This window comes from Miscanthus floridulus, chromosome 17, assembly GCF_019320115.1.
Source record: "Miscanthus floridulus cultivar M001 chromosome 17, ASM1932011v1, whole genome shotgun sequence".
NCBI lineage: Eukaryota > Viridiplantae > Streptophyta > Magnoliopsida > Poales > Poaceae > Miscanthus > Miscanthus floridulus.
Genome location: NC_089596.1, coordinates 19407188 through 19478423, shown reverse-complemented (window position 1 = coordinate 19478423; position 71236 = coordinate 19407188). Strand labels below are relative to the sequence as shown.

Genomic DNA, 71236 nt, shown 5'->3' with positions numbered 1-71236 from the left:
TGACGAAATCGGGCATCGTCACAAAAAACGTCATAGAAGAGCACAGGGTTTTGTCGCATATCACTCACGCGACTCATCTGTGACGATCTGCTTTAATACCGTGATGAATAGGGCTTTGTCATTGAACTAATTACACATCTGTGATGAACAATATTCGATCTGTAACGAACGGCGCTTCGTCATAGATCTCCACATGGTACTTTCTCCATCCGACGTGTACTTGTGGGACCTACAGCTACTCATCCGTGATGCTTGTAATTCATCATAAAAGTCTCCGCTTGATCCTTTCTCCATGCGACGTGTACCTGTGGGATCATTCTCCATCCAACGTGTACCTGTAGGACCTATAGTTACTCACCTGTGACGCTTGCAATTCATCAGAAAAGTCTCTGCTCGGTCCTTTCTCCATCCGACGTGTACCCACGGGACCCTTCAGCATCCGACCCTATGGGACCCGACAGTTTACGTGTCACGTGTACCTGTAGGACCATTCTTCATCTCCATCCGACCTGTGGGACTTGATGGCTTGCGTGTCACTTTATGTGTCATGTGTACCTATGGGACCGTTCTCCATCTCCATTCGACCTGTGAGACCTGACGGCCCATCTCCATCCGACCTATGGGACCCGACGATTTGCATGTCACTTGACGCTTGCAATTCATCGTAAAAGTCTCTGCTCGGTCCTTCTGCATCCCACCTATAAGACCCGACGGCTTATGTGTCATGTGTACTTATAGGACCTTTCTTCATCTTCATTCGACCTGTGGGACCGACGGTTTGCGCATCACTTGTACCATGTGTGCCATCGAGGTTTAATTTCTCAAAAAAGGTCTGATATCTAGGAGTCGAACCCAGGATCTGGACTAAGAAATGGAGCGCCTTTACCATTGCGCTATTGTAGGTTGTGAGGCTACATGGAGTACCAAAGACCATAATCTCAGATCGGGGACCACAGTTTATAGCTCGCTTTTGGAAACACTTGCACCAGGCCTTGGGAACCAAACTAATCAGAAGTTCAACATACCATCCACAAACCTCTAGACAAACTGAGCGAGTGAATCAAATCTTAGAAGACATGTTGAGATCTTGTGTTATATCCTCCAAGGGGTCATGGGAGAAATGGCTACCTTTAGCCAAGTTCTCCTATAACAACATTTATCAAGAGAGCATTAAGATGGCTCCTTTTGAGGCCTTGTACGGCTAGAAATGTAGAACTCCCTTGAATTGGATTGAACCCGGAGAAAGAAGATATTATGGCATTGACTTTGTCACCGAAGCTGAAGAGCAAGTACACATTATCTAACAGCATATGAAAGCAGCTCAGTCTAGGCAAAAGAATTATGCTGATAAGAGAAGAAGACCATTAACCTTCGAAGTGGAAAACTATGTGTACTTAAAGGTTTCACCCATGAAAGGAGTGCAGACATTTGGAGTAAAAAGGAAGCTTGCGCCTAGATATGTAGGGTTGTACCAGATTATTGAACGGAAGGGAAATATCGCCTACAAGTTACAACTTCCTCTAGAGATGAGTACTATATTCAATGTCTTTCATGTTTCTCAGTTAAAAAGATGCCTCTGCATACCTAATGAAGCTATTGCACCCACCAACATTAAGCTCCAATCGGATTTGACTTATGAAGAGAAACCAATCCGAGTGCTAAAAGAAATGGAAAGAGTAACCCGGAGCAAGGTCATTAAGTTCTACAAGGTGGTGTGGAATAACCACAGTGAACAAGATGCCACTTGGGAACGAGAGGATTATTTGCGTGAAGTCTATCCCGCTTTTTATAAAGAATGGTAGGTCTTACAAATCTCGGGACAAGATTTCTATAAGGGGAGGAGATGTAACACCCTAGTGTTAAGCAATGCATTTGGCATTTGCATTTCATGAGCACAAGCATCATCCAAGCATTCATGAGCATGAGCATATGAAGTTTCATTTTATTCACTTTCTCTTTATCACATGTGATGTTGCTCATATACTTAATTATGCTTGTGATCATATGTGACCAATGTATGAGATGGTTGTGAGGTCACCAAAATACCTTAGACACACCTAGAATGATAATTGGAACAATGTTTATATTCATGACTTGAGCCAATTTTGCTTCTAAGTGTTGGTTTACTTGGTAATGCCATTTTCATGATGCTAGTTTGACCAAAGTTGAATAGTAGCTTAGAGTGTTTGCAAGGCTGTGTGACCTAAATAAAAGTTGTAGTTCACATCATGGGTAACAAACTTTGTTTATGGGTCATGAGCTGAATCAGTGTCTAACATGGTCAAATAGAGCTCACAAGTATCAACAAAATATTGTTTTGTGACATTTTCTAAGCATAGAATGCTGATTTCAGTTTCAATGTAGCCCACTTTAGAGCTTTGTAGTTTGAAAACCATGGCAATTTGGACAAAACTCGTTTAATCAATCTTGTAGTACTCGTGTAGCTCTACACTTTGTATTAATGAAGTTTTCACCAACTCGCCACGGATTAGGAGCTTTGATCGCTTGAAGATGTGCTGTCAGTCGCCTAAATCGGACTTGGTCGATTCAGATTTTAGCCGTGCCATGGCCGACCGGTGCAGGCCGTGCACGCCGTGTGGTGGCTGCCCACCGGCGATGGTCCTACCAGTCAGGCTGGCATGGGCAGAAAAGCACGCTGCTCCCTCCCGCTCTCTCTCACGCGCTCACTCCCTCTACCTTGCCTCTCTCGCTCATCCTCGCACTCGCAGAAGCAAGCAGAGCACCGTAGCAGCGTCGCTATCACGCCTCCACCGGTAGCGTTCGTCGTCCATGAAGCCCCACTACTCAATCCTTTGCAACCATAGCTCTGCCATCACCTCCTCCACCTCGCCGACCCACCATTGCCTTAGCTCAAGCCCAGGTAAAGGCCTATGGGCCGTTACCATCACCGCCATGGCCACGACACGCCACCGAGCTCCGAGCTCACCGTGGCTAGCCCTATCCACCACTCTCCTATCTCTCTCTCTTGGTTCATCTTTGTTGTAAACCCTAGAAGCCATAGCCGCCGCTCGTAGAGCTGCTATCGTGTCGTCGGTGCTGGAACACGAGCCGCACTGCTATGAGCCGAGAGCGTCGCCGCCATGCACATCAACATGGCCACGCCTGTCCAGTTGCCATTCTCTCTCATAGTAGGCATTAGGGTTTAGCCTTAGGATGGGGAAAGTCACAGGAAGACGGATGCACGCTTGCGCCCCCTTCTCATCGGAACATCACCATGTCGCCGCCGTGCTCACGCCACCAGTGCCGCATGCACGCGGCCAAGCTTCATCGCCACTTCACCATGACTTGATATGCACCGTAGAGCTTCGCTAGGGTTTGTAGATGTCGTAGCCACGTTTGCCTGAGCATGCCATCACTGGAGATGGCCGGAGCACCACCGCGCACCACCGCCGAGATGCCATGCTCGCCGACAAGGTAGCTCCAGGTGATCCTCCGAGCAAACCTAGGGTACTTGTAGATGCGCGTGATGATGGGGAACACAACGTCGGTGAGTTCTTGCCGATCAGAGCATCGCCTCTGCTCTGTGCGTCTGTCAAGTGGGGCTGGTTTGACCATGGGTCCCTACTGTTAGTCGCAGCAGGTGTATAGACCGGGTGCACCTAACTGTAGCGCCCGAGTAAATTTGATTTTCTTTATTTATTTCACATATTTTGTTGCTAACTTGCAAAAATTATATCTAGAGCTAGGAGTATCCAAATGGGGTGAACCAAATTTTTTTCGATTCATCTTGAAGTGTACTATTTGATAAAAATATGAAATATACTGGTTAGGGTATTTTTTGGGAGAATTAAATTGGGCAAGTTGAGTGCTTTTAAATTAGTTTATATCTTGTAAATTGCATATCTTGTGCTAGGGAAGTGCAAAGATTATGATTCCAATTTTGCTGGTCTTGTGTTGACATGCTCTAGCTAGGAAAAATATTAAACCTATAGTAAGCATACTTGAAATATGGTCTTCCTATTTAATCTTAATTAATTGCTAGTTTCTAGTGAAATTGAATGGGATAAAATACTTAACATATGATCATGCAAATTTTTACACAGTATTCTTGTGCTAGGAGAAAAGTAAGAAAAATATTAAATCTGTTTCTTGACATTTTTCACTATGCTAAACTATTTTTATAGAAAGAAGCATATATAACTTCTTATTATAATAGAGGTGGCTATACTTATCCAAATGACATGAAATTTATAAAGTAGAGTATTAGGGTCATATGTAGGTATTATAATTTTCTCAGAATTTATTGAGCATTGAAAATATTTATCATGTAAATCACCTTATTATATGAGAAAATTAATAAATGAATATAACTAAATTAGTTAGGCTTAACCATGATGTTTTATATGGTGCTTGGGATGCATATGATCTATTGATGTTATTGGTTAAGCTTAGAAGTAATTGGTTATAGATAGCTAGTTAATTATTGCTTTATAATTCAACTAGATGGCTGCATATATAGTTTCTGTTGTGGTAATAATTTCATAATGAAAATGACTTTTTCTGTGGAACTTGATAATAACAAAGTTGTAGATAACTTACTTATATACCTTGTGTTAAATTTTCATAGTCATAGGCCTTATGGTTTAAGAATTTTGGCTAATAGAAGTCTACTATTAGAAATGCTTGCTCCCTAGACTGATCCCAAAGATTGAATTGTTTGACCTAGATAACTACTGAATCACATTAAGATGATTAAAAGAAAGTTGTAGGCAATTTCATAATCTTTCTAGAAAGTCCATAACCATATTATTTGGATGTGTATAACTTCAGCTATGGTCAAAACAAATGGTTGTTGCCTTATTGTCTAGAAAATGTTTAACGTAAGTGTTTGTTTAGTTACTAGAGAAAGATATGCACCTACTCAGTAAAAGAAAATATAATGTGTTATCACCTTAATGCAATGCTGTTGAGAACACTTATGAGGATACATTTATCACATCATATCACATTATACATGTCATTATATATGCATCCATGATATCTTATTTCATACTCATGCATATAGGATCAGTCCAAGGGGATCACTCTCTTGGAATTCGATGAAGAGTCGAAGGAACAACAGGAGGCACCCCAGCCCATAGATCCTAGAAGGCAAGGAGCAAGCTCTTGAGGACCTACCTGAGTGCCTTGATCATAGGCCAACTTCTTTTATCAAAGGCAAGCCCCGGAGCATTCTAAGTCTCCTATGTTTTACAAAATATCACTTGAGTCCTTTTATGTTTGATGCATTAGGTTATAAGAGTTGATTGAAAATACTTGATGCATAGCACCACCTTAGTCCAGATATATATACCTTTAACCCTATGTAGGTCTAGGATCGAATATATGCTTAGTCATGCTTAGACCGATAAAAGTCGGGTGATTTCCTATCACCTACGAGATATAGGTGGATACCAAAGCACTGGTTGGTTATATTTGCTATCGTAAAAAAACTATGGGGTAATGTAACTAGAGGTTGGAATGAGTCTATGCGTAGGTTGACTCATGTGATTCTGTCTATGTTGATTAAGGATCAGTACCGTTGTTGGAGCTTTTATCGAAATTGAACGCATGCCTCTCACTTAGCTATCCGAATAACTCATTCTAACTGCGAAGCCGAGTAGTTCAACTCAGGCTAAGCCCCATTATGTGAAAGTGCACGCTTTGGAATGGTAGTAAGGATGTGCAGGGAGCCTAGACATGAGCCCAAGGGTAGGGTAGTCCTAATCGTCCTGGTAGCTAGTCGTCCCTGATTGTGCGACATTGATCAAACCCATGAAATATGTACCTGAGTTATACCAAAGGTGACCTAAGGTGACCTGTTGATCTGGTATGCTTAGGTTTGTGTTAGGAATAAATTCACAGCTGGTTGAAATCGATTTGAATCGCCGTCTCTCCCAGACAGTGAGAAACTTGGCTAGGTCCAGCATCGTAGTAAGTGTATTATGGAATGATGGTTATGAAGAACATGGAATTACTACACCAACTATGGTTATTATTGTTATGCTACTAAATGATATACCATATGTTTGGAACATGTTAGTTGCTAATCTAGAGATGAATAGCTATAATTAACTTGATGACCGAATTATAACTGTATACTTGAATTGGTAAGCTTTTTTATGCAAAATATTGTCAAGCTAGGTCCACTTATACAGCCTTGCATGATTCTTGGAGTCACTTTATTTTTGGTTTATGACGGGTAAGTCTAGCTGAGTACCTTCTTATACTCAGGGTTTATTTCTCATTGTTGCGGATAATACGATGTATCATGGCTACTGTAAAAACTACTTCTGTCCTACTATGGACGAGGAGTAGGACCCTGGGCAAGGCGTCACTCGTTAATTCCTCTCTTATGCTTTTGTGGAAATGTGATAATGAGTTGGCACCATATTTGAATAGTGATGACAGATGTTGGTTTTAAATTTTATTTGCTTCCGCTACTATTTTTATCTGAACTTGGTTTATAATAATTTTAATCTACTTAGATGTATGGAACTATGTTTGTGAACTTTATGTAACATGTGACATGTATGTTGAATCATGTACGGTCTTGGTTGTATGTTGATGGTTAATCGAGACCCTTCGTGGTACTCGACGAACTACCTAATTTATATAGGACTCAAGTATGACAGTGCGACTGCTTATGGGCTGCCATTATACTTGTGCTCTTATAAATTGGATGGTTCTGCTACACGCAGTCCATGAGGAGGTGCTTTGCTTGCCCCCTGTGGAATGGGCAGGGGGCCTCGAGCGCCTTCTCGAAGTGTTCTGGGCGTGCGCCTCACCCACGAGGTTGAGGTCTGGCGACGCGGTTGGCCATGGCCACCATCTCCTCCCCGCAGTGCTTCTGGTCCTTGTTCCTCCTATCGTAGCATCGCTAAGATGAGGCGGGGTCATCACCACCGTTGCCTTCGCTGAGGTGATCGGTGGCCCTGGCTTTGCCACTAAAGCTGGCTTGGACTACCTCCTCGTCGGTGGCGTACAGGGTGGCGATGTCTAGGATCTCCCATATCGTGCGTGGGGTCTCGTGGCCAAGCGTGTGGACAAGCGCCTCACAGATCGTGCCACAGATGAAGGTGTTGATGAGGTCAACATCAATGATGTTGGGGAGCTCATTGCGCTTCTTCAAGAAATGCTAGATGTACTTCTAGAAGGTCTTGTCGGACCTTTGTCTATAGTTGTGGAGGTCCCATGAGTTCCTGGGACGAGTGTACATACCTTGGAAGTGGCCGATGAAGACCGAATGGAGATCGCCCCAGCAGTGGATGTCGCCAGGCTCGAGCTGCTCGAGCCAAGCTCTGGTCGAGCTTGACAGAAGTAGAGGGAGGTACTTGGTGGCGAAGTTGTCGTCGGAACCCTCGGCCTTCATGGCGAGGCGGTAGTCCTCTAACCAATGATCTAGGTTGGTCTCGTTGTCGTACTTAGAGATGTACGTCGGTGGCTAGAAATGCCTGGGGTAGGGAGCCGCCTGGATCGCTACCCTGAACATTGGGGGGGGGGCAAACTAATCTGGGTGGCGCCCCCATCCTGTTACTCAGGGGTATGGGACTATTATGCCTGAGCCTGGCGCCTAGCTTCAATGGTGTCGTGGACATAGCGATTATCGCCGATACATTGGCACATGGGGGGACACCAAGGACAAAGGTCATGCCTTCGCTCCTATCGAGGCTTGGCGCCCTGAGTCCATGGCTGATCGAAGCTGTTGCTGGAGGTGCCGCTGCTGCTCCCCCTGACTATGGGGCGTGTGCATCAGAGCGGTCCCCGTTGGGAGTGGCCATCATCTAGGGATGGTCAGGGAGAGCACGGCATGGCGCCAGGATGCCAAGCTCTTGGCCTGCTGCTTGAGGGCGACACAGAGGAGCCGCTTCACCTCATTTAGCCACTCATTAGTCTTCTGGTCTGGCATGTCAAAGATGTCTTCTAGGTGGTAGGTGATGGCCGCCATGTTGTACGCCGCACAGAGGAAAGCAAGAGGCCGCTAGGAGGCCCCATGTGGACATCTTCATCATCACTGAGAGGGTGCATAGCTCATTGCCACGCAAGGTCCTCCCTTTGGTGCTCGAGCTCTGCCTTAGCGGCCTCTAGGTCCACCTATCGAGCCCGCAGGCGATCCTCCTCCACCTAGGAGGTAGGCCATGTGGCTGTGGGGACTCTGGTTCGGTGGCGTGAGCCTAGGTGCCTCCTCAGGCAAGAACCTCACCATCGATGTGGTAGCACATGTAGGGTGGTGCGTAGCAGTCGATGTCGTTGAAGTTATACTCTGGGTCATTCCCCGAAAGGATCTCAAGGAAGGTGCGCAGCGACGGGACATCAGTCCCTATCGCACCAGAGAGGATGGCGCTCCGCAACTGCCTCACGACTGATGAGGTGCTCCAGCTCCATCTAGAAGGACACCTCCGCATTCTGGATTCCTAAAAGGTAGGTCTAGGAGGTAGTATGAGAAGTGGTCAGGCAGGCGAGAGCACCTTACCAGTGGCGAATCTGGTGTGGATGTCAGCCAGCATGTAGAACATCTAGCGACGGTCTGACACAGGTGGGGTTTAGGCCCAAACCAAGCTAGATCTGTCAGGCTAGGACCTCGAGATCCGGTCCTAGAAGTCCTAGTAGAGGGGGCGATGTTAGGGGCTCATTGCCTGCTGACGTAGCCCTGTGGAGTGGACGAAGCTTGCTATAGTAGTCAGCGACGTAGGCTAGGCTCCTAAAGTTGAGGACCTGGCCCTGGAGCGAAGGCATCGGCTATGACGGAGAACTCATCGATGAAGCTAGACACCACTGTCTAGGGTGGTGCTGCTTGCTCTAGTGATAAGGTGGGTGGCTTTGGCCACCGTAGAGCATGAATCGCACTTGACTGCTGCCCCCTACCTGGCATGCCAGCTAGTCGTGGGGTCGAAAACCATGACAAGCATTGTTGTTTGAGTCAGTGTTTGAGTAGCATGTCTTCGGTGGCTTAGGTGGACTCAAGAACACAAGAATCACAAAGAGGACACAACGGTTTATCCTAGTTTGGGCTAATCAATGCCCTACGTCCATCAGTTGATGATCCTTATACTCAAAAGCACCCAAAATTGGAAGGGTTACTATAGGGTTGTAGAGAGATTTGGTAGGGGGATAGCACAGTGCTAATTCTAAGGTTGTTTCATTCGCCGGTGGAGTCTTCCCCTCGTCGGAGAGGAAGAAGATGACGGGATGCGGTGGAGGAAACTCTCGATGCCCCTCTCTAGGTTGCCTTGCTCTCGGTGCTGAGCAGAGGCCAAAGGATGGAGTGGAATGGAATGATCTATCTTCTGATGATCAGCCCTCCTTGAGGTCCGACTTTATCCCTTATATAACGAGATAGGTCGGGTACATGGTGGTTTAGGGGAAAATAGTCTATGGTCTACATGCACCAGAGTCTAGGAGGATCTTGTAGCGATGCGCTGTGGACTGTGGCGGTGTCGTGGAGCCAAAGAAGCCTTGGGCATCGTCCAACTCCTCTGTTCTGACACTCTGCGTGTCAGGCTATGTCAGCTTAGACTAGGCTCTCCTAGGTGGACCTTCTAGAGTCTTCTTGGCAGTGAAGGAAGGTTGGCTCTAGGGGTTGACTCATGGGCCCGGGGGCCTTCGAGCCCCTGTAGGCCACGTGAAAGCTTTTGTCGTCTTGTGTCACACCCTGTGTGTGACCTTGTCGAGAAAGTGGCCGACAATGCCATGCCTAAGGGGACAGCACCGAGGAGCCCTCGAGCCTTGGCAGCTTAAGGCATGTCTTCTTACGCCTAGGCCTTTGCTGGCGTCGTTGGCGGGGCAGGAGCCAAGGGCTAGGCCAAAGTGTTGTCATAGATCAGGAGCCTTAGGGCTTAGGCAAATCCCCGAGCCCCAAGTGGAGGTCGTGGCGGAGCCAGGCTCAGCCAGGTTTCTTCTCAGAGGGTGCATGCTGAAAGGATCAAGATGCCCAAGAGAGGGGTGAATTGGGCTAATTCTAAATTTCTTTGCAATAATTAAATCCTATGGTTAGCCCAATTAACCCCTTGTGCCTAGAAAATGTTTCTAATTGTTCTACCACACAAAAGACTTGCAACCTAAGTTCCAATCCTACTCTAGTATGGACAATTCTATGAATGTAAAGACAAGAATTAAATTGCTCAAAGTAAATGCTCAAAGTAAATGCTCAAGGTAAATAGAGAAGGAGAAACACAGCGATGTTTTGCCGAGATATCAGAGAGTCACCACTCCCCACTAGTCCTCATTGGAGCACCCGCACAAGGGTGTAGCTCCCCCTTGATCCGCGCAAGGATCAAGTGCTCTCTATGGGTTGATTCTTCGACACTCCGTCGTGGTGAATCACCCACAACTACTCACAACTTGAGTTAGGGTCATCCACAAGCTCTCCGGATGATCACCAAGCTCCCAATCACCACCAAGCCATCTAGGTGATGGCAATCACCAAGAGTAACAAGCACAAACTCTCACTTGACCACTGACAAGCCTAATGAGAAGGGTGGATGCATACTTTGCTACTCTTGATCTCACTAATGAGGGCTCTCTTTGGGATTCTCAAATCTCAATCACCTCAGCTAGGACCTAGCTCTTCTTAGCACTCTCAAACATAGTTTCTCAGCTTTTAGAATGAGCAAAAGTACCCCCACACACGAATGGAGGTGGTATTTATAACATGGGCTGAAAAATGAACCGTTATGTGCCTCTACAGGGTGACCGGACGCTCCGGTTCATGTTGACCGGATACTTCGGTCAATACACCCCGAACTCCAGTGTTTATAGTGTGATCAGACGCTAGCCAGCGTTCGCTCAGCACTGACCGGACGCGTCCGGTCATGATTTTTCCCTCTCTCGAACCTTACTGGAGTCGATCGGACGCTAGCCCTCAGCGTTCGGTCACTTCACCTCTTAGCGTCCGGTCGCACTAGACGATTTCACCTTAGTCAAATGAACTGACCGAACCTTGAGCCAGCATCCGGTCACACTGGAGCCAGCATTCAGTCAGTATTTGACCCTCCATTCACTTCCAACTCTCGATCATATGTGAATGAAGTTTGCTCCATTGGATCTAAGGGATGTTTTGGAGCTACCTAGTGCTAGTTTTAACAAGTGTGCACCACACCTAACTCACTAGACTCACCTAGGTCAAGCTACCCATCCATACCCCCCTTAATAGTACTGGTCAAAGAAAAACAAAGTCCTAAAACTACTCTAAGTGTCACTCCAACTCCAATTGACACTTAGAACTAGTCCATCCTTAACCTTATCGTCCATCCTTTGAAAACTCAAAATGATTTCCATCGTAGGGGCATGACTATCTTGATTGCCCAATTGATCTCCATTACCGTGACCTAACTTAAATGCCTCTGCAAAACTACACGTTAGTCACAGTAATCACGTATTGTCATTAATCACCGAAACCCAACTAGGGGCCTAGATGCTTTCAATCTCCCCCTTTTTGGTGATTGATGACAATACTACCTCGAGTATGTGAAAGAGATGAGGTTTTTAACATGCTTGGTTCATATAAGCTTTTGGCAATAAAAACAAGAGTGTTAGGCAAGCTTATATGACCCAAGCCAACATGATGTACTCAAAAGATATGAAATAAGCATGAGTACAAGTAATGAAGCTCATTTGCATCGGAGTAAAACGTAGAGGCAAAGGCAAATGAGCATAGCACAAGTGATATGACATATAAAAAAATTCAAAGTAGAGAGCACACATGTCCTATATCATGATCACGTAGATATCACTATCACATAAAAATAGTTTGATGCATAAAAGTAAACACACGACAAATGCATAATAGTGTATCACACACATAAAACTCCAAATATAATAGATAAGCTAGTATAATAACTAAGCTCCCCCTAGATATGTCGCTCCCTCTAAGGCTAACATACTCGAACCCTCTCCCCCTTTGGTGTCAAACACCAAAACCTAAGGGTCGGTCGGTGAGGTGCAGCGGACGAGCCGAGCACTGAGGTACGAGGAGCGAGCTAGAACTGATTACCATCATCATCTGACCCTGAGCTTGAGCGGTCTAACCCTCTATAGCTGGAAGCGATGCTGAAGTAGTCTGGGTCGGATTAGGAACTGGAGCTGCTGTGGGCTACGCTGGTATGACTGAAGCAGCCGGCTCTGATGATGCCACTAAGGAAGGGAGTGTCTCTATAGTCGCTGTGATAGGTGTAGCTGTAGAAGGACCTAGAACATGCAGGTATGGTAGAGTAGGCTGCCCTATCAACTCACTGAAGGTCGCTCCAAGACTCCTGGAGATAGAAGTGTCTAGCACTAGCAGTGACGACGTCTGTGCCGGTGTGAAGCCCGTCTGAAGAGGTGTGAACTATGAGGCTATCACTGGCAAAGCGAACCACTAGGACACCTGCCCTGTAGGTGAAGCATACTGTGCTGGTGGCTGTCCCTGACTCTAAAGCCCGCTAGGCTATAACGCTGGAGTCATAGAAGTGGTGGTAGTCTGACCAAGCTGGGGCGAAGGCTATGGCAGGTGGAGCCCCAATAGCCGTCACCACATGCTGCATAAATCCAAGAAGCTGCTGCTACATGAGGATCTACTACTGATGCATGGCCTGCTACTGCTGCTATAGAGCCTATGTCTGCTACTGAATAGCTAGCTGCTGTCGCTGGAACTCATCCTGCCGAGTCTAGAACTGAGCAAATGTAGCAGCTATCTCCTGAGCCTAGCGTGCCTGGTCCTGCCTCATCTGTTCAAGTATAGCAAGGAGAGCGAGGTCTGTCTATGGGGCAGGTGGCACTAAACTAGAGCTGCTGGCCTCATGGTCATGTCATCAGTGGAGGCATCTGAGGAATGGGCTGGTAGTCATCATTAGAACTGTCGCTAGGGTCGCTCACGACCATCCCCTTTTGCTGAGCAAGCTCCTCCTCCTCTATAGCTGCAATACCCCTGATAATATCATCCTACTAGGGCTATAGACTCTGGCACATCAGGACAATGGCGTGGCTAGCTAGGTGCCTATGGTGTGCTGTGACGGATCATCTGAGTCATGTTGTATGCAGAAAATTTCGTCGTAGCACCACTATACTCAGCAAGCATCTCTGGTGGCCTCACAGTAACTGCCCTATGAATAAGAAAAGTGATCCAGTGGGCATATGGTAGCTGCCTATGACCTCTGAAACCCTCTGCAATAATGTCCTCCATCTCTAACATAAGAAGATCCTAGATGTCAAATATTGTCTGCTATATCAGAGAGTTGATAAGCCACAACTATATGCGAGTCAAGCCCTCGCTATACCCCATCCTCAGTAGCAATGTCCTCCTCATGATAGCCTCAAGCACACGAGCAGTAGGAGTAAGATCACCGGGGTTCCTGCGCGACCCCTCACCAAAGGGCTCTATGAAACAGTGACGAACCAAGTCTGTAGGGGGCACCATACCGCCATAAGGGTATCTGGGAGGCGCTGTCTATCCATAGCAAACCTCATGTAATCTGATAGGCTGCTCCTGAAGCCTAAGTATCTCCCTGACCCTAGTGCTCGTCAGCCGGTAGTCTCTGCCTCTAAATGCAAAGTGAATATAGTTATATTGTGGGTCAATCTAGAGAGAAGCATAGAACTGATGAACCCAAGATGGAACATATAATCTGATCCGTCCAATCAAGTCTGTTAGCCCCGGCAGATATGCAAGGTAGGGGTGAATGTGCTCTTCCGGCTGCTGCAACAATACACTCTATGTTGCACACCCTCTGTGATCTGAATACTGCTCCACTGTTAAGATAAGCATTATAGAAATCCTTCTGGAGTGGTGTGTAGAAGGGTGATGGCGATCACCAAGAGTAACAAGCACGAACTTTCACTTGACCACGACAAGCCTAATGAGAAGGGTGGATGCACACTTTGCTACTCTTGATCTCACTAATGAGGGCTCTATTTGGGATTCTCAAATCTCAATTACCTCACTAGGACCTTGCTCTTCTTGGCACTCTCAAACATGTTTCTTAGCTGTTGGAATGAGCAAAAGTACCCCCACACTCGAATGGAGGTGGCATTTATAACATGGGCTGAAAAACGAACCGTTATGTGCCTCTGTGGGGTGACCGGATGCTCCGGTCATGTTGACTGGACGCTCCGGTTAGTACACCCCAAACTCTAGTGTTTATAGTGTGACCGGATGCTGGCCAGCGTCCGATCAGCACTGACCTGACATGTTCGGTCATGATTTCCCTCTCTGGAACCTTACTGGAGTCGATCGGACGTTGGCCCTTAGCGTTCGGTCACTTCACCTCTCAGCGTCTGGTCACACCAGACAATTTTACATTGGTCAAATGAACTAACCGGACCTTGAGCCAGCGTCCGGTCAGTATTTGACCCTCCATTCACTTTCAACTCTCGATCATATGTGAATGAAGTTTGCTTCATTGGTTCTAAGGGCTATTTTGGAGCTACCTAGTGTTAGTTTTAACAAGTGTGCACCACACCTAACTCACTAGACTCACTTAGGTCAAGCTACCCATCCATACCCCCCTTAATAGTATGACCAAAGGAAAAACAAAGTCATAAAACTACTCTAAGTGTTACTCCAACTTCAATTGATACTTAGAACTAGTCCATCCTTAACCTTATCATCCATCCTTTGAAAACCAAAACAATTTCCATCGTAGGGGCATGACCACCTTGATTGCCCAATCGATCTCCATTACTGTGACCTAACTTAAATGCCTCTGCAAAATACACGTTAGTCATAGTAATCACGTATTGTCATTAATCACTAAAACTCAACTAGGGGCCGAGATGCTTTCACATGCAAGCGTACCCGATGGGTATAGCCCCTGAGCCCTCGGGCGATCCTAGAGGGGTCAATTGTAACACCTCGGATGTTTAAATACTAAAACCTGCCATGTCATCATATGCATTGCAAAGCATTTGGTATTTAGTGAAAATTTTGATATACATACAATAAAACAAGTTTACCTTTATATGGTTTGTGTTGAATTATATTGTTTGAATCAAGTTTGAAATTTGGTTTGAATTTGAATTTTCAAGAAAGCCCTGATTTTCAGTATTTAAATACTACCCTAAAAACCCATTTCAAAATCTAAGCACATTTTGGGGTTGAGCCTAAAAGCAAAAGTGTAGAGCTTGTCAAGTTATACAAAGTTTGTTTTTGGAGTTTTCAAAGTTGTTATGAAAATTTTGAAGTAATTTGAAAAGGTGAAATTCGTTAAATGTCCCCTATTTGAATTCAAAATATCATTTCAAAATGTAGACCGAATTAGGGGGTGGTTATAAAAAGCAAAGTTGTAGAACTTTGAATTTTGAGAAACTTTTATTTTTGGAGATTTTTGAGTTGTTATACAAATTTGGGAGTAATTTGGAAATTTAGACGAATGGCAATTCTGTAAATATGGTGAACAGTGTCACAACCACCGCCCCACCGCCGGCGACCTTCTGCTCGGTTCCAGACGCGCCTGTGGCCGCCCTTGGCTTTATGCTAATGCGGAGAAGGCCACTACGTGTCGTCTCCTTGCTCTATTGGCCGCTCTATAAAGCTCAGACGCCGTCGCCGACCTTCCTTTTGTTGCTCTGCTTTTCCCGTCGCCCTTGCTCATCTCCGGTGAGCTCGCACCGTCGCTGTAGTGTCTCCACCATCGCAACAAAGCGCTCAATAGCTTCGCCTACTCCTTGCGCGCCTAGCCATCCAACTGTGGTCAGTTGATTTCGCCGAAAATCATCGCTAGCCACCTTTCTTCCTCGCGGCCGACAACCTCACCGCCATAAGCGCATCTCCGTGGCCAGCGCTCTCCGGTGAGCCGTTGCCCTTGCTTTGTGTACCTACAGCTCTGTCTTGATGCCATGGTGCTTATTACCTTGTTGCTTGCTCATTTTATCCATCACAGTCGCCTAAGCGCCACCATCGTCGTCGCTTGCTCCGTCGTGGTCGCTGTGAACGTTGACCCGCGTCACCGTTGCTTCTCTGGTCTCGCTCTTTGCTCCGACGTGTTTGTGGTGAGCTGCTGAACCTTCTCGTGCCTTTTGTTTATACTCTACCAGCCTTGTTTCACCGGTGTGGTGTCACCGAGCCGCCGCATCCGCCATGGCCGACGTTAAGCTCGTAACTCAGCTTAAATTGCTCAAGCTAGTGCCTTCCAGCGATGCGGGGTGGTGTGGGGAGTATTTTGGTACTTTGGCCGTCGCAGTTGGTCTCACCGTCGACGAGTTTTCATCAGTTAGCGCCGTCGCCGTCGTGGTCAAAGCGGGAGGTTGGGGATGACAGGTGGGGTCACCTTGTCAGTGACTCAGCGTTCAAAATAAATTTTCTGTTTTTCAGATTTAAATGAATAGTGATGTGATTTGCTATTTTTGTGTAGATTTATTTAGAGGTCAAAAAATTATAAAAATTTTTGTGTGACCTCTCTGTGCTGAATACTATTTAGGAAAAATATGAAATGTTATTTTTCAGCACTTTTTGAATATGATAAAAATTGCTCAATTAATTTATAAATGGGTTTTCATGATTTTTCTAGGCTTAATTAATTATCCAAAAATTATGAAATTTGTTTTGCCACTTATTTATCATGTGATGAACATTTACAAAAAATTTGAGCTCAATTGGAATAAGTTGATTTATTTCATAATTTTGAATTAAATAATTAATTCATAAAAGCAAATAGTAACATTTAATGATTTAGATTTTGTTTGAAATTTTGGATTTGAGTGATGACCTTGGGTCATTAGTTGATAATGATCCTTAGCAATTGATGTATGTATCATGAAAAAGATTTAGTTAGTTTGACTTGCAACTGTACCGTGAAGGAAAGTTGTATTCGAATTGTTAATTTGCATTCATCATCAAGCATCATGTTTCGTATTCCGCATCATGTTAAACATGGCATTGTTACTACGTATAGTGAACGAAGGTGAACACGTGGTAGTTAATCAAGTTGTGGAGGAGGTTAATCCATCTGTTGAGGTCGGATCAGATACTTGTGGAACGTCGCAGGAACCTAACTTTTCCATCAACAAAGACAAACCCGGATGCATTTAACCCTATCTTGTGTTTTACAAATTTTATCGCTTTTGCTTTTCTATACTGCATTAAGTGATTAGGAGTCAAATGGAAACCTAATTGGTGCATCACCAACCTTATTTTTCTATATCTACCTTGATTACCTGTTTTATTCGTAAATGTCTAGTTATACTTAGTCATGCTTAGTCGGGTGATTACCTGTCACCTGAGAATTTTAAATGGATCTTTAGTTACTTATGTTATCATGAGATATGAGCATGGAAGTAATAAATCTAGATCGGGCGGACTTGGTGTGTGAGAGCCACAAGACATGGAGGTCTTGTGAGTGGCTTCTTTCCGCCTGTATCGATTAAGGTCCATCCGTTGTTGAATTGTATGAGATGAGACTTTATAGTACTAACCACATACTCCGGTAAGCCTTAACTCGGCTATTCTATTACGAGAATGGCTACTCGCGCACTAGGAGTGGAGAGATGACGGGAATAGCGTGTACCCACGTGGCAATAGGCTGGATTGGTGGAGTACTGTATTCTCGGGTGGCGCGGACCCGTTCTTGTTTTAGAAGATCCGAGGGTAGGCTGATATATGTAAGTCTGAGGACCTGCATATGTCGTGTGGTCTGGAATCCCCAGCTGGGTTAATAATCAGTTCAAATTGTCGTTGCTCCTCGATTATGGAGACTCAACTCACTATTTATCATCGTAGTTAATAACTGAAACTTGAGCTGGATTTGAGAAAGAGTTTGATATGAAGTTATGATCTCATTACGGATCATGACAGATTCATATATTGTTCTTATGAAGTTTAAATATTGAAATACTGAAATTTTGTAAAGAGTTTTTACGCAAAAGAACTTTGAGTATTGCTAAAGCCATACCTTGAATTCCTGAGCCTGCATTCCTGAGTCTTCTCAGTTTTTATTTCGGTTAAGTCTTGTTGAGTACTTTTGTACTCAGGGTTCGTTGACCCTTGTTGCAGGTGAGCCTCATGAGCAGATCTATTTTGGACCTTGTTGCATGACTGTTGTTCCTGTCGATGACGATAAGTGAATGTGTGATCCTTGGGTAGGATGCTTATTTTATGTGTTATGTTTATGTTAATTATGCCACTCCACTACTACTATGGTTTGTAATAATTATCGAACTTAGTTTGTAAGGTTTGAAACAACTGGTTTATAAATTAAGTTATCGTAAGACTTCCACTATTTTACTCTGATGTTGATATTTGAATAAATGTTGTAATACTGCAATGACTCTGTAATGTGATCCTGCTCGGAAATCGTGGATGATTTGGGGTTCTCCGAGGACACCCAACAGACTTCTTAAGTTATTAGGAACATATGCATAGTTGTCAAAGGTCGTTGGACAGTGACAAGTGCATGTGGGTTCTATAATTTAGGAGGTTCTGCCACATCAGTCGGGGGGTCTTCATTGTTCGAGGAATCATTAGACCTAAGGCTTAACATACCCATATATTAGGATCTCATCACCCGATGAGTGAAATTTATATGTATGTTGCGTTGCTCTATGAAAACGATGGTAGGATCCTAAAGATACAAGGAGTTATACTGGTTTAGACCGGAGCCCTATGTCTAGTCTTAGAGAGAGTTCGAGTGCATGTTCCTTGGTTGAATGCTCTGAAGTTCTTATAATGGGGTGTGCAAGAAGAGTGAAAGAGGTAGGAGAGTGGAGAGGGACGGCCCGAATGAAGTCTTAAGAGTTCGTCCCGTTAGAAGGGTGCCCTACCTCCCTTATATAGAGTTCCGGGGCCAGGTTGCTTACAGAGAGATAGGTTCTCCCGACCGAGGGGTCATGAGCCTAAGGGAGGGAAAACCAGGAAACTTGGCTTCTAAGGAAGGCCGTCTTGTGTTGGCGTCAGCGTACGTCTAGGCTTGGTTGCCATCATGGTCTTGCTCCCACCTGTCGTAGCATGGTGTGGCATGATACTACAGTGTCGGTCGTGACGACATTGTTGGCACGATTGAGGTTTGCCAGCTATCATGTGCGATGTGAGCTCGACGTGGCCTTCGTCATCGTCTTCCGTCCTTCTGGTGGCGTTAGTATGGGAGTAGGTAGCGCTCCTAGTCGTTGGTTGCCTTGCTGGTCATGGCACTGATTGCCTTGACCCTGAGTTGTAGGGTCGAGGCCTTTGTCAGCTTGGCCAGTCTTGAAAGTCAAGGCTAGGGTTGTGCGCCCCATCCTATAGTGAGTGGGGCCGTACGCCCATCCCGTTGGGCCGTATTTGGACGGTGCATCATCGTACCTATCGTCATTGCCTGGAGGTGTTGTCATGTCTGCACGGTGTGGCACAGGGATGGCGTCTGCTCCGAGAGGGCTATCCCCTCAGTGCTGGTGGAGTGAGTGGGCGTGCATGTCCTTGTTAGGGCAAGAGTACTTGATGGAGCTCGACCCCTCCCCGTTCCTTCCCTGGGGTCAGGACAGAGGAGAGGTCGTGTGGTGCTGCGTTGCGTGCAGCGGAAGGAAGAGAGAGTGAGGTCATGGTTGACCACTTGCCTTAGTCTATGGCCTAGGTCCGTGTGGCTTTAGACGGGCCACGGTTGCTAGGCTTCTATTGTCTAGGCCATCGTGGGCCACTCGAGTAGCTAACTATTCAGTGTCTTGAGATACCCGGGGTATCATAACCCTGACAGTTCTCATTTTATAGGAACCAAAGTTCATCAATAACCGAGGAATCGAACCGAGGAACCGAATGCCCACCCCTAGGAGCATGGCAGTGTCGATGGTAAGGTAAAGCTCCACACGGAGGAGAAAGACAAGCGACGACGCTCGCCGGCCGTGAGGAGGAAGAGGCGCTCGCGAATGGCGTCCAACGCCGCTAACGGGGAACATCCCCGTCCATTCGATTCAGAGGTATCGGTCCGCCACAAAGAAACATGATATCATTCCAATCCTAATGTCCCTCTAACAAACACTTCTAAAACAAATTAAGATTGGATTAGGTAAATTAAATTTATTATGACATAATAACATAAATAATTAATATTTTAGTATTTATTTTGACATATTTGTGATACATGACTCATAGGGAAACCAAACAACTTCTTTTCCGAACCAAGTTACCTCACGCAAGTAACCAAACAAAAGAGTATGCATGCGCTCAGCCTGGCTAGGATATGGACCAGGCTAGCTACATGGTGTTCGGCTCAGGCTTCGGTTCTCACGTCGCACCGAACCGCACTGATAAACCGAGTATTTGCTCGCAAGGTACATAGCGTCGTAGCTAGAGCTAGGCAGCCAGCCCACCAGTTCAGGCCCACCAATCCAACATTCACCCAGTCCCCTAAGTCCCTCACGCATACACCTAGCACCTAACTGCACGGCACCAGCTCCTAACCCTAACCCTATCCTTCGGAGGGGGAGGCGGCGCGGTGTACCCAGCTGGCCAACTGGTGCACCGAGGCACTAATAAACCGAGTATTTGCTCGCTTGGTATGCAGCGTTGCACCTAGAGCCAAGCAGTCAGCCCACTAATTCAGGCTCAAGATGGCAACGACCCCCCAATCCATTAGGGGATGAGAACGGGTAGTTTTTAAATGGGACAAAAGAGATCCCCCTCGGGTGAGGCGGGGATGAGAACGTTCCTTGCAGCCCGTCGCCGATCCCCGTCGGGAACCCGTTAGTAGTGGTGCAATTCAAATATCCCATAGGCGTCGCCCAACGGACGTTTACTAGCCCAATTCGTGAGCCCAACTATGTGAAGTATAAAAGTAAAAAAACACTTGAAACCTAGGCCTCGTTTGCTTGTCTGAAAAAAGAAGCAAAAACACTATTCCAGCTGAATTGTTGTGAGAGAAAAACACTGTTCCGGCTGAAAAAAAGCTAAACAAGCCGGCTTTTAGGGCCAGCCGAACGGGGCCACTTGCCAGCCGCCGCACACTCTGGGTCGCTCCCGCGGTCCCTCCCTTCCGCTCACGGTCTCGCCCCTTCCTTCCATGCGCGGCCTCCCAGTTCCGCCACCGTTGTGGCTCCTTGTGCCGCGGAGTCGCAGTTCCGCCACCGCCGTGGCTCTCTGCGCCGCAGCTCGCTCCGCCCGTGCCCGTCGCCCCGTCCACCGCTCCGCTCCTTCCCTCTCCCTTGAAGACTCGAACTCAGGCCGCTCAGCTAGCAGCGAGCCAGCGACAGAGAGATAGGGATCTAGCGATAACAGGGGGCGAGCGCGGTGGCGGCGAGCAGGGTGCCTGGCTCTGGTTGTGACGCGTGAGCAGGGGGCATTGCAGGCGGCGCATCCGGCTGTTGCGGCATCTGAGGACTGCGATTCGTTCTTCCTTCTCTGTTTTGGCGTTCTTCTCCCTTTTGATTTTTCCTTCTCTATGCTTGCTTCGGTTTTTTTGGTGGAAACCGAAAAACCGACACCGAATTCTCGTCAGTTTTTTTGGTACTGATTTGTCGGTTTAAACCGAATGCCCACCCTGCTCGGTGACCTCTATTACTTTATTTCTCTTTAAGGCCCCGTTCGCTTTGCTGAAAGAAAACAAGCTTCCAGCTGATTTGTTATGAGAGAAAAATACTAGCTTCCAGCTGATTTGTTATGAGAGAAAAATACTATTTCGGTTGAAAAAAATAAGCTGAAAAGTACGGATTATAAGAGAAGCGTGGCCTAAGCTGCACCGCTTCTGAGGGCAGCCAGGAGGGTCCACGTCACGGGCGACCACAAAACCAAGCACGCGCAGAGCGGCAGAGCCCCTTAAACCCCTATCGCTGTTAATCGCACCGCCACGTAGCGTTCCGCTCCCGTCCCATCCCCGATGGACGCGCCGACGAAGCGGCGGCACCAGCCCGGCGGCGCGCACCCTACATGCCGTAAGGTCGTGGAGGAGCCCTTCCACCCCGCACCCCCTACACCTGCCGCGGCGGCGGTGTCCCCGTCCCGCCTCGTCGGTGCCATCGTCGAGAAGGGCTTCTCTGCCGCCGCGCCCTCCTCCGCGCCCCGCCCCTCCATTCTCCCCTTCCCCGTCGCCCGCCACCTCTCCCACGGCCCCGTAAGCCGCCGCCGCCCTCCCCAACCCTAGGCCCCTAACCCCCTAACCTCGATTTGCTTCGTTGCTTTTTGATTGTATATACTCCCCGCTGACCAACTACTCCTTCCCGTTCCGCAGCATTGGGGTCCCGTGGCGAAGGACGCCTCCAAGTATGGGGCTGGGGACGACGACGACGAGATGGACATGGACGAGACAGACTACCATCCTGTGGCGGCTGCTGCAGCTGGTCCTGTGAGAAGGAAGGAGAAGAAGGGCATGGATTTTAGCCGGTGGCGTGAGTTTGTTGGCGATGCTCCCCCCAAACGGAGGCAGGGGAAGCTAGTGCAGGCCAAGAAACAGAGCGATCAGAGAATTGATGCTGGGCCTGTGGTTTCTGAGGTAGGTGGTGTGGCAGCTACGGGAAGAGGATTGGAGGGAGGTGCTATGCGGCTTGACAGTGGAGGATTGGAGGGAGGTGCTATGCAGCTTGACAGTGGAAATGCTAGGGAAGGACCAGGTGCCGTGCTTTCGGTTTCTGATGTGGTGTCCAAGAAGCCGATGAGTCAGGCTGAATCGAGAGATGAATTGGTGAAGGCAGGTGAGGTTAGGAATTCGGCATCACAAGCAGAGAGTATGGACCTGGACGGCAGGGAACCATCGATGGAAGCAGAGATCAGTGCAGAGAACATGGCTAGGTTGGCAGGGATGTCTGCAGGGGAGATTGCAGAGGCCCAAGCAGATATCGTAAATAAGCTGAACCCTGCATTGGTGGAGATGCTGAGGCGGCGGGGAAGGGAGAAATCTGGAGGCACGAAGGATGTAGGTAAGGACAAGGGTCTGGAAAACTCAGGGCCGCAGAAGACCAAAAGTGCTACACCAGAGGATTGGTTGACTGCTGGTGAACATAGTGGGCACTCTTGGAAGGCGTGGAGTGAGAGAGTGGAGCGGATCAGGTCTTGTAGGTTCACATTAGATGGAGACATATTGGGGTTCCAATATTCTCACGAGCAACAAGATGGTATATCACATGGTTTTGCTCATCTGAGCTACATTTGCTTCTGTTGATGTGGTATCCTTTAGATGACAACCTATATCTCCCGCTTTCAGGGCAAGAAGATGCATTCAGAAAGTGTTGCTGAGCGTGATTTCCTTAGAACAGAAGGAGATCCTGCAGCTGTTGGGTACACAATCAATGAGGCAGTGGCACTTACCAGGAGCATGGTTTGTTTTTTATACACCCTCTGTTTCTAATATTATTTGTCCATTTACTTGGGAAGGTTTTTTTCCTTTCGAATACGAAGGAGAGCTGCGTATCATTGCATTAAGAAGAAAACCCAGAATACAATGCATCCACAACACACGCCACACCCACACACCAATCACTCTTAGTTAGAATTGCTTCTGTTACATCAAAAACATGAGCCGACCTGAACACTATCAAGCACTACCTGGCGACTACCTCCAGATGTGATAACCGCTTAGTGCCAGCAAGGCGCCAAAGATGAGCCTCAAGGACATTTCTAATCACAAGCTGAATGCTGAGATTGGATCCATTAAACACATAGACACAGTCACCAAACACACATACACAATCATTATGATGTTTCCACAGCATCGAAGCACTTAGGACAATTAGCGACTTCAAATCTTTCTTGACTTTCTCCACAACATCCAACCATTTACATGGGAAGGGTTATTCCAAAAATGTCTTCTCAATAAGAAACTTGAAAGTGTGATTGTTACGATAATTTCCACTCTCTATCCTAGTGATGTAAAATAGGCTCTGGGTTTCAGCATGGAATAAAATATGTATTACTTCTTGAGTTTTTGTGGCCTTTGTATTATGCACTATTTTGTGTGGTACATATTTTACTTACATTTTTTTTCAAGGATTGGTTCTTATTTTTTCGTTTCTTGATTTGTGGATCCCAAGGAATATATGTTTTAGGTGAAAAGAGGCCTTTAATTCTTAATTTGTATCATGTATATGCCATGCTTATGTCGCAGTATGACGTCTAAAGGTGTGTTAGCCTGTGTGTCCATGCATGTGTCCAGGTTCATTGTGTCAGCAGATTTTCAGCTAGTAGTCAAGGAGAATAATAGACAATCATAGGAGTTATGACTGCAGTAGTTAGGATGATATCATGGGCAGGTGTATCAGCTATATATATATATATATGAGAAAATGGTGTGAGAGGGAGAGGGAGTGATTTCCTGTATATATGATAAAATGGTGAGAGAGGGAGTGATCTCCCAGTGTGTGTTTGATAAAATGATGAGAGAGAGGGAGTGATTTCCTAGTGTGTGTTTGTGATAAACACTGGAGAGAGGGAGTGATTTCCTAGTGTGTGTTTGTGATAAAAACACTGAAGATGGAGTGATTTCCTAGTGTGTTTGTGATAAAAACACTGAAGATAGGGAGTGATTTCCTAGTGTGTTTGTGATAAACATTGAAGATAGAGGGAGTGATTTCCTAGTGCTGTGTTTGTAATAAACACTGAAGAAAGGAATCAAGGTGCTAGGTGAGGTAATGAGTTTTTTCACAAATTTGGTTTGTATAGAGCATTAGCTATTGAACTGGTTATCTGGCAAGTTCAATGTTCTAGTCTATTTTATACTTCTGTGTCAACATAGGAGTGCCATGGTGAGGGTAGTAAATAGTAACCGTCATTGCCTCAGGTTTCAAAGAATGCATTTTTTATATTATCTGTTAAAATATAACTTTTAATTTTTAAAAGTTGCAATATGATAACTACTGGACATGCGATATAATTCAGCTTCCTCAAATTATAGGTTCCGGGGCAGCGTGTGCTTGCACTGCAACTTCTTGCTTCTATTCTGAATAGGGCATTGCAGAGCCTTCATAAGACCGATCTAATGGATAATGTTAAAGGAATGAATTCTAATAAAAAATTCGATGACTGACAAGCAGTTTGGTCCTATGCACTTGGGCCTGAACCAGAATTGGTACTCTCCCTGAGGTAAAAATACCTTTCTTAAATACCCCCTTTGTTATCAATGCAAACCCATTTTCTTGGGAGTTAGCTTCACAGTTTTATCTACTGAGGAAAAGAGTGGAGCGATTGCATGGTTTCTACTCTTTACCCATATCTTCTGCTGGCACTGGCATGCTATCTACTGAGTGTTTGTGCTATGTGACTTTGTGATCTAAATGTCATTCCTTATTTATTGGATTCAGTTCTTCCTTGTTACATGCAGAGTAATACTATGCATTCAGATTTACAATGCGTATAAATGAAGTGAACCATAAATGGAATATTTGAATAGTTTGATCAGTAGTAAACATGTAAATACAATCATGGACCTCTCATATTTGTGTTGTCCCTTAGCTTTGTATTTTAATTTAAAGGTGGCATGCGTGTTGGTGTTTGCGTGTGCATCCACCTTGTAATCTAAAATACATGGTTGCATTTTTTTTGTTTGACCCAAAGGCAACTATTTGGATTTGGGACCTTGTGATGCCATTTTCTTTTCTTTCCTATTTTCTACTTTGCACTTTCCGAGTTTCTGTTACTAACTGATGCATTTGCAGGATGGCTTTGGATGATAACCATGATTCTGTAGTTTTGAGTTGTGCTAAAGTAGTTAATGTTGTGCTGAGCTGTGAGTTCAATGAATCCTATTTTGAATTTTCAGAGGTAACTGTCTTTTTTGGGTGGTTCTAGTCTATTTTTGTTGCTAATTTGAGCCTTATTTTGTCATTGTTATACCTGCAGAAAGTAGGTAATGGAAAAGATATCTGCACAGCTCCTGTGTTTCGTAGCAAACCTGACCTAGATGGAGGCTTTCTTGATGGTGGGTTTTGGAAATACAACACAAAACCATCGAATATACTCCCACATTATGGTGATAATGATGAAGACGAAGCTGATGAGAAGCATACAATTCAGGATGATGTTGTTGTGTCTGGCCAAGATGTTGCTGCTGGTTTTGTTAGGATGGGAATACTTCCACGAATCTGTTTTCTGTTGGAGGTCAGTTTTTTTTTCCTTTTATTCTTATTTGATTTGTTGTTGTTTCTTTGAAAATACTTCAAACATACGGAAGTTACATTGACCTTTGTGGTTTCTTATGTTTAATAATACATAACCCAATTGATGTTATTTGCACTGTCTGATCCCCCCCCCCCCCCCCCCCCCCCCCCCCCCCCCCATTCAGGTTTATTGAGTGATGTCAGAGGTTGTTTCAAAGTTCGACTGATTTATCATGTCGAATGCCGCTATTGGACCACCTTGTCCTCACCAGCAAATATCATTTGTTTTGGTCACACCACCTCAATATTTGTTGCTAGTGAAAGTGTAATAAGATAATTATGATTCGCTTTTGAATTTTTAGCACTAACCTTGGGAATTGGGATCCCTTGGAACATATTGTGGTACTATAGGTATCCTATAATTATGACTCCGTTATCAATTAGTCACTCGAGTAGAGCTTTGGTGTTGTTGCTTGCCTCATCCTGTGGGTCTAGTATCTACGACATTTCTATTCTTCTTAATTTATGCTTGGAGCTCCTGCCATTTTTCTTTTAAAAAAATAATTGCCAAATAATTTTAGTTGGATGGGCCTATTAATTTATTATATCTTTTATCCAACATCTGCATATATTTTTGAATGTATCCCCTGGCTTCTGTGTTGTTCATTTGAACTCAGTCATGATATTTGTTCCACCAGGTAATTTTGTAGTGGTAACTGTGCATTGCACTTGTACATTTTTAGTGACCCCTGTATCAGCTAATGCCTAGTTGACTCTTTTTTTTTTGCTAATAATTTTGTTCTTTTCTTTCAAAAAGTGATTGTAATCATTAAGGGTGTTAAACTGAACCTTTTCTTTTCCATTGATTCAGATGGACCCATCTCCTGCTTTAGAAGATTATCTTGTATCGGTTCTTGTAGCACTAGCCAGGCACTCCCCACATTCTGCTGATGCAATCTTGAATTGCCCAAGACTTATTCAAAGTGTTACTAAGCTGTTGATAAATCAAGGATCAATGGAAATTCACTCCTCACAAATCAAAGGGGTTACTCTCTTGAAGGTAATTTTTTGGTTCTTTTGACACCCGTGTTATAGAGCTATCATGATAGATAGTTGGCATCATCGATTGACATAGCACACATGTTGATGGCTTGATGCTGAATAATTCCTGTAGGTGCAGATTATTATTAGACAGGTGCTTCTCTTGGTCATCCTTGCGTATTTTACTGACCGGGAGATGTGTAATATTATTCCCAGTAATGTGTGGCACTCTTCTGAATTATTAGTTGAGCTCAAATGATTTCCTTTGTATGCAAGTGCATTAATAGTTCACATCGATTGCCATATGTTATAGATGTTTCATGAATTGGTTCCTTTCTAGTTCATGAAGCTCGCTCCTTGTCTCCCTCAATCACACTGCCCTCCACATTTTATGTAACCACACATACTAATTTATGTGTTTTGATATTTTATAGCGTACATGTTCACTTCTATGTTCCAGTAATATTATACTTTGAAAATACAGCATCTTGAAAGCTACTGCAATCGACTCATATTGTAGAAAACATGTGCGGTTTCCCTTGTTTTTCTGCCAAACAGGACTTCTTTTCAGCATCTAAAGCCACATATTCTGTTTTGATCAGGTTTTGTCCAAATACAACAGGCAAACTTGCTTGAATTTTGTGAACCATGGAGTTTTTCAGCAGGCATTGTGGCACTGGTACAGAAAAGCTGGTACTATTGAGGACTGGGTAAGATCTGGAAAGGAAAAATGCAAGCTTAGTTCAGCAATGATGGTTGAGCAGCTGCGGTTTTGGAGAACCTGCATCTCCTATGGTTTTTGTATAGCTCACTTTGCTGATTTCTTTCCTGTTTTGTGTCTGTGGCTCAGTCGTCCTGAGTTTAAGAAACTAAGTGAACACAATGTTCTTGTTGAGTTTAGTTCTGTCGCTAGAGAGTCATATCTTGTCTTAGCAGCTCTGGCACAAAGGTTACCACTCCTTCATTCAGTGGAGCAGCTTGCCAATCAAGATCTGGGAGTTTCTGCCAGTTATATTGAGACATGTTCTTGGAGCCATGTTGCCCCGATGGTAGACTTAGCATTATCTTGGTTACATCTTAATGATATTCCCTATGTATGTTCACTAATCAGCGGGCAGAATAGGAATACAGAGCACATGGTAGAGGCAAGCTATTTGATTTTGGTGATTGCTTCTGTGCTAGGCATGCTTAATTCAATTTTGGAAAGAATATCACTAGATGTCACTCCTGAGGATAAAAGTTACAGCTTGCCCTGGATACCTGATTTTGTCCCCAAAATTGGCCCGGGCATAATTAGTAATGGATTTTTCAGCTGCTCGGGCACTGTTGCTGTTAGAAATGCAGAGCATCAGTCTTTTTGTTGTGCATCTTTGGTGCAGGGACTATGTTATATGAGATGCCATGGTAATGTTGATGTATCATTGTCTTCCATAAGCTGCCTTCAAAGATTAGTGCAGCTATCCTGGTCTGTTGACAGAGTGATCCAGGGAGCCAAAAAAAGTTGTTCTGAGTGTTTCAATGAGTCTGGAACAGGTGTAGCTGGTAAGCTACTAGGAGAAGGTATCTCCAGTTTATGGCATAATGATTTGCTACACTTGCTGACTTCGCTATTGCCAATGATTTCATCACAATGGTCCATATCACAGAACATAGAGATGTTTGGTAGAGGAGGACCAGCTCCTGGTGTTGGGTTTGGCTGGGGGGCATGTGGTGGAGGGTTTTGGTCTCTTAAATGCCTACTTGCACAATTGGATTCGCAATTGGTCGTAGAATTGATCAAATGTTTCTCTTCAGTTCCAGGAAGTCCTGTCATCCTCGATGAAGGTGTGAAGTCAGATAATGTGACTAACACAATTGTGACAGCTTCAAATTGGATCGGTTCTTCCCTAGGGTTGTCTTTGATTGCCGGACCTGGACAAATCTATATGTTGGAGAAAGCTTTTGATATGATTTTTGAACCTTCCATTCTGAAGTATCTCAAATCATCTATACACAAATTTACCTCTGACATGGAATTACTGAAACCTTTTGAATGGGACATAAATGAAGATGAATATCTGCTCTTCAGCAGTGTTCTCAATTCACATTTCAGATCCAGATGGTTAGCCGTCAAGAAGAAGCATTCAGATAAATACGCAGGAAATAATAGCAGCACTAAGATTTCAAAAACACCAGAGACATTGGAGACAATTCAAGAAGAAACAGAGTTGGCAGAAGCTGTAAATCAACCTTGCAACACATTAGTGGTAGAGTGGGCGCATCAGAGACTGCCTCTGATAGGAACCGAGGTTCCTCCTCTGACCGAGCGTAGGTTGTAGCGGTGGGTGATCAGGGGTCGAGGCTTAAACCGCGATGGACCACGGCGGGACGCCGTGATCTCGCGAAGGCAGAGGGTGGCGGCGCTACAGTACCGTCGCTATAGTGCCACGGTACTGTTCACAGAAGGAAGAAGAGAGAAGGCGGCTAGGGTTTCTCCCGGCTCCCTGAGGAAGCCGGAAACAATAATTGTTTCTGCTTAATTTCCTCAATAGAGTTTACAGGTATTTATATGTCTCCGAATAATAATAGAAAATAACTCTAATATTATGTAAAATATGATAAATATGGGCCTTGAGCCCCCTAACCCGCCGGCATCCTCTAGCCACTGCTGGGCCTTCGCCTGGAGTACTGGATGCCGGTCATAACATCTCTCCCCGCCTTCTCAAACAGCTCGTCCTCGAGCTGGAAGTCAGGGTAGAAGGAGCGGAACTCGTCGACGGACTCCCATGTCGCATCCTCTTCTGGAAAACCATGCCACTGGATCAGCACCTGCCAGGTGTCACGGCGCCGCTGGACACGTAGCGCCTTGGCCGGGGCAGGAGTGTACGGTCGGCGCCAGGCTGGCCGGCGTTGCTGGAGCGTCACCGCGGTGGCGCTTGAGCAATCCCACGTGGAAGACATCATGAAGACGGGCACCCTCGGGCAGCTGTAGACGATACGCCACCGCTCCAAGACGCTCCAAGACGCGGAACGGCCCGGCATAGCGAGGACCGAGTTTGCCCTTGGCCCTTGGAGAGAGTGCATGGGCTGTGCGGTTGAGCAGTCGCAGCCACACCTAGTCGCCCACCTGGAACTCGACGTCGCGGTGGCCGGCATCATAATATTTTTTGGACAGCTGCTGAGCCTGCAAAAGACGTTGGCGCACCTCGGCGAGGATCTCATCACGGGACTGAAGAAGCGCATCTGCAGCCTCGGTTCGAGCTGTACCCGGCGAATAGGGCAGCAGTGGCGGAGGAGGGCGACCGTAGACGACCTCAGACGGTGTGGCGCGAAGAGCCGTGTGGAAGGAGGTGTTGTAGCAGTACTCCGCCCACGACCGCCAATCCACCCACGCGCGGGGGCGATCCCCCGTCACACAACGGAGGTACATGGCGATGACCTTGTTCACCACTTCGGACTGGCCATCCGTTTGCGGATGGAAAGCTGTGCTCATGCGCAACTGGACGCCCGCCATCTTGAAGATGTCTCGCCAAACGTGCCCGGTGAACACGGGGTCCCGGTCGCTGACGATGGACAGCGGAAACCCGTGAAGGCGAACGATGCCGTCGAAGAAGGCACGAGCGACGGACGTAGCAGTGTAGGGGTGGCCGAGCGCGATGAAGTGGGCGTACTTGGAGAAGCGATCCACCACCGTGAGGATGACCGACTTGCCCGCAACCTTGGGCAAGCCCTCGATGAAGTCCATCGAGATATCCGCCCACACTTGGGTGGGGACGTCGAGGGGCTGCAGCAAGCCCGCGGGCTGAACCGTCTCCGTCTTATTGCGCTGGCATGTGGTGCAAGAACGCACCTAGGTTCCTGCACCAACACACGATCACGGGGGATGTAGAAATCTGCACGGAGTCGGTGTAGCGTCTTCTGGGTGCGCTCATGGCCAGCTGAGTGAGCCAAGAGGAGCACTTGCTGGCGCAAGTCCCCTTGGTCCGGCACGTAGACGCGGGAGCCATGGAGCAGAAGGCCGTCAGCCAGGCGCCATGGGGCCGCTAGCTCCCCCGCCTGGAGCTGCGCCAGCAGTTGCTGGCCGTCAGGCGCGGCTGCTGTTGCCCGCCGGATGGCGTCCAGAAGGTCGAAGGATGGTCCCGACACGGGGAGGGCTGCTGCAGCCGCGGCCACCAGGACGGCTGCCCCCCCATCTGCCAAGTCCCGGCGAGAGAGAGCGTCTGCCACGATGTTCAAGCGGCCCGGACGGTACTCTACCGAGAAGTCGAAACCAAATAGCTTGCTGATCCATTGATGCTGCGGAACTGTAGACAATCGTTGATCAAGCAAAAATTTCAAGCTGTAATGGTCAGTGCGAACCAAAAAGTGGCGCCCCCACAAATATGGACGCCAATGACGAACGGCCTGAACCAAGCCGATCAACTCCCGCTCGTAGGCCGCCAGGTTGATATGACGGGCCGCGAAGGGACGGCTGAAGTAGGCGAGGGGCCCGACGCCCTGGTGGAGGACGGCGCCGAACCCTGCGCCCGACGCGTCGCAGTCGACCACGAAGGGCTTAGTAAAGTCTGGCATCTGAAGAACAGGTCCTGTGGTCAAAGCGCGCTTGAGCGCCTCGAATGCCCCCGAAGCATCGTCGTCCCACACAAACGCGTCCTGCCGCAAGAGACGCGTGAGTGGGGCGGCGATGATGCCGAAGTCCTGAATGAATTTCCGGTAGTAGCCCGCGAGGCCGAGGAAACCACGCAGGCCGCGGGCAGAGTGCGGCAGGGGCCACGCAGCCACGGCGGCGACCTTGTCAGCGTCCATGGCGACGCTGCCCTCGGAGATCACGTGGCCCAGGTAGGCCACCGACGACGCGCCAAACGAGCACTTGGATCGTTTCAAGTGAAGGTGGTGTACCCGAAGCGCATGGAGGACGATGTTGACATGCTGCAAGTGCTCGGCCCATGATGGACTATAAATTAATATATCATCAAAAAATACCAGCACAAACCGCCGCAGGTAAGGCCGAAGGACGTCATTCATCAGCGCCTGAAAGGTTGCCGGGGCATTGGAGAGCCCAAATGGCATCACCAGAAACTCGAAGTGGCCCTGATGGGTGCGGAAAGCCGTCTTGGCGATGTCCTCCGGGTGCATGCGCACCTGATGATAGCCGGAACGAAGGTCAAGCTTGGTGAAGAAACGAGCCCCATGGAGCTCATCCAGCAACTCGTCAACCACCGGAATTGGGAATTTGTCCTTGGAGGTCTTGGCGTTGAGGGAGCGGTAGTCGATGCAGAAGCGCCACGACTTGTCCGCCTTGCGCACCAGCAGGACGGGCGCGGAGAACGGCGAAGTGCTCGGCCGAATGATCCCTTAGGCAAGCATCGCTGCACATTGGCGCTCGAGCTCGTCCTTCTGCAGCTGCGGGTATCGGTACGGGCGCACCGCCACTGGGGCCGTCCCGGGCAGCAGGTGGATGCGGTGGTCGTAGGGGCGCGCCGGAGGGAGCCCAGTAGGCTCGTCGAAGATGTCACCGTGCTGCGCCAACAGGCGATCCAGGAGAGGTAGCCGCAGGTCAGTCGTGACCGCGGTCACCGCCTGCTGTGGGGAGGGCGTCTGAGGGCCGGGCACGCCCTGCTAGGTGACGCGGCGGCCCTCCCTCCAGAATGCCATGGTAAGGGCGTCGCAGTCCCACAACACGGGGCCCAACGTGCGAATGAAGTCGAAGCCGATGATGAAGTCGAAGGCGCCCAGGTTGAGGCCAACACATGTGATGGTGAAGTCCTCGTCGCCGATGCGGACGGGCACGTTCCGAGCAATGCCCTCGCACGCCACGTGCTCACCATTGGCGACCGTGACACGGAGGTGGTCACCACCAGCTGGAGACAGGCCCAAACGGCGCAGCACAGCCCCTTGGACAAAATTATGAGTGGAGCCGGTGTCGAGGAGGGCGAGGAAACTCTCGTCTTTGACGGTGACGGGGAGCAGCATGGCGTTGGGCGGGCGGATTCCTGCAACAGCATGGAGAGAAACGACAAGGGCGTTAGCAGCGTCTGCTGCATCGCCGGCCACACCTTGGCCGGCCGGCTCGTCTGGAAAGGCGGCTGCGTCGGCGTCTGCAGCAGTCACCTCCCCGGCTTCCTCGTCGACGAAGTCCGTAGACTCGAGGTAAAACAGCCGGGGGCACACATGGCCCCGGACATAGGGCTCGTCGCAGTTGAAGCACAGCCCTTGACGGCGGCGCTCCAACTGTTCCGCCGGCGTGAGGCGACGGAACTGACGCATGGGAGGGGCACCCTGCCCGCTCGCGGGGCCAGCGCCCGGCTAAGCTGGAGCCCCCGCTGTTGGTGGCGGGGCACGCGGGGGCAGGCCGGGACGAGGTGGAGGCCGGGCACCCCGCGGGGGTGGCGCCGTGGGCATGGCCGCCGCTCGAAAGCCCGTGCCAAGTACATGGCCGTCTGGATGTCCTGGGGATCGCGCATCTCCACATCCACCCGAATGTACTCGGGAAGGCCCCCGACGAAGAGATCGACCTTCTGTTTGGCCGAGACGCCCCGTGCATGGCAGGACACCGCCTGAAAGCGGTCGACGAACTCCTGGACCGTAGATTGGAACGGCAAGCGCCCCAACTCCGCCAGCCGAGTACCGCGAACTGGCGGTCCGAAGCGTTGGCGGCACAGCTCGACGAAGCGCTCCCAAGAAGGCATGCCCTCATCCTGCTCGAGGGCGTAGTACCAGGTTTGCGCCAGGCCCCGGAGGTGGTACGACGCAATCCACGTTCTGTCGGAGGCCGGCCATCGTTGGCCCCGGAAGCATTGCTCGCAGTGGTTGAGCCAATTCAGGGGGTCTTCCGAGCCGTCGTAGGTTGCGAACTCGAGGCGATGCGTCTTGGGCAGCAAGCGGTCGAGACCGCCCCCCATGGCCTGCTGAGGGCGCTCGTAGGGACCCTCCTGGTCGGCCCCAGGTGGCACGGCCGCGTAGGCCGCCACGGAGGCGCTGGTGTCGTGGAACAGCGTCCCGTCCACGCTGCCGTACAGGGTCCCTGCTGCATAGGGTCCCCCATGGGCGGCCGTCGATGGAGCCTGAGGGATGGTGGACCGAGGCGGCGCCGAGGAGTATAGCGGCGCGGTCATGGAGTGGTGCGCCGCCGAGGATCCAAGGGCCCAAGCCGGAATCGGCGACGGCGAGTGTGGAAGTTGCATCATATGGATCGGGACCTGGGACACCGACGGCTGAACGGAAGTCGACGGCGACGACATGGAGTCCGTAGGCATCCCGTAGGGGTAGGTGATTTGCGGCACCGAGACGGATGAGGGCAACGGCAGCGGCGGAGGAGGATGTGACGGTTGCGGTGGTGGAACCACGTACTGGCCGCTCAGAAACGCCTTCATCATGTCCTACAGCTCCTTCACGCCATGGCTGAGATTGACGATGGAGGTCGTCACCTCCTCGGGCGTTAACACCCACCGCGGCGCGACGGTGGTCGGCAGGGATTGGGAGGGCGGCACCACCAGAACGCCCGACATAGCAGGGGGCGCGGTGAAGGTGGTCGGCACCGGCGGGATCGCCGGCGATGGCGCGGCGGAGGAGACAGCGGGGGTGTCCATGATCGACAAGGTCTGTGATACCAAGCTGATAGGAACCGAGGTTCCTCCTCTGACCGAGCGTAGGTTGTAGCGGTGGGTGATCGGGGGTCGAGGCTTAAACCGCGATGGACCACGGCGGGACGCCGTGATCCCGCGAAGGCAGAGGGCGGCGGCGCTACAGTACCGTCGCTACAGTGCCGTGGTACTGTTCACGGAAGGAAGAAGAGAGAAGGCGGCTAGGGTTTCTCCCGGCTCCCTGAGGAAGCCGGAAACAATAATTGTTTCTGCTTAATTTCCTCAATAGAGTTTACAGGTATTTATATGTCTCCGAATAATAATAGAAAATAACTCTAATATTATGTAAAATATGATAAATATGGGCCTTGAGCCCCCTAACCCGCCGGCATCCTCTAGCCACTGCTGGGCCTTCGCCTGGAGTACTGGATGCCGGTCATAACAGCCTCTTCCTATCCAATGGATTCTAAGCTCAGTTTGCTGCATTGATGATCCAAAAGGCACGCTCTCAACATCAGCCAACTATATTCTTGATGTCTCAAGGGCTGGTCTTATCTTCCTTTTAGGTCTGGAGGCCATTTCAGCTACCCCGTGCCTTCATGCTCCTTTAATCTGGAAAATTCATGCACTTTCGGTCTCTATCCGCTCTAGCATGCATTTGCTACAAGAAGACAGAAGTAGGGATATTTTCTGTGCTTTACAGGAATTGTATGGCCAGCATCTGAACAGGTTATGCCAGAAATTCTGTAAATCTAACTCTGTCGAGGAAGTTAAGGGTGTTGCAGTGGCCACTTCAGAGGAAGCAATGGAGATCAGTTGCCTCGAAATTCTCAGGTTCCAGGAGAAAATTCATGGAAGCTATACTACTTTTGTTGAGAGCCTAGTTGATCAATTTGCAGCTGTCTCATATGGAGATTTTGTTTTTGGTCAGCAAGTGGCCATTTATCTGCATAGAAAGGTTGAGCCAGCAGTACGGCTTGCAGCATGGAATGCACTGTCTAATGCATATGTGCTTGAACTGTTACCCCCGTTGGACAAATGCATTGGCAACGCCCAAGGATACTTGGAGCCTCTTGAGGTACATTTTCTTTAATTTATTTTGCATTTAGTTATTTATTTGGGAACTTGACCTTTGTACTCTGTTTGTCTTTGTCTATTGCACAGCGAATATGCAATAGACAGTGCATGATTTATACTATTTCGCTGACATTTATTTTGGTTTTTATATGTATTAATTCCATACCATCATTTAGTATGATTAAACTTCTTTTGTTGGCTGCTTCTCCATGTTCAAAGAACATAGTCTCACTGTTTCAATTTTCTACAATACTTACTGCAGGATGATGAAAAAATTTTGGAATCTTATGCTAAATCATGGACGTCTGGTGTCCTTGACAAAGCTTCACAGCGTGATTCCATGGCCTTCACATTGGCAAAGCATCATCTTTCAGGCTCTGTCTTCCAGTCCAGCGATTCTGGCAAAACGCTGGGAAACAAGCTGGTCAAATCGCTTATCCGTTGCTATGCACAGAAGCGGCATCATGAGGTAATTGGTCGCGGCTCATGTTTCTTTGAATGCTTGGTACTGCAATTCCTTCCACGTATATGCTTGATCATGCCACTGTCCTGAGTCCTGAGTATCTGTTGAATTCTGTACAACAGGCTATGCTGAAGAGCTTTGTTCTGCAAGACATCGCACAGGATTCCAAGAGCAGTGGCAATGAGCTTGACCGGCGGTTTGAAATCTTGAAGGATGCTTGTGAGATGAACTCCTCCCTCTTAGGTGAAGTCCAGAGACTGAAGGCATCTCTTGGCCAATGAAGGCCAGAAACTCAAGTGTGTCATTAACTTGGCAGGCGTTTGTTAGGAAAACTATACGGCAAAGCGACCCAAAACATGCAACTATAGAGCAAGCTCACGATTGACTAGTGTGATGACTGCCTTCAATTCTGATGAGGGGGACGCCGAGCAGGCAGCAACACTGAGTCTAACCCGGCTAAGTTAGGCTTCCTTGGTCGTTAGTCGTGAGATGGCACTATTCCCTCTCAGATCAAGTCAGAACGAAGGCATCACGTACAGCAATAAAAGCCAGAAGATGGGGATGTCATGAACTTGATTGGTGATCATTTAGTTCTACTTGCTCCTTTGGAGAGCAGCAGAGCACAAAGTGCAATTGTGGCTGATCCACTAGCCATGCAATTGATCGACCCCATAATTGGCAGCAGAACACAAGCTGCAGTTGTGGCTGCACCTCTAGCCATGCAATCGATCGACGACCGTCGACCGACGGCTTTGACGCATACTTATATGTTGTAACACGGCCTCCGAGAGTGGCGGAGACCTACGCGGCTAGCAGTTCGTAAAGACGTCTCCGACCAACTACCTAAGCAAAGGCCCAGCTACTACGCCTCCAGACCCAGAAAGATGACGGTTACTCAGACTGCTTGAAGGACGCTGCCGGTGACCCTGGCGTAGCCTCTGCCCGGTTAGCTCATAGGCGTCTCCGGGCGGAGGGGGTGGAGGCCGCCCCGCTGCAAGGCTAATCAAGTGCCAACATTACCTACGTGTGTGTGCAGGTAACTAGAGGAAGGCGCTCGTGGACGGCGCGGCCGCGCTGGTTCGACCTCCGCTCGTAGGGGCAGAGACCCAAGCAGGAGGACGGAAATACTGGGCGTCGGGGGTCTGCGGCCTCGGCGTCCCAGCGGCGGAGACCGATGGCGGAGGCCTAAAGGCCCTTCGTCGAATCTTGAGGCCCGATGGGGCGGAGACCGACGGCGGAGGTCCAAAGGCCCGCCGTCGAATCCTGAGACCTGATGGGACGGAGACCGACGACAGAGGTCCAAAAGCCCATCGCCGAATCCTGAGGCCTGATGGGTCGGCTGATCGCGCAGGCCCAGTACCTGAGGGCGGCATGACAAGATTACCCCCGGGAGGAAAGGCGAGTAGTGGAATATTCCGAGAATGTACTGTAGCAGTTGAAGGGTACTATTGTAAACTCTGTAAAAGTGGTAGTTGAGCCCTATAAATAGGGAACACTTGTAACAGTACGGGAGGTTGGTGAATGTATTAATGAAACCACTGCACTGCGTGTCACTCCCTTACACGCCCACTCGCCGTGCCAACCCATCCAAAGCCTCCGTCCGATTACTGCACTCATCGGGAGGAGGTTCCTACCAATTCCCCACTGTCTGAGACCGCAAGTCTCAACATTGGCGTCCACCGTGTTTTGGCCAAGGCAAACCAACGATGGCAGGGAAAAGAAAAACCACAACCAGAGCAGCAACGACCATGGGTCAGAGAGGAAGGCCTAGGCGCACCACTCGTAGCACCTACGCAACCTCACCAGCGGAGGATGACACCAGAGCAGATGCCCAGGGTCAACCACCGAAACCCCAAGATCCAGAGATTTAAGATCCGGAGGCCCAACCAAATTCAGGCACAACACTCGAGCAAGAACTGCAACAGCTGCAAGCACAGTTGCAAAGAGCGCAACAAGAAAGGGACAGAATGGCAGCAGCATTCGTAGCTAATCAGCAAGCTACTCAAGCGTCAGCACAAGCAGCAGAAATAAGGCAGTAGTTGGCAGTCCTACATGCTGAGATGCTAAGTATGCAGCATGCAGTACCAGCGTCAACCTCCGCAATCCCAGCCTCCGCAGCAGCACCAACTGCAACCATACCTCCGCCAGTGATCAACCCGACCATGATACCATCTCAGGTGATGCGGAGGCCTATCGATCCCAAGTCCCCACTCTCTAAAGGTATACAACAATCGCCATGGCCAACGGCGTACAAGTCAATCACACTACCAAAGTTCAACAAAAAGATAGACCTCCATCTGTTCATTATGAGTTACGAGGCAACAGTAGCCTCCGCCGGCGGAGACGACGCCGTCCTAGCAAAGTCATTTGTTATTGCTGCCAAAGGTGACGCGTTGGCTTGGTATTTCATGCTCAAACCAAGCACGGTCTATTCTTGGGAAAACCTCCGGGACAAGATATTGGCAAATTTCAAGGGGCTAACAGCACAGTCGCTGACATCCACAGATCTATTCTAGTGCAAGCAAATGCAGGGAGAGACACTACATGACTACTTCCGGAAATTCGTGCAACTAAAGGCGAAGGCACCAGACGTCCCAGACGAGATCGCCATTGAAGCAGCGATCAAAGGCCTCCGAATTGGGCCGTTCGCAGCACACCTAGTAAGAAAGAAACCAACTTCCATACAACAGTTATATGACGAGTTTGAGAAATACTGCAGATCAGATAATGACCTCCGGAAAAGACTGGAGGAGCAGGGTCAAAACAGACAGCAAAACAGCAGCAAAAACTCCCAGAAGAGCTATACTGAACCAGAATGCATCAAATCAGAAACCAGGCCAGGAGCAAGTGCTCAGCATCGAGGGTCAACCTTACCCTGAACAAGGGCAACTAGCAGCGCCAGCAGGGCCGGAGACCTAGACCAGGAACCAAGGTCGGCAAGGTTACCAAGACAAAAACTGGAACAAAAACCACAAGTAGAAACAACGCAGGCCATATTGCGTTTTTCACGGCGAAAGCGCAGGGCACAGCACCAAAGATTGTCCGGAGACAAAAGAGACACAGGAAAGGATGAAGAACAAGCAGACTGCCCAACCTCCGACACTAGCAGAGCGCAAGAGAGGTCAACACCACCTACACAACTGGCCACCAGCAAGTACTGCCCAATGTACCCAGCGCTAAACACAAACCAAATACATCCCTCCACACTGGCCTCTGCCTATTACCTAAACTTCCTACCAGCATGGCGGTCAGCGCCTTCGCAGCAGCCTCCGGTGGGTAACTACAGGTCGGAGGCAAGCCTGACCTACATAAACCCAAAACCTCCCCACATAACCTACCTCGAAACAAACCCACCACCACAAAACCAAAGCAGGTTCGAGCATCCGCCGCAACAGCAGCACATGCAGCAACTGCCTCCGCCGCCACCTCACAACCAACCCCCAACACCAAAAAATGAGCCAAACCCAGAAAACCAAGTCAACCCTCATGGAGCACTACCAACAATAGGCATGATACTACCAATCGCCGGAGGATCATCAATGGAGTTTCAAACGAAAAAGCAGAAAAAGGATCATCTCCGCCTGGTACACAACGTAGCAGTCCAAGGCCTAGCAAAATACACAGATTGGTCTAGAGTCCCAATCACCTTCATAGAAGAAGATCTCCAGCTAGAAAGCTACCCTCACACAGACGCAATGGTAATCAAGACAAACATAGCAGCATGGGAGATAAGCAGAGTGTTGATTGACACTGACAGTTCAGCAGACATCATCTTTGCAAATACCTTTGACCAAATGAAGCTCACCAGGAATCAACTATAGCCCTTCGAATCCCCTTTGATAGGATTCGGAGGCAAGCAGATACAAGCACTAGGAAAGATATCACTCCCAGTGTCGTTTGGAACCCAAGCAAATGCTAGAACCGAATACATAACCTTCGACGTCGTCAATCTGTATTACCCATATAATGTCATCTTGGGCAGAGGATTCACAACCAAATTCAACGTAGCCCTGCATATGGCCTACCTGTGCATGAAAATACCTAGCACTTCATGGTATTATCACAGTCCGAGGCAGCCTAGAAAGAAGCAAGAAACATAGAAAAAGCAATCTATAGAGCCCAAAGAAACATCAATGCAGTCGAGTCGGCAGACAAAGAACTAGAGCCTTCGGAATATGCCCAGAGGAAAAACTAGATATGGCAGGTCAAGAAGAGACAAAGGTGACCCCTCTAGAAAAGGAGTTACCAGACAGAAAAGTAATAATTAGCTCAGAATTGAGCAAAGCAGAGGAGGAAGAGCCCATGGAAACTCTAGTAAAAACAAAGACATCTTCGCCTGGTCAGCCTCCGACCTCCAGGGAGTCAGCAGAGACATCATACAACATGAACTGGATATCAATAAAAACATGAGACCAAGAAAGCAGAAACAGAGAAAAATAGTCGGAGGACAGAATCCTAGCAGCAAAGGCGGAGGTGCAAAGATTGCTAGATGCAAAAGTCATCAGGGAAGTCAAGTATTCAGAATGGCTTGCAAACGTAGTACTGGTACCAAAGAAGAATGGCAAAATGAGAATGTGCATAGATTTCACAGATCTGAACAAAGCTTGCAAAAAAGACCCTTTCCCATTGCCAAGAATAGATGCCTCCGTCGACAAGGCAGCCAGATGTCAGAGGTTTTCTCTCCTCGACTGTTTCTCTGGGTATCACCAAATCTGGATGAAAAAAGAAGACGAAGACAAGACAAGTTTCACCACTCCATTCGGGACATATTGCTACACCAGAATGCTGGAGGGCCTCAAAAATGCCGGAGCAACCTTTGCTAGAATGACAAAGGAAGTTTTGGGCTCACAACTAGATAGAAACATCATAGCCTACGTCGATGACATAGTGGTCATGAGCAAGAACAAGGATGATCATGTCTCCGACTTACAGGAGACCTTCGCCAACCTCAGGACAGCTGGCCTCCACCTCAACCCAGAAAAATGTATATTTGGAGTCACAAAAGGGAAGATGCTCGGATACATCATAAGCAGCGAAGGCATCAAAGCGAACCCAGACAAAACCAGAGCAATAATGACAATGGCAGAACCAAAAAACAAGAAAGAAGTGCAAAAGCTGATGGGAAGAATAGCAGCGCTCAACAGATTCATCTCAAAATCAACAGAACGCAGCCTACCCTTCTTCCAAGCCCTGAGGGGCGGAGACAACTTCGAGTGGGGGTCTAAGCAGTCGGAGGCATTTCATAACTTGAAAGAGTATCTGACAAACTCACTGGTGGTCTCCATCCCAGAATTGGACAACCACCTATTGCTATATGTGGCGGCCTCCGACCATGCAGTCAGCGCAGTCTTAGTTCACGAGCTAGAAAAAAGAATCATGGCAAAACTCAAAAGCCAGTTTATTTTATCTCAAAAGCACTGTCCGGAGCTAAGCTAAACTACACTGAGGTAGAAAAAGTTGCCTACGCAGTGCTGATGGCATCAAGAAAACTAAAGCATTATTTCCAAGCCTACGAAATCTCAGTTCCAACATTGCTGCCACCGCAAGACTTGATCATAAACAAAGAAGCCTCCGGCAGAATAGGCAAATGGGCTACAGAGCTATCATAGTTTGGCATCTCGTATATCCCCAGAACAGCAATCAAATCACAAGCACTAGCCGATTTTGTAGCAGATTGGACACCTCCGACAGAGCCCAAGGTACAATCAACCACTCAAGGCTGGATAGTATTCACGGATGGAGCCTGGGGCCAAGCTGGAGTAGGAGCCTCCATCGTCCTAACGGCACCCTCCGGCGTCAGACTGAAATACGCAGCAAGGCTAGAGTTCAAATCAACAAACAACATATCATAATATTAAGGCCTGATCCTAGCGCTCAGTAAAGCAAAGGTCCCTAGGGGCAAAAACATTGACAGTCAAAATAGATTCTCAAGTGGTTACTGGCCAAGTAGAGAAAGAATACACAGCAAGAGAGCCAGAACTCATCAAATACCTATCCGTTGTCAGAAATTTGGAGCGGAGATTCGAGGGATTCACCCTGAAGCACATCCCAAGATCAGAAAATGCAGAGGCAGATGAACTAGTAAAAGCTGCGGCAAACAACCTGCCACTGCCACCAAACACTTTTTACCAGATCCTGAAGTCTCCGGCAACTGCGAAGACATCTAAGGCACCTAAGCCCATACTGCACCTGCAAAATGAAGATTGGAGAAAGGCGATAACAGAATTCTTAGAAGGCAAAACCACCGAAGAAGATGAAGCAAAAGCAGCAAGAATACAGGCCAGGGCAAGAAATTACACAATCATAGATGGTGTACTGTATAAGAAAGGAGTAGTCCAGCCTCTTCTCAAATGCATATCGCAGAGCGAAGGCATAGAGTTGCTTCAAGAAATACACTCAGGAATTTGCGGGTCGCACATTGGCTCTAGAGCATTATCAGCAAAGGCAATAAGGCAAGGCTTTTATTGGCCAATACACATACAAGACGCAGGAGCAGACAGTCAGAACATGCAAAGCATGCCAAACATTCTCTCCCGGGCAGTCAAAACCATCGTCGGAGACCCAGCTTATACCTCCGACATGGCCGCTACAAAGATGGGGTATGGACCTGGTCGACCCATTACCACCATCCCAAGGAGAAAACAGATTCACAGTAGTGGTAGTAGAATATTTTACAAGATGGATAGAAGCAAAGCCGCTGGCGAAGATAACCTCAGAAACTGTCAGAAAATTCTTCTGGCAAAACATCATTTGTAGATTCGGTGTACCGAGGATTCTGACAGTAGACAATGGAAAACAATTCGATTCAGAGAACTTCAAAGAATTCTGCAAAAGCATTAGGACAAAACTAGCCTTCGCCTCAGTATACCACCCAAAGACCAATGGTGCTGTGGAAAGAGCAAACAGAATAGTGTTTTCAGCAATATCAAAAATATTGCTGGGCCTACGCAAAGGAAAATGGGTAGATGAATTACCAAGAGTGATTTGGTCACACAATACATCTATCTCAAGAACAACAGGATTCACACCATTCAAACTGCTTTATGGAGAAGAGGTCATGATGCCAGAAGAAATCAAGCACGAAAGCGTCCGCACAACGAGGCAGCTAATGTTGCAAGATGAAGAATATGCAAAAGAAACAATAGAAGCCATAAGACTGGAAGCAGTCGAAAACATTGCAAAATATCAGTCCCAAACTAAGAAGTGGAGAGACTCTCAGGTGGTAAGGAAAGACATAAAACACGGAGACCTCGTACTCAGAAGAAAACCCAACGCACAACTTGTTGGCAAACTACAACCAAAATGGGAAGTCCCATACACAGCAACGGCAGCAGGCCGTCCTGGCTCTTTCCACTTGACCGACAGTGAAGGTGTCACGACAACCCAACCCTAGAATATTGATAGCCTCTGCAGATACTACATCTAGGCAATGTACCTAAGGGCAACCTCCGCAAATAATAAGCGGAGGCCCCTCCGTTCATTTACCTTTCAGCTCTTTTTTCTTCAACCCAAAAAATGTAAAAGAGCCTGTACTCTTTTCCTCATAGGGGAACTCCAAGCGGAGGTGAGGTTTTTAACGAGGCAGGCTCAATGTAAAAATCCTCTAGAAGTATAAAGAGGTAATTTCCCAAAAGAACGCTTGAAAAGTCCAAAACCGAAAGCGGCCAGCTCTGGCGCCGCAATATTCAGTGAACAAAAGTAAGCATAGGCCCTTTCAAAGCGCCGGCCACAGGCATTGGCAATTTGAAATGACCTCTATGGCCAAACATGCCTTCGACCTTGACAAAGACCTGTCCAGAGTCAGGCATCAAGGCAGAAACCACCTTGGCCAAACAGGCCTTCGAACCTTGACGAAGACCTATCCAAATTCAGGCATCAAGGCAAAAACAACCTTGGCCAAATAGGCCTCCGACCTTGACGAAGATCTGGACAAATTCAGGCATCAAGGCAAAAACAAGCTTGGCCAAACAGGCCTCCGACCTTGACGAAGACTTGAACAAATTCAGGCATCAAGGCAAAAACAACCTCGGCCAAACAGGCCTCCGACCTTAACAAAAAACCACCCCAAGCATCAGGGGCAACACCATTATGGTGCTAGAACCAGGAAGAAGGTCTTCCGCCATCGAAAACAGCAAAACGAGGAAAAGGTCTGACAAAACCCTGTCACTTAGGCACTAGGCCTATTTACTTCAAAAGATCTCAAAAGGCACGAATAATTCAAGCAAGATATAGGCCATTAAAGCCAAGATACGTTCCAACAAACAACGTACCAAAAATTTAACAACCAAAAGCCACCACCCCGCTATAAAATGAGTTCCCCCCATGCCCTTAAAACCTCAGTCAGCATAAGGCACAAGGGGGAAGAAGGCAGAGCACAAGCACAAGCCACAGCAACAGCCATGGAGGCAGGGGTCTCCTTAGATATCTAAGTCGGCCGTAGATATTGTACGAAAACTCATAAAATCGGAGGCACTAGTAGACGGTCGGAGACAGTGGGAAAAGAGACAGGAACTACGGCACGGTGATGAACAGCGCAGGCCTATGGAAGAAGGGGGATATCGCACGAAATCTCGTAACATCCCCCCCGATGCCAGAGACCTAACCTGCCATCTCCACAAATGAAACATGTCCCATGGGTGTGCAGCGTCGGAGGCCCATACCACCAGACAGCTAAAACACCCAGCTAAAGAAATACCAAAAGTCTCCGTCGTCTGCACAAGCCGCGCCAAACCTCCTATCGGATCACACACCGATTCAGCAAGCCTCGCCAGGTGGACTTCAAGTACGCCTCCGTCGGCCAAAAAACTGCCAACACTTCTACCCCGGCCATCAAGCAAGCACAGAGAAGGAGAGAACATGGGGCGGAGGTCCTAGCCACCACCTCTGTATCGCGCACGTTCGCCCAAGCAAAGGCCCATGGTGTGCAAGCTCGGGACTAGACGAGATATGTAAACTAGCACTAACAGACATAAGCCCCCGCACAAACAATCAAGAAAGTGAACCTGTTTTGTATTCCATAAAACGTCAAGTAGCATTCTTACATGACTCAAACTTACAATAAAATCCAAACTATTGTGGCGGAGGTCCGCACCAAGCAAGCGCGCGAGTAAACCCAGCGCGCTCGTTGTCTATGTCAAACTTAACTGACTCAAACACGTCGCGCGCAACGCCGCGGGGAAAGGCCGAACACCAATACTCCCAAAGCTCTCCGCTCACATAAAGACCGTCATTGTAGAGAGTCAAAGGCGCGACATCTTGCACAGGCTCCCAATTCAGAACCTGCGCAGGGTTAAAATTTTCCACAAAATCATTCAGAACAAAAGAAACTTTATTTACAAGAGCCCAACTAGACTACAATATACAAGTCAAAACATCCAAGTCCTACAAAGAGCCTAGACCTCCGGCACCTCGGCCGCAGCAGAAGTCCCTAGAACGGAGCCCGCATCAACTGTGGGCGGGGACGGCGCCTGCGGCCTCCGACCATCACCACCGCCGATCGTAGCGCCCACCTGGAGCGCCATTGGTGGCGGAGGCACCGCCCACGGTCGCCGAGCGTGGAACTGGCGGAGGCCTACCCGCAATACTCTTCTGCGCATCCTGTAGCACAGGCTAAAATATCAGTGACACATGCAATGAAAGCCTTCGCAGCTTCGCAAAAAAGCAAGGAGAGAAAAATAATGGCTACAAAGACTAGAAATACCTTCGCCCTCTTTTCCTCCACCAGTTTCTGGGCAGCAGGTCTCCCAAATGGAGCCCAAAAGTAGCCAATGAAATTTCTCAAGGTTTTTTCGCAAACCAAGAGAAGTCTCACCAAGCTCCTCTGGACCCGGCAGCGCTCCCTCCGGAATACTTTCGGTATGCGTACACCCGCCGCGCACCAAAAGTTTAGGCATAATTCGCTACTCCCGCCAACGCCCCGTAGTCCGTGCAGCCATTGATCAAACCAGGGAGCTTCGCAAGGTGATGTTTTAGCCAGGAGGCGAGGGCGTAGACACTGTCTTCCTCCGGAGGAGCGGAGGTTTCGCCTCCGAACTCGGTGACGATGGCCCGGTAATGGCCAACGATTGCAGCAAGGACCCCCCTTGACCGAGTCCAAACGCCTCATCATCAAAGACAGCTTGCTCCCCCACCGCAGCTGTGGATTCCTTCTCAGAGGCCAGCTCTCACCAGAGACCCTCGGCCAACTCGTTCGCCCTGCGGGCCTGCTCGACGGACAAAGCTTCTGCATCCTGGGCCTTGGCGAGATCGGCCCTCAGAGCCTCCTTTTCTTGTTCCTTCTCCACCAGAGAAAGGCGGAGAGCTGCAAGGGAGTTGGCCAAACCCCATTTTTCACCTTCCAGGCGCTCGTTCTCCGCCTTGAGTGCTTCAATCGCAGTATCTCGGTCGAAGACCTTGCGAGTGCAGCGCTCTTCCATAACAACGGCCGTGTGATACCCCTGCGATCAGAAAGAAGAAGACCAAGGCGATCAGCAATAGAAACAAAAACAAGTCTAAAGGCGAACATACACCAAAAAAGGCAAACCACCGAAGACGCACCAAGCTCTGATGTTCTAGATGAACACGGAGAAGCTAGAAGAAATCCATGTCCCTCAGACATTGTTTGAAGCGATCTGTTCAAAGAAGAACAAACAAACACAAAACCATAAGGTGAGAAAAGCAAATCTCACAATACATACACCAACTGCTAGAGACCACCTTCGACGTCTCCAAGAACCCCAAGATAGCACTCTTCCCAACCTGAGATAGAAGTGTCGGAGGAGCCTGCGTAGCAAAAAAGCAACAACAACAACTTAGGTCAGAGGGCCGATCAGAAATAGGCAATAACAACTAGGTCAAAAGACGAGTAAGATAAAAACACTCTATACTCACTCGGACCCGGCGCCATCAGCCCCGGACCAAACCTGACGCTGGCAGCGGCCGCTCGCTCCTCTAGGGTGAGGAGCCCAGCCATGACATCACCTACAAAGCGACAAGTACACGGTATTAGCACTTGGTAGAATACATAAACAAATAAACCAGGCGAAGACAGTAAACACAAAAATGTGCGCCAAACAAACTTACTCATAAAAGCCCAGGCTGGGCCGCCTGCGGAGCCCCCTGGGCAGAAGTCTCCGCCATATCATGCGGCGAAGGCCCAGAGGGCTAGATCTCCTCAGCCAGCGGCCTGGTGGGCGGAGGGCTCGAAGAAGACTGAGCCGCCGGGGCCTGTTCAGCAAGCACGGCCTCCGGCTGCTCGACGACGGAGGCAACGCCCGCACTACCGGTCGAAGACGCGACCGACGCGATCACCAGAGCATCGGTCTTCTTCTTCTTTTTCGCAGGCGCCTGAGCAACAGCGGCGCCCTTCCTCTTCTTGGACTCGGCCTCCGCCGTAACATTCTTCGCGGAGGCCTTCTTCTTCTTCTTCTTGTCAATCGAAGCCAGGACCTCGGAGGGAACCTCGCGCTCTCGATAGACGATCCCGAGCTCCTCAAAAACTCGATTGAGCTGCGGCATGGTGCCCGCCACGGCTCTCCGAGACATGTACTCACGCTCAGAAATTTTGCCAACCAACCCGATGGTGGCCTCCTCAACGTCGGCAATGAAGCTGTCCTCCATCACCCCCTCCCCTAAAGAACGGCCAAAGCGGGGGAAAGGAATCCCGGCCTTCGGCCCAAAAACAGGAACCTTCACCTTTTCCAGCCGAAAGGCTGGGTTGTCTCTGCCCAGGGGCCAGTAGTTGGAGGTCATAATCTCCTCCACCAGGTCGCGGCCCCTGGAGTAGCGACACGCTGCCGCAAAAGCCCGGTCGCAAGCCTTCCACGCGCGTATGCGGCGCCATCACCTCCATTCTTGAAGTCAATGGATAATCCACTGACCTCCGCACCATCCTCGGTAGTGCTGCGGACCCCGTAGGTCTTCACATAGAACCACTGCTCAAGCCAGCCACGGTCCCATTTGCCTTTCTGGCAAAAAGAAATCTCCAGGCGGTCTACGCCTTGATTCCTCTTTGACATGAAGGTGCAACTACCATACTGGAAGATCACTTCCACCTTGCCCTCCCGAATCTCCTTCTTCTTTGGATGCTTCTGCAGCTCATAGTAAGCACAGAAGGTGTCCACATGTGGCTCGGCGCCATAAGAAACACACGCCTAGCAGAATTTGCTGAGCGTGAGGAAGGCAGTAGGAGTCAGATGATGGAGCTGGACATTGAAGGTCTCCAACACCCGGCGGAGGAAGGGGATGTTAGGAAGTCGGAGGCCGCAGGTGAAGAAGTCTCGAAACACCACCGCATATCCCTCCTCCGGCTCCGAAATGATCTAGCCAGGCGGAGGGATTTTTACCTTCGAAGAAGGAAAATACGATTCCTTCAACATCTCCACGACCGCCTCTTCAGTAATGGAGGAGGGGCCGAAATCCCATGACTTTATCGCCATGTCTCTGGAATCCGCAGCGATCAGGTCTTCGACGGACGCGGAGACACTCCCCAAATCCTCCTCCACTAGCTTTTCAAATTCCAACGTGGAGGCGGAGGCAAGCATGCACTCCTCAAAGCGTGCACTCCAGCCGGCGGCCCTAACGCCGAGAAGGTGGCGATAGGGTCCGAAGAAGGCGGGCCGGCGAGTATGGGCGGAGGCGGAAAAGAAAGCCACCGCGGCGGCAGCCTAGGTGGAAGACGCAAGCGGAAAAGACGGAACGAGCAAAGGCAGCTCAGGCAAAAGCGAAAGAGAGCAGAGAGCGATTTCTCAGAGGCAAGGAAAGCGAATAAGCAGTGCAGGGGGGGGGGGGACCCCGCCACCAACCGCGCCCTTATATAGGCCGCAGGAGGGCGGTTCGTCTCCCTGCCATACAACGGTCATCTTCGGAGAATTCGCCTGCCGCCCAACGGTCATCTCCGGAGAAGTTGCAAGGTATACAACGGAAAGCAATACGACGTAAACGGCCACAGCGTAGGACAACGGCTAGTTTTGTAGCCTAACGGCTACTATGACAAGACTAGTGGCCACGCCTAGAGCGGGCCAGGGGGAACCTGCGGGGATCGGTCGGAGACGTGACTGCGCGCAGTCTCCTGCCCCCGCGGACGTCCTTGCTTAGGGCGTTTTGAGCTCACGACACGCTCGGGCGGACCGTGGTCTCAAAAGGGGGGAACTGTTGTAACACGACCTCCGAGAGTGGCGGAGACCTACGCGGCCAGCAGTTCGCAAAGACGTCTCCGACCAACTACCTAAGCAAAGGCCCAGCTACCACGCCTCCAGACCCAGAAAGATGACGGTTACTCAGACTGCTTGTAGGACGCTGCCGGTGACCCTGGCGCAGCCTCCGTCCGGTTAGCTCATAGGCGTCTTCCGGGCGGAGGGGGCGGAGGCCGCCCCGCTGCAAGGCTAATCAAGTGCCAACATTACCTACGTGTGTGTGCAGGTAACCAGAGGAAGGCGCTCGTGGACGGCGCGGGCGCGCCGGTTCGGCCTCCGCTCGTAGGGGCAGAGACCCAAGCAGGAGGACGGCAATACTGGGCGTCGGAGGTCTGCGGCCTCGGCGTCCCAGGGGCGGAGACCGATGGCGGAGGCCTAAAGGCCCTTCGCCGAATCCTGAGGCCCGATGGGGCGGAGACCGACGACGGAGGTCCAAAGGCCCGTCGCCGAATCCTGAGGCCTGATGGGGCGGAGACCGACGTCGGAGGTTCAAAGGCCCATCGCCGAATCCTGAGGCCTGATGGGCCGGCTGATCGCGCAGGCCCAGTACCTGAGGGCGGCATGACAAGATTACCCCCGGGAGAAAATGCGAGTAGTGGAATATTCCGAGAATGTACTGTAGCAGTTGAAGGGTACTATTGTAAACTCTGTAAAAGTGATAGTTGAACCCTATAAATAGGGAACACTTGTAACAGTACGGAAGGTTGGTGAATGTATTAATGAAACCACTGCACCGCGTGTCACTCTCTTACACGCCCACTCGCCGTGCCAACCCATCCAAAGCCTCCGTCCGATTACTGCACTCATCGGGCGGAGGCCCATACCAATTCCCCACTGTCTGAGACCGCAAGTCTCAACTATATATTATTGATTATTATTATTAGTGATGCACTTCCCAAGCAGAAAAGAAAAGGCCATGGCATACTCGCCTGCTCATATACTACGGGCTGGCTCGTTGCCGAAATAGCCAAATAGGGAGTTGATGCTACGCGCACCGCGCGCCAGGAAGCATCGCTCGTCAGCAATGAATAAATTGCTGCTGCTGCTGCTGCTGCTTGTCGCCTCCGCCGCCGGCTGCAGCTTCTTCCTCGTCGCCCGTGCAAGTGCACCGCACCACCGACCCAACCAGACAAACAACAGCCTCGCTGCCGCGAGCTGCATACCGAGCGAGAGGGACGCGCTGCTGGCGTTCAAGCGATCCATCACAGGCGATCCCGCAGACCGGCTGGCGTCGTGGCGGGAACAAGACCATGACTACTGCCGATGGGGAGGTGTCCGGTGCAGCAACGTCACCGGCCATGTGATCGGGCTCTATCTCCCAGCCCCGACTGCTCCCTGCGATTTGGGCGATTTTGATGGCATCCTTGGTACTGGCGCCGAAGACCTGGATGACCCAATATTCCAGTGCTCGGCGGATGGTGGAGCATTTCTTGACGGCCAGATACCAGCTCCTCTGTTCTCTCTGCGACACCTGGAGCATCTCGATCTCAGCTGGAATGCGCTCGACGGTATTATGGTGCCTCATCAGCTCGGTAATCCTTCCAACCTTCAGTATCTCAATCTCTCCAACACTGCCATGCACTCCTCGGATATACCATGAATAACACATCTGCCGCGGTTACGGTACCTTGACTTGGGTCCGTAAACCTCAGCACAGCATGCCGTGAACATGGTCTCTTCACTCAGGGTCCTTGCTCTTTCTGAATGCGAGCTTGCAAGTGCAAACCAGTCACTCCCGCACCTTAACCTCACCAAACATGAGAGGCCCGATCTCTCTCTCAACCTGTTTAATCATACGGTGGCATCTTGTTGGTTTTGGGGTTTGACGACAAGCCTCAAGTACCTGAGCGTTAGTGCTATTTTATCCGGTCAAATCCCTGATGCTCTAGCAGCCATGACATCCCTCCAAGTCCTAGATTTTTCAGGGTTTAGAAATTCCGTCACGGTGCCACTGTACTTGCTGAGAAACCTGTGCAGTTTAGAAATCCTGAACCTAGAGCTATCCCTTGCGTCTGGGAACATGACAGAGTTCCTTGAGAGCTTGCAGCAGAATTGTTCATCACACAAGAAAATACAGCAACTCAATCTGGCAGTTAACTTTATCAACGGAACCCTACCCTGGGATGAGCCGATTTATCAACTTAGTCACCCTCCAACTCCAAAACAACAAAATAACTGGACTCGTTCCTCTTGAGATCAGTATGCTGACAAACTTGACCGTGATGGAACTTGGCTCCAACAACTTGCATGGTGCCATCACAGAGGAACATTTTGCTGGACTGCACAACTTAAGAATGATAGATTTATCCTATAATCAATTGGAAGTTGCAGTAGATCATGAGTGGTTACCTCCCTTTATTAGACTACAAGAGGCATACCTTGCATCTTGTCACATGGGTCCTCAATTTCCTTCGTGGATGCAACGCCTGCCTGATATTGACAAGATTGACATTTCGAGCACAGGAATAGCTGACCAGTTGCCCTATTGGTTTTCTACAGCATTTTCAAAGGTAACATATCTGGACATCTCTAATAATTCCATCAGTGGTGGATTGCCAGCAAACATGGAAATCATGTTGCTGAAAGGGCTCCGTTTAGGTTGTCTTTATCTTTTTTACAAAGTGTGTGTGCCACACAGATGAACCCCAGCAAGGGTTAGATAGGATGTGCTTACAAGAGGAGCACAAGTGCCTTTATCTTTGTTTATTAAAAAAAGGAAGATACTATTACGCCTAACTTTTTTTAGGAATCACACAACTACACCCTAACTCGCACCTGGGCCTGGAGCAAAAGGCCCCGTCGGCCCGTCCTCTCTGCATGCGCCATGCGGCTGGGCCGTTCCTCGGCAATGTACTTCCACTTGCTCCGCGTAGGCTGCCGACTGCCGTGCGTGACCGCCCCGAGTGCCAGACGCGCACCGCCCACCTCCGTCTCCGGGGCCCGGGGGCGCGGGTGCCTGCCGAGATTTCTCTCCGCCACGTGGGGCCTGTTTGGAATGTGGAATTTTTTCTCTATTCCTGTGTTTTTTCTGTGAAATTGAACTGATTCCTGTGAAATTCCTGTATGATTTCTGTGAAATTCCTACGTTCCAAACAGGCCCGTATGCATGTCCTGCTGCTCAGGCTGAGGCTCAGCAGCACACGGCAGAGATATTAGCCCCGTCCAAATTCCAAAAGCATATCGAATTATGTGAATCAAGAAGGAAGATTAAAAATGGTTGCGAAAAAAGATGAATGCATCTAATAGCAAATTCATTCAACAGGTGCTGCTTTAAAAAAGTACAAACATGATCCAGCAAATCTCTGAGAAAATCTAGGGTTGCATCGACAAACGAAATGCAACGAATTGTTTCGAATTCAATTTAACTATTTTGTGATTGACTCTGCACACAGGTCCGCATCCACTGAATCACAAAGTCAAGCTAACTGCCATGATCAGTCTGACTTAAAAGAGATCTCAAACCTGAGATTTCACTCCTCCCAATATCAGCGATCGTTACCATACCATGACTGAGGGCAGCAAGAGTAGTCATCTCAATAGATAACATGCATTACCACTCATTTTTATATGGAAGTAAAACAGAATAAACAAATAACAATCATGCCGTGATCATAGGTCAACCATGTCGATGAATTACCAAGGATGCCACATAGGTTATCTTAGCTAAATCATATGGGAATAGTGCAATGTATTTGGACATGATTCCACATAAACCTCATAAAGAAAGCAAGGTTTCCTTAATTCTGAAACAACATCTTGTTAGCGATCTCAAAAGGGATATTCCCAACATTCCTATCTAGGCCACTATAAATGCCTGGCCTACTGTAGATGTAGCGTACCAACTTGAGAAGAGCAGACAACACATCTGGTTAGACTGCAACACACCACCAGTGTTTCAGGAAATGGAGATTCCAGTGATAAAGATGGATCAGCTGCATGGTGAGAAGAGGTCAGAGACACTTTCACTCCTCCATAATGCCTGTGTGCAATGGGGTTTCTTTTGGGTAACAAAATGTACATCATCATTGTCTAGATGAGGAAAATTTTATTATATTTTCTAACATATTGCATGCTAAACTGCATGGCAGCTTGAGAATCATGGAGTCAATGAGGACCTCATGAATAAAATGAAGGATCTGGTGAACAAACACTATGAACAAGACATGGAGAAGAACTTCTACAGTTCGGAGAAAGCAAAAATCCCTAGATGATGAGAAAGCTTCATCAAATGTTGACTGGGAGTGCAGCTTCATGTACCGTCATCAGCCAAAATCAAACAGTCATGATATTCCTGAGCTGCTTCGGAGAGTGCGAAGTTTAAATAGAAGAAAAACATTTTTCCAAGTCTAGCAGTCATCTGTTGTGAAACATAAATCACAAAATTGTAAATCAAACTAACATGATCCAATGAACTGTGCAGTGCAACAGTGTTTGAATATGCAGAAGAAGTAATCAAATTGGCTGAACAGCTTGCAGCAGTTATGAGTGAAAATCTTGGGCTGGACAAAGATTATATCGAGAAGGCATTTTCTAAACCTTCTGTAGGCATCAAGGTGGCAAAGTATCCCAGGTGCAGTCATCCGGAGCTTGTGATGGGCCTCAGGGAACACACTGATGCTGGGGGGATCATACTTCTATTTCAAGATGAGTTAGTCCCAGGTTTGGAGTTTCCGAAAGATGGTAAGTGGATCACAATACCTCCAACAGAAGGCAATAGAATTTTTGTAAACCTTGGAGATCAGATTGAAGTGATGACCAATGGAATCTACAAGAGCATATGCCATCGGGTCCTTCCAAATAAGAACGGGAGCCGCCTGTCTATTGCAACATTCTATAACCCTGGTGCCGATGCGATGCCATAATCTACCCAGCTCCAAAGCTTACATATCCTAGCCAATATCGTTCCCAAGACTACCTTAATTTCTATTCTACTACCAAGTTTACTGATAAGGTATCAAGGTTCCAGACTACAAAGGCAATATTGAAGTGAATCACATCAGAAGCCTGGAAAAAAGAAGTATCTTGTTCAGCAATACTGCATCAGTGTGTAGATGCGTTTGTATGTAGTGCTCCTAAGGAACAGAAAAATGTTAATTAATGTATTTTACTTTCAGTGTTTATCTGTTTGAAGAATAAACAGCTTACACTACTTGTACTTAATGTAATATATTACATGTGGGTTTCTTCAGACAGTAAAATGTCATGTTAGTTATGAAGATGCCAATCTATTATTTAATTAAGAATCTTATAAATAAGTTAGTTGCTTTGTATATGAACCAATCTTCAGTTTGTATGGTTTAAAAACTAAGAAGCTGTATGTTTTGAAGTTAGCAGATGTTAAAGCACCACACATGCATAGGAGTACTTCTATAAAATTAAACAGACCTTCCAAGAGAATTAAACATTCAGTTAATCTAAGTAGAAATGTAGACTCACAAGTTGTTCGAGTTAAATGCCTTAGCAGTATAAATTCAACTTGCAGGGCGCAGTTTTGCCAATACAGCTTTAGTCAGGAAAGTGTCGGTTCTCTCAGCAGCTCTCTCGAGTAAACCCCTCTGATGCTTACATTCATGCCAACACTTTGACACGAAGCACTTCAGAAAGTTGCCAAATTTCAATGACCTCGGGAACTTTGATGCCTGGTCATCAATCACAGAAATTAGCTCAACAACAGTGCTCGGTGTCAAGCAAATATCTTGACTGAGAATGTTGTAAAATAGTGTGAACAGAGATTCTGTCCCAGACCAAATTAGTACCAATACTCTCCTGATGCTGAGGCATACAAACTGGTTTCCTCTCTTGTTCCTCTCCTGAAAGCAGCCTATGGCAGAAAGCAGTGACGTGCAGTGGATGCATGCATTCCTTGATAATACGTGTTAGCACATCACACTGGGGAACATTTAGACCGCCCTTTCTAAGAACCAGTGGAAATAGTACAGCTTCCAGTGCTGCAGCTGGGTGGCGCTTGCAGAGACCCAATGCAGTGGAAAGGAGAACCGATGAAGCTGGTCTTTGAAGCTCGAGTAACAGTGGTAGGAAAACAGAACACAGAACAAGTGCTGGTCCTTTTCCATCCACTCCATCTCCCTCAAGCACTAAACTGGAAAGCAAGACCCTCAGAGTGTCATCATCAGCTTCCCACGACCCTACTAAGCTAAGCACTTCTGCAGCATTCCTGGACTGAACGCAAAGGTCCTGCAAATCCTTCGCCACCCGCTGGGCCACCAAGACAGATTCCACTGTCACAATCTCCTTCTGCATAGCCAGGACCCTCTGCACGATTGACACCTCAAGCGGAGGAGCCGGAGGAGGAAGAACACGTCCAGCCTCCTGCATCTCCACGTCCTCGTCTTGCACCAACACCAAGGTCTCCAACCCAATCCCGTCCAAACCATCCCTACCACCACGACCAGCACGTGTCCCGCTCCCGCTCCCGCTCCCCATCAAGCTCCGGCAATCAACGGGGAGCCACGGCAGGACAGGATGCGCCCGCGCGGCCGCTTCTTTAAGCCACGTTGGCGGATCGTGAAACCCGTCGATAAACTCGTCGGAGGCAACACCAGGGACGCCTTCCTCGTCAGGCAATCCGTCGATCAGGTGGCGGGCGCCGCGGAGAACCCATAGTCCATATCGGCCAGGCGGGGCGGAGAAGACGCGGGCGGCGAGTGTGCGGAGGAGGTGCGGGTCGAGGAGGTCAGCGGAAGAGGCGAGGAAGGAGAGCGCCTGGGACTGGAGGAAGGGCGGTAGGGTCTGGAAGAGGATGGCGGCCGTGGGGTCGGATGCGGAGGCGGAGGCGGGGAGCGTGGGCGCTGGCGAGAGGAGGCGGCGCAGGAGCGCGGCGGCCGGGGGAGGCGCGCTGGGGCAGTCTCCAGAAGAGGGGGAAGAGGAGAAGGCAGGCGGCGTTGGCGGCGGGGGCGACGAGGAGGTGGCGGAACAGCGGCAGCCACTGCTCCATTTGGGGGCTCGCCAGAAGCCCGGATGGTTCCCGCGTTTTTGTTCCGAATTCTGAATTTCTGATGATGAGGGGTTGAAACTTGAAAGAGGAGTGAAAAACGGAAGGGACCTGCACTCTATAGGCCGGTCTCGGCAGAAGTTTAAGAGCTTTATAAATACCCCCTCCATTTTTTAATTATAAGATATTTTAATTTTTTTAAATACAGTCTTTGCCAAAATATCTTATAATTTAAAATAGAAGAGTATAACTTATCCCCTTCATTTCAAATTATAAGATATTTTGGTATTTTAGATACAATAGTTTTTCCTATGCACCTAATTATATATGATGTTTAAATACGTAGTAAAAGCTATGTACTCCCTCTGTCCCCTTATAGAAGACGTTGTAGCTGTCAACCACATACAAGGAAGACTCCCTAAACCTTGACGTCGGCTCTGCCCTGATACATGGGACATGCAGTGAATGTAGTCACATAAATGCACTGCTAGAACGTTTAGTAAACTAGGACGGAGGGACTACTAGAGAAGCCAAAACAATTTATTACTTAAAATGTATGGGATAGTAAATATGCTGGTACGTTACAATATTAATGAAGAAAAAATAATCAAAGTTTTTTAGGAGTAAAATGAGTTTTCACGAGAGATGTAATCAGTCTATATTATTTGTAAAACTTAAAAATCTTAAACACTAAGACATAAAACCTCTAATAAAACTGATCTTAGCAACCAGCCATCACAATAGTCGACTAGTGCCACCATGACACAGCTGAATAAATGGGGTTTATGTTGCTCTCACTTGCGCCAAGCAATGGCGTAGGTTTAGAGCAGGAATCACATTTGTAGTAGTATGTTAAGGCCAGTCTCAGTGGGAGTTTCATAGGAGTTTTATTTATAATTAATGAGCTATCACATAAGCACTTTTAATGATGTGGCAATGTTTTTAAGAAGAGAGAGAGAGAAAGTGAGTTTTATGGGGATAAAACTCTCTGGCACGATTACCAGCTCTCTAAGAGTCATGCAATTAAATGTCTATGAAACTATAGATTGAAACCCTCCATTGAGAATGAGTGTTTCATCCATGTTTTATTTCATACTACATGACATGGCATTTTTGGAAACAACGTCCATGAAACTCTCTACTGAAACTGGTCTAAGGGAACATTTATATATTTGAAATCTATGAGTTATTTGTGGTCTAATCCACCAAAATAACCTAAATAGGTAGGATTTAGCATACTACATTGTCCGTCCTAAAATATAAGGTATTGCACATTTAATGCACGGAGTCGGTGTAGCGTCTTCTGGGTGCGCTCATGGCCAGCTGAGTGAGCCAAGAGGAGCACTTGCTGGCGCAAGTCCCCTTGGTCCGGCACGTAGACGCGGGAGCCATGGAGCAGAAGGCCGTCAGCCAGGCGCCATGGGGCCGCTAGCTCCCCCGCCTGGAGCTGCGCCAGCAGTTGCTGGCCGTCAGGCGCGGCTGCTGTTGCCCGCCGGATGGCGTCCAGAAGGTCGAAGGATGGTCCCGACACGGGGAGGGCTGCTGCAGCCGCGGCCACCAGGACGGCTGCCCCCCATCTGCCAAGTCCCGGCGAGAGAGCGTCTGCCACGATGTTCAAGCGGCCCGGACGGTACTCTACCGAGAAGTCGAAACCAAATAGCTTGCTGATCCATTGATGCTGCGGAACTGTAGACAATACGTTGATCAAGCAAAAAATTTCAAGCTGTAATGGTCAGTGCGAACCAAAAAGTGGCGCCCCCACAAATATGGACGCCAATGACCGAACGGCCTGAACCAAGCCGATCAACTCCCTCTCGTAGGCCGCCAGGTGAATGTACGGGGCCGCGAAGGGACGGCTGAATGTAGGCGAGGGGTCCCGACGCCTGGTGGAGGACGGCGCCGAACCCTGCGCCGACGCGTCGCAGTCGAACCACGAAGGGCTTAGAAAGTCTGGCATCTGAAGAACAGGTCCTGTGGTCAACGCGCTTGTGAGCGCCTCGAATGCCCCCGAGCATCGTCGTCCCACACAAACGCGTCCTGCCGCAAGAGACGCGTGAGTGGGGCGGCGATGATGCCGAAGTCCTGAATGAATTTCCGGGTAGGGTAGCAGCCCGCAGGCCGAGGAAACACGCAGGCCGCGGGCAGAGTGCGGCAGGGGCCACGCAGCCACGGCGGCGACCTTGTCAGCGTCCATGGCGACGCTTGCCCTCGGAGATCACTTGGCCCAGGTAGGCCACCGACGACGCGCCAAACGAGCACTGGATCGTTTCAAGGGAAGGTGGTGTACCGAAGCGCATGGAGGACGATGTTGACATGCTGCAAGTGCTAGGCCCATGAGGACTATAATTAATATATCAATCAAAAAATACCAGCACAAACCGCCGCATGGTAAGGCCTAAGGACGTCATTCATCAGCGCTGAAAGGTTGCCGGGGCATTGGAGAGCCCAAATGGCATCACCAGAAACTCGAAGTGGCCCTGAGGGTGCGGAAAGCCGTATTGGCGATGTCCTCCGGGTGCATGCGCACCTGATGATAGCCGGAACGAAGGTCAAGCTTGGTGAAGAAACGAGCCCCATGGAGCTCATTCCAGCAACTCGTCAACCACCGGAATTGGGAATTTGTCCTTGGAGGTCTTGGCGTTGAGGGACGCGGTAGTCGATGCAGAAGCGCCACGACTTGTCCGCCTTGCGCACCAGCAAGGGACGGGCGCGGAGAACGGCGGAAGTGCTCGGCCGAATGATCCCTTAGGCAAGCATCGCTGCACATTGGCGCTCGAGCTAGTCCTTCTGCAGCTGCGGGTATCGGTACGGGCGCACCGCCACTGGGGCCGTTCCCGGGCAGCAGGTGGATGCGGTGGTCGTAGGGCGCGCCGGAGGGAGGCCCAGTAGGCTCGTCGAAGATGTCACGTGCTGCGCCAACAGGCGATCCAGGAGAGGTAGCCGCATGGTCAGTCGTGACCGCGGTCACCGCCTGCTGTGGGGAGGGCGTCTGAGGGCCTGGGCACGCCCTGCTAGGTGACGCGGCGGCCCTCCCTCCAGAATGCCATGGTAAGGGCGTCGCCAGTCCCACAACACGGGGCCCAACGTGCGAATGAAGTCGAAGCCGATGATGAAGTCGAAGGCGCCAGGTTGAGGCCAACACATGTGATGTGTGAAGTCCTCGTCGCCGATGCGGACGGGCACGTTCCGAGCAATGCCCTCGCACGCCACGTGCTCACCATTGGCGACCGTGACACGGGGTGGTCCACCACCAGCTGGAGACAGGCCCAAACGGCGCCAGCACAGCCCCTTGGACAAAATTATGAGTGGAGCGGGTGTCGAGGAGGGCGAGGAAACTCTCGTCTTTGACGTGACGCGGGAAGCAGCATGGCGTTGGGCGGGCGGATTCCTGCAACAGCATGGAGAGAGAAACCGAAACGGGCGTTAGCAGCGTCTGCTGCATCGCCGGCCACCACCTTGGCCGGCCGGCTCGTCTGGAAAGGGCGGCTGCGTCGGCGTCTGCAGCAGTCACCTCCCGGCTCCTCGTCGACGAAGTCCGTAGAACTCGAGGGTAAACAGCCGGGGGCACACATGGCCCCGGACATTAGGGCTCGTCGCAGTTGAAGCACAGCACTTGACGGCGGCGCTCCAACTGTTCCGCCGGCGTGAGGGCGACGGAACATGACGCATGGGAGGGGCACCCCTGCCCGCTCGCGGGGCCAGCGCCCGGCCTAAGCTGGAGCCCCCGCTGTTGGTGGGGGGCACGCGGGGGCAGGCCGGGACGAGGTGGAGGCCGGGCACCCCAGCGGGGGTTGGCGCCGTGGGCATGGCCGCCGCTCGAAGCCCGTGCCAAGTACATGGCCGTCTGGATGTCCTGGGGATCGCGCATCTCCACATCCACCCGAATGTACTCGGGAAGGCCCCCGACGAAGAGATCGACCTTCTGTTTGGCCGAGACGCCCGTGCATGGCAGGACACCGCCTGAAAGCGGTCGACGAACTCCTGGACCGTAGATTGGAACGGCAAGCGCCCCAACTCCGCCAGCCGAGTACCGCGAACTGGCGGTCCGAAGCGTTGGCGGCACAGCTCGACGAAGCGCTCCCAAGAAGGCATGCCCTCATCCTGCTCGAGGGCGTAGTACCAGGTTTGCGCCAGGCCCCGGAGGTGGTACGACGCAATCCACGTTCTGTCGGAGGCCGGCCATCGTTGGCCCCGGAAGCATTGCTCGCAGTGGTTGAGCCAATTCAGGGGGTCTTCCGAGCCGTCGTAGGTTGCGAACTCGAGGCGATGCGTCTTGGGCAGCAAGCGGTCGAGACCGCCCCCCATGGCCTGCTGAGGGCGCTCGTAGGGACCCTCCTGGTCGGCCCCAGGTGGCACGGCCGCGTAGGCCGCCACGGAGGCGCTGGTGTCGTGGACAGCGTCCCGTCCACGCTGCCGTACAGGTCCCTGCTGCATAGGGTCCCCCATGGGCGGCCGTCGATGGAGCCTGAGGGATGGTGGACCGAGGCGGCGCCGAGGAGTATAGCGGCGCGGTCATGGAGTGGTGCGCCGCCGAGGATCCAAGGGCCCAAGCCGGAATCGGCGACGGCGAGTGTGGAAGTTGCATCATATTGGATCGGGACCTGGGACACCGACGGCTGAACGGAAGTCGACGGCGACGACATGGAGTCCGTAGGCATCCCGTAGGGGTAGGTGATTTGCGGCACCGAGACGGATGAGGGCAACGGCAGCGGCGGAGGAGGATGTGACGGTTGCGGTGGTGGAACCACGTACTGGCCGCTCAGAAACGCCTTCATCATGTCCTACAGCTCCTTCACGCCATGGCTGAGATTGACGATGGAGGTCGTCACCTCCTCGGGCGTTAACACCCACCGCGGCGCGACGGTGGTCGGCAGGGATTGGGAGGGCGGCACCACCAGAACGCCCGACATAGCAGGGGGCGCGGTGAAGGTGGTCGGCACCGGCGGGATCGCCGGCGATGGCGCGGCGGAGGAGACAGCGGGGGTGTCCATGATCGACAAGGTCTGTGATACCAAGCTGATAGGAACCGAGGTTCCTCCTCTGACCGAGCGTAGGTTGTAGCGGTGGGTGATCGGGGGTCGAGGCTTAAACCGCGATGGACCACGGCGGGACGCCGTGATCCCGCGAAGGCAGAGGGCGGCGGCGCTACAGTACCGTCGCTACAGTGCCGTGGTACTGTTCACGGAAGGAAGAAGAGAGAAGGCGGCTAGGGTTTCTCCCGGCTCCCTGAGGAAGCCGGAAACAATAATTGTTTCTGCTTAATTTCCTCAATAGAGTTTACAGGTATTTATATGTCTCCGAATAATAATAGAAAATAACTCTAATATTATGTAAAATATGATAAATATGGGCCTTGAGCCCCCTAACCCGCCGGCATCCTCTAGCCACTGCTGGGCCTTCGCCTGGAGTATTGGATGCCGGTCATAACAGCCTCTTCCTATCCAATGGATTCTAAGCTCAGTTTGCTGCATTGATGATCCAAAAGGCACGCTCTCAACATCAGCCAACTATATTCTTGATGTCTCAAGGGCTGGTCTTATCTTCCTTTTAGGTCTGGAGGCCATTTCAGCTACCCCGTGCCTTCATGCTCCTTTAATCTGGAAAATTCATGCACTTTCGGTCTCTATCCGCTCTAGCATGCATTTGCTACAAGAAGACAGAAGTAGGGATATTTTCTGTGCTTTACAGGAATTGTATGGCCAGCATCTGAACAGGTTATGCCAGAAATTCTGTAAATCTAACTCTGTCGAGGAAGTTAAGGGTGTTGCAGTGGCCACTTCAGAGGAAGCAATGGAGATCAGTTGCCTCGAAATTCTCAGGTTCCAGGAGAAAATTCATGGAAGCTATACTACTTTTGTTGAGAGCCTAGTTGATCAATTTGCAGCTGTCTCATATGGAGATTTTGTTTTTGGTCAGCAAGTGGCCATTTATCTGCATAGAAAGGTTGAGCCAGCAGTACGGCTTGCAGCATGGAATGCACTGTCTAATGCATATGTGCTTGAACTGTTACCCCCGTTGGACAAATGCATTGGCAACGCCCAAGGATACTTGGAGCCTCTTGAGGTACATTTTCTTTAATTTATTTTGCATTTAGTTATTTATTTGGGAACTTGACCTTTGTACTCTGTTTGTCTTTGTCTATTGCACAGCGAATATGCAATAGACAGTGCATGATTTATACTATTTCGCTGACATTTATTTTGGTTTTTATATGTATTAATTCCATACCATCATTTAGTATGATTAAACTTCTTTTGTTGGCTGCTTCTCCATGTTCAAAGAACATAGTCTCACTGTTTCAATTTTCTACAATACTTACTGCAGGATGATGAAAAATTTTTGGAATCTTATGCTAAATCATGGACGTCTGGTGTCCTTGACAAAGCTTCACAGCGTGATTCCATGGCCTTCACATTGGCAAAGCATCATCTTTCAGGCTCTGTCTTCCAGTCCAGCGATTCTGGCAAAACGCTGGGAAACAAGCTGGTCAAATTGCTTATCCGTTGCTATGCACAGAAGCGGCATCATGAGGTAATTGGTCGCGGCTCATGTTTCTTTGAATGCTTGGTACTGCAATTCCTTCCACGTATATGCTTGATCATGCCACTGTCCTGACTCCTGAGTATCTGTTGAATTCTGTACAACAGGCTATGCTGAAGAGCTTTGTTCTGCAAGACATCGCACAGGATTCCAAGAGCAGTGGCAATGAGCTTGACCGGCGGTTTGAAATCTTGAAGGATGCTTGTGAGATGAACTCCTCCCTCTTAGGTGAAGTCCAGAGACTGAAGGCATCTCTTGGCCAATGAAGGCCAGAAACTCAAGTGTGTCATTAACTTGGCAGGCGTTTGTTAGGAAAACTATACGGCAAAGCGACCCAAAACATGCAACTATAGAGCAAGCTCACGATTGACTAGTGTGATGACTGCTTTCAATTCTGATGAGGGGGACGCCGAGCAGGCAGCAACACTGAGTCTAACCCGGCTAAGTTAGGCTTCCTTGGTCGTTAGTCGTGAGATGGCACTATTCCCTCTCAGATCAAGTCAGAACGAAGGCATCACGTACAGCAATAAAAGCCAGAAGATGGGGATGTCATGAACTTGATTGGTGATCATTTAGTTCTACTTGCTCCTTTGGAGAGCAGCAGAGCACAAAGTGCAATTGTGGCTGATCCACTGGCCATGCAATTGATCGACCCCATAATTGGCAGCAGAACACAAGCTGCAGTTGTGGCTGCACCTCTAGCCATGCAATCGATCGACGACCGTCGACCGACGGCTTTGACGCATACTTATATGTTGTAACACGGCCTCCGAGAGTGGCGGAGACCTACGCGGCCTAGCAGTTCGTAAAGACGTCTCCGACCAACTACCTAAGCAAAGGCCCAGCTACTACGCCTCCAGACCCAGAAAGATGACGGTTACTCAGACTGCTTGAAGGACGCTGCCGGTGACCCTGGCGTAGCCTCCTGCCCGGTTAGCTCGTAGGCGTCTCCGGGCGGAGGGGGTGGAGGCCGCCCCGCTGCAAGGCTAATCAAGTGCCAACATTACCTACGTGTGTGTGCAGGTAACCTAGAGGAAGGCGCTCGTGGACGGCGCGGGCCGCGCTGGTTCGACCTCCGCTCGTAGGGGCAGAGACCCAAGCAGGAGGACGGCAATACTGGGCGTCGGGGGTCTGCGGCCTCGGCGTCCCAGCGGCGGAGACCGATGGCGGAGGCCTAAAGGCCCTTCGTCGAATCCTGAGGCCCGATGGGGCGGAGACCGACGGCGGAGGTCCAAAGGCCCGCGTCCGAATCCTGAGGACCTGATGGGGACGGAGACCGACGCGGAGGTCCAAAGGCCCATCGCCGAATCCTGAGGCCTGATGGGTCCGGCTGATCGCGCAGGCCCAGTACCTGAGGGCGGCATGACAAGATTACCCCCGGGAGGAAAGGCGAGTAGTGGAATATTCCGAGAATGTACTGTAGCAGTTGAAGGGTACTATTGTAAACTCTGTAAAAGTGGTAGTTGAGCCCTATAAATAGGGAACACTTGTAACAGTACGGGAGGTTGGTGAATGTATTAATGAAACCACTGCACTGCGTGTCACTCCCTTACACGCCCACTCGCCGTGCCAACCCATCCAAAGCCTCCGTCCGATTACTGCACTCATCGGGAGGAGGTTCCTACCAATTCCCCACTGTCTGAGACCGCAAGTCTCAACATTGGCGTCCCACCGTGTTTTGGCCAAGGCAAACCAACGATGGCAGGGAAAAGAAAAACCACAACCAGAGCAGCAACGACCATGGGTCAGAGAGGAAGGCCTAGGCGCACCACTCGTAGCACCTACGCAACCTCACCAGCGGAGGATGACACCAGAGCAGATGCCCAGGGTCAACCACCGAACCCCAAGATCCAGAGATTCAAGATCCGGAGGCCCAACCAAATTCAGGCACAACACTCGAGCAAGAACTGCAACAGCTGCAAGCACAGTTGCAAAGAGCGCAACAAGAAAGGGACAGAATGGCAGCAGCATTCGTAGCTAATCAGCAAGCTACTCAAGCGTCAGCACAAGCAGCAGAAATAAGGCAGTAGTTGGCAGTCCTACATGCTGAGATGCTAAGTATGCAGCATGCAAGTACCAGCGTCAACCTCCGCAATCCCAGCCTCCGCAGCAACACCAACTGCAACCATACCTCCGCCAGTGATCAGCTCCGACCACGATGCCATCTCAGGTGATGCGGAGGCCTATCGATCCCAAGTCCCCACTCTCTGAAGGCATACAACAATCGCCATGGCCAACGGCGTACAAGCCAATCACACTACCAAAGTTCAACGAAAGACAGACCCCCATCAGTTCATTATGAGTTACGAGGTAGCAGTAGCCTCCGCCGGCGGAGACGACGCCGTCCTAGGCAAAGTCATTTGTTATTGCTGCCGAAGGTGACGCGTTGGCTTGGTATTCATGCTCAAACCAAGCACGGTCTATTCTTGGGAAAACCTCCGGGACAAGATATTGGTAAATTTCAAGGGGCTAACAGCACAGTCGCTGACATCCACAGATCTGTTCCAGTGCAAGCAAATGCAGGGAGAGACACTACATGACTACTTCCGGAAATTCGTGCAACTAAAGGCGAAGGCACCAGACGTCCCAGACGAGATCGCCATTGAAGCAGCGATCAAAGGCCTCCGAATTGGGCCGTTCGCAGCACACCTAGTAAGAAAGAAACCAACTTCCATACAACAGTTGTATGACGAGTTTGAGAAATACTGCAGATTAGACAATGACCTCCGGAAAAGGACTGGAGGAGCAGGGTCAAAACAGACAGCAAAACAGCAGCAAAAACTCCCAGAAGAGCTATATGAACCAGAATGCATCAAATCAGAAACCAGGCCAGGAGCAAGTGCTCAGCATCGAGGGTCAACCTTACCCCGAACAAGGGCAACTAGCAGCGCCAGCAGGGCCGGAGACCTAGACCAGGAACCAAGGTCGGCAAGGTTACCAAGGCAAAAACTGGAACAAAAACCACAAGCAGAAACAACGCAGGCCATATTGCGTTTTTCACGGCGAAAGCGCAGGGCACAGCACCAAAGATTGTCCGGAGACAAAAGAGACACAGGAAAGGATGAAGAACAAGCAGACTGCCCAACCTCCGACACAGCAGAGCGCAAGAGAGGTCAACACCACCTACACAACTGGCCACCAGCAGTACTGCCCAATGTACCCAGCGCTAAACGCAAACCAAATACATCCCTCCACACTGGCCTCTGCCTATTACCCAAACTTCCTACCAGCATGGCGGTCAGCGCCTTCGCAGCAGCCTCCGGCGGGTAACTACAGGTCGGAGGCAAGCCTGACCTACATAAACCCAAAACCTCCCCACATAACCTACCTCGAAACAAACCCACCACCACAAAACCAAAGCAGGTTCGAGCATCCGCCGCAACAGCAGCACATGCAGCAACTGCCTCCGCCGCCACCTCACAACCAACCCCCAACACCAAAAAATGAGCCAAACCCAGAAAACCAAGTCAACCCTCATGGAGCACTACCAACAATAGGCATGATACTACCAATCGCCGGAGGATCATCAATGGAGTTTCAAACGAAAAAGCAGAAAAAGGATCATCCTCCGCCTGGTAAACAACGTAGCAGTCCAAGGCCTAGCAAAATACACAGATTGGTCTAGAGTCCCAATCACCTTCATAGAAGAAGATCTCCAGCTAGAAAGCTACCCTCACACAGACGCAATGGTAATCAAGACAAACATAGCAGCATGGGAGATAAGCAGAGTGTTGATTGACACTGACAGTTCAGCAGACATCATCTTTGCAAATACCTTTGACCAAATGAAGCTCAGCAGGAATCAACTATAGCCCTCGAATCCCCTTTGATAGGATTCGGAGGCAAGCAGATACAAGCACTAGGAAAGATATCACTCCCAGTGTCGTTTGGAACCCAAGCAAATGCTAGAACCGAATACATAACCTTCGACGTCGTCGATCTGTATTACCCATATCAATGTCATCTTGGGCAGAGGATTCACAACCAAATTCAACGTAGCCCTGCATATGGCCTACCTGTGCATGAAAATACCAGCACTTCCATGGTATTATCACAGTCCGAGGCAGCCAGAAAGAAGCAAGAAACATAGAAAAAGCAATCTATAGAGCCCAAAGAAACATCAATGCAGTCGAGTCGGCAGACAAAGAACTAGAGCCTTCGGATATGCCCAGAGGAAAAACAGATATGGCAGGTCAAGAAGAGACAAAGGTGACCCCTCTAGAAAAGGAGTTACCAGACAGAAAAGTAACAATCAGCTCAGAATTGAGCAAAGCAGAGGAGGAAGAGCTCATGGAAACTCTAGTAAAAACAAAGACATCTTCGCCTGGTCAGCCTCCGACCTCCAGGGAGTCAGCAGGGACATCATACAGCATGAACTGGATATCAATGAAAACATGAGACCAAGAAAGCAGAAACAGAGAAAAATGTCGGAGGACAGAATCCTAGCAGCAAAGGCGGAGGTGCAAAGATTGCTAGATGCAAAAGTCATCAGGGAAGTCAAGTATTCAGAATGGCTTGCAAACGTAGTACTGGTACCAAAGAAGAATGGCAAAATGAGAATGTGCATAGATTTCACAGATCTGAACAAAGCTTGCAAAAAAGACCCTTTCCCATTGCCAAGAATAGATGCCTCCGTCGACAAGGCAGCCAGATGTCAGAGGTTTTCTCTCCTCGACTGTTTCTCTGGGTATCACCAAATCTGGATGAAAAAAGAAGACGAAGACAAGACAAGTTTCACCACTCCATTCGGGACATATTGCTACACCAGAATGCCGGAGGGCCTCAAAAATGCCGGAGCAACCTTTGCTAGAATGACAAAGGAAGTTTTGGGCTCACAACTAGATAGAAACATCATAGCCTACGTCGACGACATAGTGGTCATGAGCAAGAACAAGGATGATCATGTCTCCGACTTACAGGAGACCTTCGCCAACCTCAGGACAGCTGGCCTCCGCCTCAACCCAGAAAAATGTATATTTGGAGTCACAAAAGGGAAGATGCTCGGATACATCATAAGCAGCGAAGGCATCAAAGCGAACCCAGACAAAACCAGAGCAATAATGACAATGGCAGAACCAAAAAACAAGAAAGAAGTGCAAAAGCTGACGGGAAGAATAGCAGCGCTCAACAGATTATCTCAAAATCAACAGAACGCAGCCTACCCTTCTTCCAAGCCCTGAGGGGCGGAGACAACTTCGAGTGGGGGTCCAAGCAGTCGGAGGCATTTCATAACTTGAAAGAGTATCTGACAAACTCACTGGTGGTCTCCATCCCAGAATCGGACAACCACCTATTGCTATATGTGGCGGCCTCCGACCATGCAGTCAGCGCAGTCTTAGTTCACGAGCTGAAAAAAGAATCAGGCAAAACTCAAAAGCCAGTTTATTTTATCTCAAAAGCACTGTCCGGAGCTAAGCTAAACTACACTAAGGTAGAAAAAGTTGCCTACGCAGTGCTGATGGCATCAAGAAAACTAAAGCATTATTTCCAAGCCCACGAAATCTCAGTTCCAACATTGCTGCCACCGCAAGACTTGATCATAAACAAAGAAGCCTCCGGCAGAATAGGCAAATGGGCTACAGAGCTATCACAGTTTGGCATCTCGTATATCCCCAGAACAGCAATCAAATCACAAGCACTAGCCGATTTTGTAGCAGATTGGACACCTCCGACAGAGCCCAAGGTACAATCAACCACTCAAGGCTGGATAGCATTCACGGATGGAGCCTGGGGCCAAGCTGGAGCAGGAGCCTCCATCGTCCTAACGGCACCCTCCGGCGTCAGACTGAAATACGCAGCAAGGCTAGAGTTCAAATCAACAAACAACATATCATAATATTAAGGCCTGATCCTAGCGCTCAGTAAAGCAAAGGCCCTAGGGGCAAAAACATTGACAGTCAAAATAGATTCTCAAGTGGTTACTGGCCAAGTAGAGAAAGAATACACAGCAAGAGAGCCAGAACTCATCAAATACCTATCCGTTGTCAGAAATTTGGAGCGGAGATTCGAGGGATTCACCCTGAAGCACATCCCAAGATCAGAAAATGCAGAGGCAGATGAACTAGTAAAAGCTGCGGCAAACAACCTGCCACTGCCACCAAACACTTTTTACCAGATCCTGAAGTCTCCGGCAACTGCGAAGACATCTAAGGCACCTAAGCCCATACTGCACCTGCAAAATGAAGATTGGAGAAAGGCGATAACAGAATTCTTAGAAGGCAAAACCACCGAAGAAGATGAAGCAAAAGCAGCAAGAATACAGGCCAGGGCAAGAAATTACACAATCATAGATGGTGTACTGTATAAGAAAGGAGTAGTCCAGCCTCTTCTCAAATGCATATCGCAGAGCGAAGGCATAGAGTTGCTTCAAGAAATACACTCAGGAATTTGCGGGTCGCACATTGGCTCTAGAGCATTATCAGCAAAGGCAATAAGGCAAGGCTTTTATTGGCCAATACACATACAAGACGCAGAGCAGACAGTCAGAACATGCAAAGCATGCCAAACATTCTCTCCCGGGCAGTCAAAACCATCGTCGGAGACCCAGCTTATACCTCCGACATGGCCGCTACAAAGATGGGGTATGGACCTGGTCGGCCCATTACCACCATCCCAAGGAGAAAATAGATTCACAGTAGTGGCAGTAGAATATTTTACAAGATGGATAGAAGCAAAGCCGCTGGCGAAGATAACCTCAGAAACTGTCAGAAAATTCTTCTGGCAAAACATCATTTGCATATTCGGTGTACCGAGGATTCTGACAGTAGACAATGGAAAACAATTCGATTCAGAGAACTTCAAAGAATTCTGCAAAAGCATTGGGACAAAACTAGCCTTCGCCTCAGTATACCACCCAAAGTCCAATGGTGCTGTGGAAAGAGCAAACAGAATAGTGTTTTCAGCAATATCAAAAACATTGCTGGGCCTACGCAAAGGAAAATGGGTAGATGAATTACCAAGAGTGATTTGGTCACACAATACATCTATCTCAAGAACAACAGGATTCACACCATTCAAACTGCTTTATGGAGAAGAGGCCATGATGCCAGAAGAAATCAAGCACGAAAGCGTCCGCACAACGAGACAGCTAATGTTGCAAGATGAAGAATATACAAAAGAAACAATAGAAGCCATAAGACTGGAAGCAGTCGAAAACATTACAAAATATCTGTCCCAAACTAAGAAGTGGAGAGACTCTCAGGTGGTAAGGAAAGACATAAAACACGGAGACCTCGTACTCAGAAGAAAACCCAACGCACAACTTGTTGGCAAACTACAACCAAAATGGGAAGTCCCATACACAGCAACGGCAGCAGGCCGTCCTAGCTCTTTCCACTTGACCGACAGTGAAGGTGTCACGACAACCCAACCCTGGAATATTGACAGCCTCCGCAGATACTACATCTAGGCAATGTACCAAAGGGCAACCTCCGCAAATAATAAGCGGAGGCCCCTCCGTTCATTTACCTTTCAGCTCTTTTTTCTTCAACCCAAAAAATGTAAAAGAGCCTGTACTCTTTTCCTCACAGGGGAACTCCAAGCGGAGGTGAGGTTTTTAACGAGGCAGGCTCAATGTAAAAATCCTCTAGAAGTATAAAGAGGTAATTTCCCAAAAGAACGCTTGAAAAGTCCAAAACCGAAAGCGGCCAGCTCTGGCGCCGCAATATTCGGTGAACAAAAGTAAGCATAGGTCCTTTCAAAGCGCCGGCCACAGGCATTGGCAATTTGAAACGACCTCTATGGCCAAACATGCCTTCGACCTTGACAAAGACCTGTCCAGAGTCAGGCATCAAGGCAGAAACCACCTTGGCCAAACAGGCCTTCGACCTTGACGAAGACCTATCCAAATTTAGGCATCAAGGCAAAAACAACCTTGGCCAAATAGGCCTCCGACCTTGACGAAGATCTGGACAAATTCAGGCATCAAGGCAAAAACAAGCTTGGCCAAACAGGCCTCCGACCTTGACGAAGACTTGAACAAATTCAGGCATCAAGGCAAAAACAACCTCGGCCAAACAGGCCTCCGACCTTAACAAAAAACCACCCCAAGCATCAGGGGCAACACCATTATGGTGCTAGAACCAGGAAGAAGGTCTCCGCCATCGAAAACAGCAAAACGAGGAAAAGGTCTGACAAAACCCTGTCACTTAGGCACTAGGCCTATTTACTTCAAAAGATCTCAAAAGGCACGAATAATTCAAGCAAGATATAGGCCATTAAAGCCAAGATACGTTCCAACAAACAACGTACCAAAAATTTAACAACCAAAAGCCACCACCCCGCTATAAAACGAGTTCCCCCCACGCCCTTAAAACCTCAGTCAGCATAAGGCGCAAGGGGGAAGAAGGCAGAGCACAAGCACAAGCCTCAGCAACGGCCATGGAGGCAGGGGTCTCCTTAGATATCTAAGTCGGCCGTAGATATTGTACGAAAACTCGTAAAATCGGAGGCACTAGTAGACGGTCGGAGACAG

At 49.2% G+C, this 71236-nt stretch overlaps 3 protein-coding genes and 3 pseudogenes across 3 annotated transcripts; 4 read left to right on the top strand and 2 right to left on the bottom strand.

Moving 5' to 3' along the window:
* Window positions 1–21714: 21714 nt before the first annotated feature.
* Window positions 21715–37641, top strand: LOC136516794 (transcriptional elongation regulator MINIYO-like; annotated as a pseudogene).
* Window positions 37642–50295: 12654 nt separating this feature from the next.
* Window positions 50296–50871, top strand: LOC136515350 (receptor-like protein EIX2). Its single transcript, XM_066508968.1, has one exon. The coding sequence runs from the start codon at window positions 50296–50298 to the stop codon at window positions 50869–50871; it is 576 nt and encodes a 191-aa protein (XP_066365065.1).
* Window positions 50872–52440: 1569 nt separating this feature from the next.
* Window positions 52441–54261, top strand: LOC136517988 (1-aminocyclopropane-1-carboxylate oxidase 1-like; annotated as a pseudogene).
* A 26-nt stretch (window positions 54262–54287) lies between these two features.
* Window positions 54288–56226, bottom strand: LOC136517986 (uncharacterized; annotated as a pseudogene).
* A 415-nt stretch (window positions 56227–56641) lies between these two features.
* Window positions 56642–58417, bottom strand: LOC136515349 (uncharacterized). The gene is made up of 3 exons (XM_066508967.1): window positions 58019–58417; window positions 57569–57901; window positions 56642–56665 (listed from the first exon to the last, which is right to left on the bottom strand). The coding sequence occupies exons 1-3, from the start codon at window positions 58415–58417 to the stop codon at window positions 56642–56644; spliced, it is 756 nt and encodes a 251-aa protein (XP_066365064.1).
* Window positions 58418–60656: 2239 nt separating this feature from the next.
* Window positions 60657–63321, top strand: LOC136518602 (transcriptional elongation regulator MINIYO-like). The gene is made up of 4 exons (XM_066512271.1): window positions 60657–61506; window positions 61775–62286; window positions 62548–62754; window positions 62871–63321. The coding sequence occupies exons 2-4, from the start codon at window positions 61861–61863 to the stop codon at window positions 63027–63029; spliced, it is 792 nt and encodes a 263-aa protein (XP_066368368.1). The 5' UTR covers window positions 60657–61506; window positions 61775–61860; the 3' UTR covers window positions 63030–63321.
* The last annotated feature ends 7915 nt before the right edge of the window (window positions 63322–71236 follow it).

Coding starts and splice junctions, on each gene's coding strand:
- LOC136515350 (XM_066508968.1), top strand. CDS start 50,296: ATGAATAAATTGCTGCTGCTGCTGCTGCTGCTTGTCGCCTCCGCCGCC.
- LOC136515349 (XM_066508967.1), bottom strand. CDS start 58,417: ATGGACGCTGACAAGGTCGCCGCCGTGGCTGCGTGGCCCCTGCCGCAC. Junction 57,902..58,018: donor AGAGGGAGTTGATCGGCTTG/GTTCAGGCCGTT, acceptor ACAGTTCCGCAG/CATCAATGGATCAGCAAGCT. Junction 56,666..57,568: donor AAGGGGACTTGCGCCAGCAA/GTGCTCCTCTTG, acceptor CCCATGTATCAG/GGCAGAGCCGACGTCAAGGT.
- LOC136518602 (XM_066512271.1), top strand. CDS start 61,861: ATGCATTTGCTACAAGAAGACAGAAGTAGGGATATTTTCTGTGCTTTA. Junction 62,287..62,547: donor GATACTTGGAGCCTCTTGAG/GTACATTTTCTT, acceptor TACTTACTGCAG/GATGATGAAAAATTTTTGGA. Junction 62,755..62,870: donor CACAGAAGCGGCATCATGAG/GTAATTGGTCGC, acceptor TCTGTACAACAG/GCTATGCTGAAGAGCTTTGT.